The sequence below is a fragment of the Schistocerca cancellata genome, chromosome 2 (genome assembly GCF_023864275.1).
Source record: "Schistocerca cancellata isolate TAMUIC-IGC-003103 chromosome 2, iqSchCanc2.1, whole genome shotgun sequence".
NCBI lineage: Eukaryota > Metazoa > Arthropoda > Insecta > Orthoptera > Acrididae > Schistocerca > Schistocerca cancellata.
In genome coordinates this window covers 542028040-542100128 of record NC_064627.1, presented here as the reverse complement: position 1 = coordinate 542100128, position 72089 = coordinate 542028040, and the positions used below count along the sequence as shown (strand labels likewise).

Genomic DNA, 72089 nt, shown 5'->3' with positions numbered 1-72089 from the left:
GCAGCGCCATACTTGACTGGACAACAGTGGTCTTTCGTGTATACGCTGCAAGACATCTTCAATAGCCAGCAGTTGTATCAGTGAACAACCGCTCTGTACTCCAACTGAAAATGTAGCCACACTACTTTTATGTATGGGAATCGACATTGAAAACGCTACATTTCGTCGTCAAAATGCGTGACAGTCGCGAAGAAATTAACAGTGCGATCGTTGTGCCACAAATCCGTGACTTGTCGTAGTCATTCCACATACTCCGTAACTTCGGCACGGTACGATGCGCCGTGGCCACGCAGCTTAGTGTAAGAGTTCAAACAGTACAATCGATTTTCTCGTTACGCTTGCTCGTAATCGGTTTGTTAAACATAACACTACTAGTACAGCTGTCAGCTTCGCAAGGTGACGTGCTGTTACGTACTTCCGGTTTTATTCTAATTTTACGTTAATTCCGAAACAGACATCCTGGACATCTACGCTGGTCAAAATATTCAAGTGTCACCAAAGTTACCAAAGAAAGCATAGCGTAAAATACTAATCAGCATTGTAAGAAAACGCCATACCGCTTGTCTAACACGTTGTTTGTACAGTGCAATTTGTAGCGCTGAAACATTACGGAGCGAAGGGACCTCGCAATGTGTCATCTGTATTACTTGTTGGGAACTTTTGTGTGTCGATCCACCTACATATATACTCCACAAATACAGTGGGAAACGGAGAGTGCTTCGTACCAGTTTCATAGATATTCTGTCCTATTCTATTCACATATTGAGGGAGGGAAAGACAACTGTCTATATACCTGAGCACGCGCTCTTATCTCTCTTATCTTATTCTTATAATCCCTGCGGAAGATACATGCCGATGCCAGTAGATCTGTCGTGCAGTACCAGATCACTACATTTATCCAGCGATTCGCGAGAAAAATGTAGTCAGGAGGTTTGAAATATTTCTTTCGAAGAAAATCTATCAGATTAGTTCTTCGAGGCAGTTTTCGCTGTTTTTCATTACCACCGATAAAGCATAATTTTCAACTTCAGTTTTAATTTTGTTGAATATTCTTCTGTTTCTCCACAACTCTTTGCCTTTTATGCATATAGAAACTTACATGTAACGCGTAGATGTAGTACTAAGAGAGATAAATACATAGATAGGTAGAGACAGAGAGAGAGAGAGAGAGAGAGAGAGAGAGAGAGAGAAATTCCTTCTGAAACTGATATTTGGTGATTTAGAAGGATTCTGGCATACAGTTTTTTTGTTCAGTATTATGCACCGTAATATATATGTTGGAATGAGTACCACGCATCACGAGAATTAAGAATTATTGTAGAGTTAATAAAAATTACTGTCTTTATAATACATTAACAATCATCATATGTACAACTAAAATACGCAATGAACAAATAACTTGTCGTATATATTTATTTACGGAAAACTATCCTGCATTTGTTCTGTCAGATCACTGAGAGTCATGTTAGTGCCGCATTTCCCTCGACAGCTTTCACATATTGTTGCGCAGCGCAAGTCAGCTTTCACACACACTGCCGGCCGGTGTGGCCGTGCGGTTCTGGGCGCTAGAGTCTGGAACCGAGCGACCGCTACGGTCGCAGGTTCGAATCCTGCCTCGGGCATGGATGTGTGTGATGTCCTTAGGTTAGTTAGGTTTAATTAGTTCTAAGTTCTAGGCGACTGATGACCTGAGAAGTTAAGTCGCATAGTGCTCAGAGCCATTTGAACCATTTTCAACCAGCTTTCACATATTTGCATTCTCTCCTGCAACTCTGTGTTTAGCTGTATGAAATCAGAAGTCATATCTTGCATGGAGCTGGTGGTTGTTTCATATGAATTGGAGAGAGTTATGAGTCGGATTCTCTCCAACCTCATTTTCTGGAGTTCACGCTGTTCGCCAACTGTAGCTGAACTTGTAGACATACTCGGGAGGAGTGGAGGCATACTGCGTCAAAAGTGGATGGCAAACAAGAGAGTATTACAAAAGTATTTTCGTAACCCACAAATATATTGAAACTTTAAAATCTGATGTCATTTAAAGGGTCATCACCAGGCCTTTTTCCTATTTTTGTGTGTGTGTGTAGAGAGAGAGAGAGAGAGAGAGAGAGAGAGAGAGAGAGAGAGAATATGAATTTTTCTCCTACTATTGCAGTGGCCCCGAGAGACGAAGCTGACTCGTTGAATATTCGTGGAGTATTATGAAGTGGCGGGGATCGGTCGGATAAATGGAAAGCCTGTAACTTGGCTTTACCAAACAGGGCTGAAGTGCTGTCGCAACCACTCATTGGTTGAAGAAATACGTTGAGTCCTTGCTGTCGTGGATGAGTGAGGAGCCACGTATACCTCTAGAGCTGCAACACCTCGTTCTGACACTGCCTTTACCTTCCTTCATCATGATAGTGTCTTTGCCTTCTAGAGCAAGAGCTAGAACTAGCACGAGAAGATCAACATCCTGACCGATAATAAGTACTTGCTGACACTTATAAATGTTTCCAACCCCTCTGTCACTTTCGATGTCTCTCTTGCCGAAATAGATTTGCCGCAAATTAAACAGGTGGAAGCGCTCTAGCATTGTTCTTCCCACAGTCCACAGAAAGAAAAACAGAGTAAGAAGAAACACTACGTAACACGACAAACTGAACTGTCCCGCATACCTTTAATAACTTCGCAACATGTAGTCAATTAAATTGGAATGTGTGAGTCAGTGACAGTGGTAGGGGAATGGTGAGTGTACGGGAAGGGGAACTTGCCGTTTTCATTGTTAGGCATCTAATACTGATTTCAAAAATTTTGAACATATGAAAAATTCCGTTAAGTTGAAAATATACGAAATGTTTCCATATACTTAATTACTCTTTTCAGTTACGTAACTGACTAAGCAACAAAAAGGTGCGACAATTATGCGTAACAGAATCCTGTTCCAACTCTTATATCAGTAAAACTATTCGTCCGATCGTTTTTGTGCAGAATTCTTCGAGGAATATGTTTTGTAATTACAGTGCTCTTCTAAAACTGAACAATTTTGAGCATAACTTCAAGACATGGAAGAAATTGACTTTTGGTGGAAAGGGAGGAGGAGCTTTTCTGTTTCTTACTACTGCACCCCGTACGAGTATTTTCACTACTGCACCCCGTAGGAGAATTTTTCCGAAGTTTCAGAAAACATTATAAATTATTTCTCCCTTTGCAGTTTTTTGACTAATTTCCGTGGGACAATTATGGTTTCCCAAGTCGATACTGGGAATGTTAGTCATAACCTGTTGCACGTTTGGAGTATTTCCGCGTTATCGAGTGATCTTTGAGTTATTCGACGACCGATGTGTGTGGAGTTGGTAGCCAATGAGAACATCCGATTATTGATATAATTTTGGATCTCGCTCACCCTAATGTTAACACCTGTGCTATAAACACTGCTCCTCCTGGGAAGTCTGATGTTATCCAACGTCGCCGTCAACTTTGTAGAGATGTTATCTGTGTATATGAGCTATGGTTTGTATCGCGTTCGTCCCAAGACACCGATGTACTTCTGACATTATACGGTGACAAACAGTGGACGAGACGACAATAAATTGAAGAATTTTTATTTTTCGACGAATCGTGATTCTGTGTCGGACCACTCGTTGGAACATTTTCGTTTGCAGGGAGCACAAGGAAACGATTCTGTATTTTTAAACGTGATCATATTGTGGTTTCGGATTGATTGCATGAGCAGAATCAGCACTGGATGATGTCGGGAGTCCCTGTCGGATGTAACGGCTCTCTGACGACGTAAAGCGGCAGTGCAGAAGTTCTCATCATGCTTATCTTTCGTCTGTGGTAATTCTTTATTTTTAAGCTCCACAATATGTATCGCCGCAGAGATCGTTGCGGAATCGTGAATTGCCCTGGCCAATTTCCTCGGAGCGTGAATCCGAACTGCTTGCACTCATTTTGCAGCCGAGAGCATAGATAAAGCATTTCATCACTAAGTGCGATCTTATTTGTTGTATGCAACTTTGATTCGTATGCTGAAAACTGTTTTCATTTGGAATGACATAAGGAGTTCGGTATATTGATGTCTGCGTTAGACGTTTTACCCAAAAAAGAGTCAGTGGGAAAAAAATATAAATGAAAATAAAGCAAGTCAAACCCGCTGTATGTAGGAATTTCCCATACTTAGATAACTTTTCCTTAATATTTGGCCCCCCGGAGGCTCACACCTATTCTGTGAGAACATGCTTGGCCATCACGGAGCCCAACCTTTGTAGCACTACTTTCCTCTCTGTGCTCCGAGCCCATTCCTCTACTGTTCTTGTACTCTGTCTTTCCATTAGACGGTCTTCTTGGTGCCGACCGCGATTTTGGACGTTCCATTTTTTTCTCTTCTGACACTTTACACAACTTGTGTTAAACTCCGTGGTTGAGTTTGACCAATCATTCCTCTTCCAGATTTGTAAAATGCAGATCGTGTAGGGAAGGTCGCCCAACGCAGTGTATATCCCATCTTTGTGCATTTCTGTCTTTGCATCCGTGTATCTGGCAACAGTAATAAGCCCAAAACCCAGCACGGTAGCCATTCCGTTGTGAGTGGGGGCGGCGGGGTGGGCCAAGTACCTGCGTGGTGGTAGACCGTTCACCATGCAGGGATCGCAGTATTCCTGCCTGAGCTGGAAACTCCGCACATGCGCCAAGGAGTATCTGCCCATGGTGGCCAAGTAGCTGTTGCTGTGGCTGGGTGGGGCCGTGCGGAGAGGCCGTATTCAGAGTCGGTAGCTCCATGGTAGATGACTCGCATGTGAAGCAGATTAATCTATCTTCGACTGGTGGCCACATGGCCCCGACAATTTATTTTATAGGAAAAGGTTGTTACAGTGCAGAGACATATGACCCCAAAATGTTCCCTTCTCTGTCTTCGCCATGGGAGAGACGTAAGGCTAAGAGACAAGGGGAGGAGTACTTCCCCCAGTACTTCGTTTGTTCGTGACCCATGGGGATTCCTTTTTGGCCACAAAACCATTACTCTTTGTTGAACACCTTGAGAACAGGTAGGGGAAGTGGCAGCAATCTCGAAAATGAATAGTGATTCGATTCTGATTCAAACTGCATCTCCTACCCAGTCACGAGTGCCGCTCGTCTGTGCTGAGCTGGGTTACATTTTTGTAACTATAACCCCTCGTGGAAGTCTCAGTATGTTACAGGAAATCATCTTGCCCTGCGACCTTCTTTTATGGACTAATAACGAGTTACGTGCTATACCGTGACGTCGTTGTGTTGTATTTGAAGGCGCCACGTATGCCGTTTGTGTCTGTCTACGTGTATGTCGTCGTTGTCGTCTCTTCTTTCCATCGTCGATATCAGAGCATGAGAAATGTTTATGTTTGTGTTTATCTATTTGTTGTTGACAACACACAACTACACGGACACGGTACCATCTGATTCCAGGATAGCTAGCTTAATACAATATGAAGATAGTGGGTTTCGATGCAGCGTTATTTAAGTGTGATTTTATTCTTTACTTAATCTTTGAGACTCTAAGAACCAGCTACTCGTAATCAGGCCCAAAACTCGACTTGTAACGAGAGCACTCACGATCAGTCTGTCACAATATTAATAATACATAAGGCTCTAGACCACTGTAAGAAAATATTTCTGTTCATGAAATTACAAAATATACGAGTAAACTTCTTTATATCGTTCCTTTTATTCGATCAAATGCTTTATTTCCCACCCACAAATCATTCACACCTCGATGCAGAGTGTAAACGTGTGCATGAAAAATAGTACACTGTTTCTGCTGATAACAACGTATGAGCTTTTGGGTTGCTAGGCTACTTCGATCAACAGGATTTATATTTGATTTTGAAATTGATCTTTCTATCAAAACTTACAAACTTACGTCCTCCACAATGGCCCATTAACAGTGGGATAACCATCAAATATTCTCCCCTTTCGCAATAATTAAAAATTCGCGAATTTAAAGCAAACTATCGGCGGTGCGAAAGCAGTCTTGATACCGCTTCACACTCGCGACGCTTACTGGCCTGTCACGAAATTGACCTGCATACATTTACAATCAATTACAAGGTCATAATTCGTTCCACGCGATTGTGTGCAATTGAACTTCGTCAAATCAATTATTTCTCGAATTGTAATCACTGATCCCGACACTGACCGTTCATAAACGCACAATTAACACACTTTTTTTTGTAAGAGTAAAAGAATGACGTCACGTCATCTACATAGTTATTAAAATATTATTCCAAATGACCTCAAACATTTATCGTCATTATATTTTAACGGTAATCATAAAAATATGAATTATTATCGGAAAATAAAACATAACAGATCGAAAATCACACGTAACTAAATGACAGCTTTGCATAGCTTCGGGAAATAATCACGCAAAACTGTATAAAGAAATGCCCGAAATCTCAATTTCTACATACCAACTGACATACAAATAAAATAATCAAGACCTCATAGATCAATCCCGACTTGTAATGTTATAGTGCCATTGTGGAGCAACGGGGTGTGCATTTTGTCCGTTGTGTCCAGTGGGGACCAAAGGATTGTTGGGTTTCTACTGCAGCCTTCATCTTGGCCTCTGAAGATTTATTGGTGCCTGAAAAGGTCAAGGTGATCGTGTACCGATGTTATGTGGAGCCCGCATCTCGTGGTCGTGCGGTAGCGTTCTCGCTTCCCACGCCCGGGTTCCCGGGTTCGATTCCCGGCGGGGTCAGGGATTTTCTCTGCCTCGTGATGGCTGGGTGTTGTGTGCTGTCCTTAGGTTAGTTAGGTTTAAGTAGTTCTAAGTTCTAGGGGACTTATGACCACAGCAGTTGAGTCCCATAGTGCTCAGAGCCATTTGAACCATTTTTTGTTATGTGGAGCCATATGTATCCTCTGCCATATGGTGCTTCAGATGCATGGGATTTGGGCACATTTCTTTGTGTTGTAAAGCTAGCTCCATCTGTAGGAATTATGGATGTCAGTTCCACGCAAATGTTCCTTGTGCCCCTCCCCTTGTCTGTGTCAGCTTTGGAGAGCACTGTTGTTCCTGTTCTCCAGACTGCACCATCTTCCAACGGAAAAAGAAAAGCCAGCCAACTGACTTATCAAGAGGCCAAGAAGAGATATTATCATTTGCATCCTACACTTACGGCGACGATGTATGCTATGGCTATGATAGTGTCATACTGCCTACCAACAATCCCCTTACCCTTTCTGCTTTCTAAGTCAGAGCCTTGAGGCTGCACAACTACACTCGCTCCTCTGGCGGTCGGAGGTCCTCCTATTGCATGCACCACACCCTACCTGTTGGGGATGTCGATCCCCAACCGCCATCTGGAGAAGCATCTCTGTCCTCCAACGTCTCTCACCAGGAAGAGGTCTCTCAGGATGCTTCCAGGTTTTTGCTGTTCCACAGCTGGATGCCAGCCTGTGGGTGAAGGATGCTGGTTGTAGGACTTCACATTCCTCCTCTGTCCCTGAAACTAAGGCAAACAACCCCTTGCAGACATCGAATTCATCTAAGGGGAGGGAGGACAAGGAGTAGTACTCCAAGAAGAAAGAGATGTTACGGCCTCCATGCTACAGGACCTGGCATGTTCACCTCTGTATCTGAGGCAGATTTCCTGGTGCCGTCTGGGGCACCAGGCAATACCCCACCTCCGCCCCCCTCTGCACAACCTGATTCAGAAAATAGTGTTTAATGATGCCATAGTCTTGCACCCAGTGGCAGCAGGTGATCCTGCAGCACGACCTGCTTCCTTGGTCCCTTAACACTTGCACAGGATACCAGTATTGTGATTCTCCTGTGGAACTGTAGCGTTTTTTCCAGGGTTTTGATGTCTCTTATGCATTTCCTCTGCTTTCTGCATTGTTCTCCAGAAATCTTGCTTCCTAGAAATGTGTATCTCAACTCTCTGTGGTTGTTGGGTCCATTTTAAGAATAATGCTGACTGAGAAAGAGTGCCGAACAATGTGTGCATGTATGCTCTAAAATGTTTATACAGTGAATACGACCACATGATACACCTTTGGAGGCTGTGATTGTTCATGTGAGATATCTCCATATCTTATCGTTGGTAATGTGCGTTGTTTGCACTGTGTTTTGTGCTCCCCCTACTCTTCCTAATTCTGAGTGACTTCAGTGCTCATAACCCATTGTGGTATGATCACTGGCCACGGAAAAGTTATTGTAAATTTTTTTTGCACAGTTTGATCTTTTCCTATTCAATACAGGTGTCCCCTCCCCCCCTCCCCCAAACACAAACTTTAGTATGGCATATAGCTCTTATTCGGACATTGGTCTTTCCATTTGCAGCCCTGGTCTTCTCCCCACCGTATGCTGGAGAGTCCATGATGACATGTGTGATAGTGATCACTTCACAATCATCCTGTCCCTACCTAAGCATCACTCACCTGGACATCCACCTAGATTGGCTCTCAACAGTGCTTACTGGAATACCTTCACCTCTGCCATCGTCTTTAGCATATCACTACATGCAGGTATCGATGTGGCTGTCCAAAGCACAATTGCAGCCTTTCTATCAGCAGCCATCTTAGTGACCCCCTATTCCTCAGGATCTCACTATCAGAAGACAGTGCCAAAGTGGTTCTCCGAAAACGCAGTGGCCATTAGGGATCGCAGATGAGCTCTCAAATGCCATAAGCGACATCCATTGATGGAGCACCTCATTATGTTTAAATGGCTCTGTGCTCTGGTCCACCACCTAAAAAAACAATACAAACAAGGATACTGGGAATGGTGTGGTATTACCATTGGACTGCACACCCTTCCTTCTCAGGCATGGGCAAAGATTTGATACCTCTATGGATACCAGTCCCCCACAAGTGTACTTGCTACCTACCTGAATGGTGTTGTCTCTACTGACCCAGACACTTTCACTGAACATTTTAGTCTGCATTATGCCTGAGCCTGGGCATCTGAGAATTATCAGTCTACATTTTGTATCCGCAAACAACAGGTGGAGCAAATTCACTTATCTTTCATTAAATGTCACCCGGAACTGTACAATGCTGCCTTCAGTGAGTGGGAACTCCTCAGTGTTCTAGCCCTTTGTCCTGACAAGGCTCCAGGGTCAGACAGCATCCATAGCCAAATGCTCAAACACCTGGTGGCAGATCGCCAAAATCATGTCATATGCATTTTCAACTCTGCCTGGAACGAGGGTGAGTTGCCGGCCGGAGTGGCCGAGCGGTTCTAGGCGCTTCAGTCTGGAACCGCGCGACCGCTACGGTCGCAGGTTCGAATCCTGCCTCGGGCATGGATGTTTGTTATGTCCTTAGGTTAGTTAGGTTTAAGTCGTTCTAAGTTCTAGGGGACTGATGACTTCAGCTGTTAAGTCCCATAGTGCTCAGAGCCATTTGAACCATTTTTGAGGGTGAGTTCCCATCTCAGTGACGAGAAAATGTGATCGTCCTGGTACTGAAACTGTGTGAACACCCCCTTGAAACGGATAGCTATTGCCCAGTAGTCTAACTAACGTTCTCTGCAAGTTGCTCAAACATGTGGTGAGCCAGCAGTTGTGTGGGTACCTTGAGTAACAGGGCCATTTTAACCAAGTAGTGTGGCACATTGGTTAGCACATTCAGGAGAATGACAGGTCAAACATCCAGATTTAGGTTTCAGTTATTTCTCTAAATCGCTTAAGGCAAGTACTGGAATAGTTCCTTTGAAAGGGCACGACCAATTTCCTTCACACAATCCGAGCTTATACTCCGTCTTTACTGACCTCGAGGTCGACGGGACGCTATATAGTCTTCCTTGCTTTCAGTCGGGCGCTTCTGGCTCTTTCCTACAGCGGTTTTCGCCAAGGCTGTTCTATCCCTGATAATTTGGTCTGCCTGGAATCTGCTATCCGGATGGCTTTTGCCCGCGAACAACACATTATTGATTACTTCTGTGGCTTTAAATGGTGTTATGACACCACATGTCGTCAGCTCATACTCGTTGCCCTAGATGAAGGGGGTTTCTGGGGCCCATTCCTGATTTTTGTTGGAACTGCTTATCACACCGTACTTCAAGGGTTCAAGTTGGTCCTTCCTGCAGTACCTTCATATGCAAGAAAATGTGGTTCCATAGGGTTTTGTATTGAGTGTGCCCCTTTTTCGAGTGGCTATCAATGGACTAGCTGCAGCTGTGGCGTTTACAGTGTCACTCTCCTTCTGTGTTGACGATTTTTGCTTTTAACACTGCTGCTCAACTGTGGGTGTCGCTGAATGTTGACTGCAACGTGCCATATGAAAGGTACAGTCCTGGGCTCTCACCCATGACTTTGGTTTTTGGATGCCGAGAGACATGTCATGCACTCCTGTCGATGTTGTACTACCTACATACAACCAGAAGTCTTCCTTGAGGATCAGTTGCCGAATGTGGTGGAATCTTAGCTTTTTTTTTGGGACTGATCTTTGATGTCCAGTTGATGTGACTTCATCTTCACCAGCTTCAGCCAAAAGTGCTGGTCACACCTTAATACTCTTCGCTGCCTCAATAACACTACCGAGGGTACATATCGCTCTGTGCTTCTGCGGCTTTAGAAAGCTCTGATCCTGTCCCATTTTGAATATGTGAGGAGGTGTATGGCTCGGCATTGCCTTCAGCATTGCTGATGCTAAACGTGACACGCTATTGAGGGGCCCAACTTGCGATGGGTGCCTTTTGGTCTATCCCTATGACCAGACAACGTGTGGAGTCGAATAGTGATAACTTACAGTTAGTACAGTATGCAGATTATACCAAATTATTCACTTGTTTGCGTCGCTGGTGTTTTCGTTACTGGAAAAAGAGAGAGAGCCATTCTATTTTTTAGGTCTTCCGTAACAATTTGTAGTATTGCCGAGTCTCTGTTTTAGTCAGTTATGCTGCTGCGGCACTGTGGAATTGATACATGGTACTGTAAAGAGGAAGTTTTTCGGGAAGAATTGAGTTGCATCTATTGCATGCAGCAAATTAGCGACGTATGAAACATTGAAATTGTTTCGGGGCTGAAATTTTTCCGTTTTTACTTTCTGGTATCTTATGTTTAGTATTTGTTCATCTTTAGGGGTACAGAAATACAAGGGTGTGCTGAAAAGTAATGACTCCGAATTTTCTATGTGAAACTTTCAAAACTTTTTAAATAAAACAAACATTAATAACATCCCACATCTTTATTCTTCTTGTCTACGTGTTTATTTCTCAACGTAGTCATCCTGGCGGCAAACAACTCTCTTCCAAGTGGAGAACAGTTTTTTGATACCCTCACTGTAGAATGTCTGACTTCCTTGATGAGGCCACAACCCAGTTTCTTCGTGCACCGCTTCATCACTATCAAACTGAAGTCCTCTAAGGTGCTCTTGAAGTTTTGGAAACAGATGAAAATCGGAAGGGGCCAAGTTGGGACTGTATGGAGGATGACCGACGAGAATGAATCCTAGGCGTCGGATTGTTACAACTGTCGCAGCGCTCGTGTGAGGGTCTGACATTGTGATGCTGAAGAGAGAGTGCTCCGTGTGTGGGCGATCACTTCGAATTCGAAACTCTGTTACAGCACGCTGTTTCTCACGCACCGACAAAGTTCCGTTACACACCGCCATTTTACACGCTAGAATTCGGAGCTCTCTAGCGGCAGGAGACTGTTAATATGTTGACATGGAGAATAAAGATATAGTTTTTTAATGTATATTTTATTTTTAAAAATTTAAGAGTTTCACATAGAAAATTCGGAAGCATTAGTTTTAAGCACATCCAAGTAATAAACATATACTCATTCTCCACGTCGTACATACTACCAGTATGTCTACTTTAAAATAAGAATGGTGGCTTGTATATTAGTATAGTTCGGAGATAATGACACAGAACTTCATGTAGAAATTTTAATTACAAGTGAACAACTCTCGAAATATGTGTGTATAGTCAACGGATTGACTAGCTCCACACTCCCACTCTACGAAATTTACCTATCGCGTTTCTCATAAATACAGGGTGGTCCATTGATCGTGACCGGGCCAAATATCTCACGAAATAAGCGTCAAACTAAAAAACTACAAAGAACGAAACTACTCTAACTTGAAGGGGGAAACCAGATGGCGCTATGATTGGCGCGCTAGATGATGCTGCCATAGGTCAAAAGGATATGGCGCTGTAACAGTCACAAACGTGTAAGTACGTGGTATCACGTAACATTCCGCCAGTGCGGACGGTGATGCATTACTCGTGTTAAAATGGACCGTTTACCAATTGCGGAAAAGGTCGATATCGTGTTGGTGTATTGCTATTGTGATCAAAAGGCCCAACGTGCGTGTGCTATGTATGCTGCTCGGTATCCTGGACGATATCATCCAAGTGTCCGGACCGTTCGCCGGATAGGTAAGTTACTTAAGGAAACGGAGGTGTTCAGCCACATGTGAAACGTCAACCACTACCTGCAACAAATGATAATGCCCAAGTAAGTGTTGTAGCTGCTATCGCGGCTAACCCGCACATCAGTAGCAGACAAACTGCGCGAGAATCGGGAATCTCAAAAATGTCGGTGTTGAGAATGCTACATCAACATCGATTGCACCCGTACCATATTTCTATGCACCTGGTATTGCATGGCGACGACTTTGAACGTCGTGTACAGGTCTGCCACTGGGCACAAGAGAAATTACGGGACGATGACAGATTTTTTGCAAGCGTTCTATTTAGCGCCGAAGCGTCATTCACCAACAGCGGTAACGTAAACCGGTATAATATGCACTATTGGGCAACGGAAAATCCACGATGGCTGCGACAAGTGGAACATCAGCAATGTTGTTGTTGTTGTTGTGGTCTTCAGTCCTGAGACTGGTTTGATGCAGCTCTCCATGCTACTCTATCCTGTGCAAGCTTCTTCATCTCCCAGTATCTACTGCAACCTACATCCTTCTGAATCTGCTTAGTGTATTCATCTCTTGGTCTCCCTCTACGATTTTTACCCTCCACACTGCCCTCCAATGCTAAATTTGTAATCCCTTGATGCCTCAAAACATGTCCTACCAACCGATCCCTTCTTCTAGTCAAGTTGTGCCACAAACTTCTCTTCTCCCCAATCCTATTCAATACCTCCTCATTAGTTACGTGATCTACCCACCTTATCTTCAGCATTCTTCTGTAGCACCACATTTCGAAAGCTACTATTCTCTTCTTGTCCAAACTATTTATCGTCCATGTTTCACTTCCATACATGGCTACACTCCATACAAATACTTTCAGAAACGACTTCCTGACACTTAAATCTATATTCGATGTTAACAAATTCCTCTTCTTGAGAAACGCTTTCCTTGCCATTGCCAGTCTACATTTTATATCCTCTCTACTTCGACCATCATCGGTTATTTTACTCCCTAAATAGCAAAACTCCTTTACTACTTTAAGTGTCTCATTTCCTAATCTAATTCCCTCAGCATCACCAGACTTAATTTGACTACATTCCATTATCCTCGTTTTGCTTTTGTTGATGTTCATCTTATATCCTCCTTTCAAGACACTGTCCATTCCGTTCAACTGCTCTTCCAAGTCCTTTGCTGTCTCTGACAGAATTACAATGTCATCGGCGAACCTCAAAGTTTTTACTTCTTCTCCATGAATTTTAATACCTACTCCGAATTTTTCTTTTGTTTCCTTTACTGCTTGCTCAATATACAGATTGAATAACATCGGGGAGAGGTTACAACCCTGTATTACTCCTTTCCCAACCACTGCTTCCCTTTCATGCCCCTCGACTCTTATAACTGCCATCTGGTTTCTGTACAAACTGTAAATAGCCTTTCGCTCCCTGTATTTTACCCCTGCCACCTTTAGAATTTGAAAGAGAGTATTCCAGTTAACATTGTCAAAAGCTTTCTCTAAGTCTACAAATGCTAGAAACGTAGGTTTGCCTTTTCTTAATCTTTCTTCTAAGATAAGTCGTAAGGTCAGTATTGCCTCACGTGTTCCAACATTTCTACGGAATCCAAACTGATCTTCCCCGAGGTCGGCTTCTACCAGTTTTTCCATTCGTCTGTAAAGAATTCGCGTTAGTATTTTGCAGCTGTGACTTATTAAACTGATAGTTCGGTAATTTTCACATCTGTCAACACCTGCTTTCTTTGGGATTGGAATTATTATATTCTTCTTGAAGTCTGAGGGTATTTCGCCTGTCTCATACATCGTGCTCACCAGATGGTAGAGTTTTGTCATGACTGGCTCTCCCGAGGCCATCAGTAGTTCAAATGGAATGTTGTCTACTCCCGGGGCCTTGTTTCGACTCAGGTGTTTCAGTGCTCTGTCAAACTCTTCACGCAGTATCTTATCTCCCATTTCGTCTTCATCTACATCCTCTTCCATTTCCATAATATTGTCCTCAAGTACATCGCCCTTGTATAAACCCTCTATATACTCCTTCCACCTTTCTGCCTTCCCTTCTTTGCTTAGAACTGGGTTGCCATCTGAGCTCTTGATATTCATACAAGTGGTTCTCTTCTCTCCAAAGGTCTCTTTAATTTTCCTGTAGGCAGTATCTATCTTACCCCTAGTGAGACAAGCCTCTACATCCTTACATTTGTCCTCTAGCCATCCCTGCTTAGCCATTTTGCACTTCCTGTCGATCTCATTTTTGAGACGTTTGTATTCCTTTTTGCCTGCTTCATTTACTGCATTTTTATATTTTCTCCTTTCATCAATTAAATTCAATATTTCTTCTGTTACTCAAGGATTTCTATTAACCCTCGTCTTTTTACCTACTTGATCCTCTGCTGCCTTCACTACTTCATCCCTCAGAGCTACCCATTCTTCTTCTACTGTATTTCTTTCCCCCATTCCTGTCAATTGTTCCCTTATGCTCTCCCTGAAACTCTCTACAACCTCTGGTTCTTTCAGTTTATCCAGGTCCCATCTCCTTAAATTCCCACCTTTTTGCAGTTTCTTCAGTTTCAATCTGCAGTTCATAACCAATAGATTGTGGTCAGAGTCCACATCTGCCCCAGGAAATGTCTTACAATTTAAAACCTGGTTCCTAAATCTCTGTCTTACCATTATATAATCTATCTGATACCTTTTAGCATCTCCAGGATTCTTCCAGGTATACAACCTTCTTTTATGATTCTTGAACCAAGTGTTGGCTATGATTAAGTTATGCTCTGTGCAAAATTCCACAAGGCGGCTTCCTCTTTCATTCCTTCCCCCCAATCCATATTCACCTACTATGTTTCCTTCTCTCCCTTTTCCTACTGACGAATTCCAGTCACCCATGACTATTAAATTTTCGTCTCCCTTCACTACCTGAATAATTTCTTTTATCTCGTCATACATTTCATCTATTTCTTCATCATCTGCAGAGGTAGTTGGCATATAAACTTGTACTACTGTAGTAGGCATGGGCTTTGTGTCTATCTTGGCCACAATAATGCGTTCGCTATGCTGTTTGTAGTAGCTAACCCGCACTCCTATTTTTTTATTCATTATTAAACCTACTCCTGCATTACCCCTATTTGATTTTGTATTTATAACCCTGTAATCACCTGACCAAAAGTCTTGTTCCTCCTGCCACCGAACTTCACTAATTCCCACAATATCTAACTTTAACCTATCCATTTCCCTTTTTAAATTTTCTAACCTACCTGCCCGATTAAGGGATCTGACATTCCACGCTCCTATCCGTAGAACGCCAGTTTTCTTTCTCCTGATAACGACGTCCTCCTGAGTAGTCCCCGCCCGGAGATCCGAATGGGGGACTATTTTACCTCCCGAATATTTTACCCAAGAGGACGCCATCATCATTTAATCATACAGTAGAGCTGCATGTCCTCGGGAAAAATTACGGCTGTAGTTTCCCCTTGCTTTCAGCCGTTCGCAGTCCCAGCACAGCAAGGCCGTTTTGGTTAATGTTACAAGGCCAGATCAGTCAATCATCCAGACTGTTGCCCCTGCAACTACTGAAAAGGCTGCTGCCCCTCTTCAGGAACCACATGTTTGTCTGGCCTCTCAACAGATACCCCTCCATTGTGGTTGCACCTACGGTACGGCCATCTGTATCGCTGAGGCACGCAAGCCTCCCCACCTACGGCAAGGTCCATGGTTCATGGGGGGGATCAGCAATGTATGGTGCGGCATTATGGGAGGAAGGATAATTGACCCCTATTTTATCGATGGCAATCTAAATGGTGCAATGTATGCTGATTTCCTTCGTAATGTTCTACCGATGTTACTACAAGATGTTTCACTGCATGACAGAATGGCAATGTACTTCCAGCATGATGATTGTCCGGCACATAGCTCGCGTGCGGTTGATGCGGTGTTGAATAGCATATTTCATGACAGGTAGATTGATCGTCGAAGCACCATACCATGACCCGCACGTTCACCGGATCTGACGTCGAAGAATATTTGCTGTCGTGATCCACCGACAACGTCTGACAACATGCGTCAGCGCATTGTCAATGCATGTGCGAACATTACGGAAGGCAAACTACTTGCTGTTGAGTGGAATGTCGTTGCACGTATTGCCAAATGCATTGAGGTTGACGGAGATCATTTTGAGCATTTATTGCATCAATGTGGTATTTACAGGCAGTCACTCTGTAACAGCAAGCGTTCTCAGAAATGATAAGTTCAGAAAGGAACATGTATCACAGTGGAACAACCGAAATAAAATGTTCAAACGTAGCTACGTTCTGTATTTTAATTTAAAAAAAACCTACCTGTTACCAACCGTTCGTCTAAAATTATGAGCCATATGTTTGTGACTATTACAGCGCCATCTATCTCAAAGCGAAAAAAGTGGTCCAACTAAAACATTCATATTTCTTTATGTACTACACGAACATGTAATAAAAAATGGGGGTTCCTATTTTTAAAAACATGCAGTTGATATTAGTTTGACCTATGGCAGCGCCATCTGGCGGGACAACCATAGCGCCATCTGGTTTCCCCCTTCAAGCTAGACAAGTTTCGTTCTTTGTAGTTTTTTCGTTTGACGCTTATTTCGTGAGATATTTGGCCCGGTCACGATCAATGGACCGCCCTGTATATGGCCATACAGTCAAAAAAATTGTCCCTGCAATACTACCTTTTTATTACTTTGTATCTTGACGCTTTTCAATGCATAAAGCGTTTCTTACTAGTGTGATAATGATAATTAGACTTCTGTGGTACGTGCCTGTCAAAAATAACTGGACCTCCGTTTGACATATTTCGATTTGCATCCATAGCAGCAACAGTCATTCGTCGTTGTTGTTGCTTATAAGTAAATTTGTAGGAACAGAGCAGGTAAGTTTAGTATTAAATGTCAGTCTTACATTTAGCGCAAAGTGTAAACAAACTGCGTTATGCTCAAGTCACCTGACAGTGATATTGGTGACTTGCGCAGTACGCCATGCTTATTCCATAAGCATTCCTGCTCTGTGTTGGGTGCAGTAACTGGAACTAAAGATGAATTTAAGCTAGTGTAACGTAATGCTTATGGCTGAATGAAGTGTTAACTTACCTGCAAAAAGGTGTTGCATGTAAAGTGACACGTTGTTTAATTCTTTACTGTTCTCCATATCTGCCTTTCAGGGAACAATGACGTATCTTAGTTTTTCGTAATAGTTTACGTTGTGTTTGTTACTCGTTAGCATGATATGCTGTTGTCATCTGGTATCAGCTTCTACGTACTCTGTGCAAACTTACATACGTTTCTTTCTTCATCAGACGTACCACATTCTTTTAATGTTGTTCTGGCCACAAGTTACATACACCAAACGCCAATGGAATTGAAATAAAAAGAGTAAATCTTTCCGTAACGCCAATCAAGTGGGATAGCCCGGTAAACTGTATTAGTCAGAGGTACTGATGAGCTCAACGAACTCGAAACTGACGTTACAAGAAGGGCATTACGGAACGTTGGGTTAAATGTTATTTTTATCCGAAGTTATTGCTTGGACCTAGTCAAAGACTATACAATTAGTCATCACATTCATGTACGTATTTGATAAACTTGGAGGGAAAAGATGCATTTGGCGGCCTATAGTACTCGCTTTATCCACATCTCCAACCATGAATGGAAAGGGAACGAGGCAGATGAGAGGTAACAGGTGTCCTCTACCCAAACGGTATTGTAGTCTCCTGAGTAAGAATGTATATGTAACCAGAATGCTGGTTTTCTTGATGCCATGACATGAAAAGATAAGCCTATTTTAAGACCAGGAGGAGCTACCACGTTATTGACTCTGAAAGCCTATATTTATTAGTAACGGTGCACCTACGAGTGAATATAATGTTGCTGTGATCTGTAAGAATGCGTCATACATGTGACTTTTTGTGAGAGGGGAACAGATGGTAATGAAAATGTGTGCGTGTTCAGAAAACCTCCAACAGTGACGTTTTACGGAATAAAAAAAGCGGTAACTGTATGCTATAGATAAACATCGAAAATTTCAGTATTGAATTATTGAATCTTAACATTATTCAGAAGGACTGTTGTTGGGTTTTAAGGTCGGTCATCTCCCGATTTTCACTGTACCTGTGCCTAGTGCGTTCTCGGCCGTGTATTCTTAGTATCAGTACATTTTAGCAAAATTAGCTGTTAGATTCGCTCGTTTTTTAGTATTTCTGTCAGGTAGTGGGCGGTGGTTTGGGTTCTCCGCTCTGATAAAATACAGTACAACTACAATGTTACGTTCACAGACAGACGTCCGTAAGACTCTACAAGAAAGTACGTTATACTGTTTGCTATGCTCGTCGTGAGTTCTGGTCGTAAATGTCTATAAAGTGTAAATTTTTCAATATAAATGGATAGATCTTCTGTTAATGACCAGTAAAATAAAGCTACAAACGAGGATCAGTGAATTACTGTTATTTAATTTGTAATTTTTAATTGAAATTACAGAACCAACAATAACGTTCAGATAACAATGCAAATTTCTTAGTCAAATATTCTCCGGTCGTTAACACATTTGAAACAGATCACTTGTCACTTATAATGAAAGGTGTGTAAAAAGGCCTGCGAGAAGAGAAAAAAAAACAGTTTTTTTACGTTATTATGTCGGCAGTGTTGAGTAGCACGGTAGACCGTCGAATTCTACACGTAAAGACTCCCGGAATTTAGTATGAGAATTTTTTTTACTCTTCTTCTAAATGGTAACCATATTTGATCGGCTATTGTTACGCTTGTTTGTAAAACGAGTGGCGTTATTTTATGTTATGCTTGAAAGACCAACGAAAAGTACAAATAAATTTTTCTTGCCAGAACAGTGATTCGCAGCCTGTTTTTTGAAACAGCACCCTCACGTAAATGAAATTGTTCAGAGAAGACGGAAGGCGGTCTAACATCAACGCACACTTGAAATTTGTCGTTGGACTGAAATGCGCTTTAGTTAGCATTGGTTGCGCCTAGAAACTTATTCGTGAAACTGCTTTCCTGCGAGTGTGTTCGTCTACAACGAGAAGGATGCGCCTACGCCATCATGCTAGGAGCTGTCTCTGCGTTAATTTTTTATCAACGGTTCTGTCTGTGATAGCTAAGCAAATCTTGTAAGTTTTAAGTTATCTTCTGCTTTCACTTATTTTCTTGTTATCTTTAACTGTCGGCACCAAATGTAAATAGTGCTTTGATTTTAATTTCTGCTTTTAGGAAGTCACCAAGCGTTTCACGATGCTACAAGTTCAGCACGTGTGATTCCAATTTTTTTGTCGAGAAAGACCTGTTCGTGGAGAGGACCATTCGAGGAACTGTTTCTGGAATAGTCTGTAAAAAGACGCAGGGTAATAAAGCACATTTTCGCTTGGTAATAATTGACAGTTGTATACTTTCAGCTTAACACTAGATGTTCCAGTTGAGTTGGCAGTTTGCCACGATAACCTCACGGGGACCGAGACCGGAACGGCGCGCATCTGGCCGTTCACATGAGAGCGACCAGCTGCTGCTCAGTAGTAGTAGTCGTCCTCGTCGTCATCCAGGTCGAAGAAGGGGATGATGAAGTCGATCAGGAAGAAGGCGGAGTTGATGATGGCGAGCGACCCGCAGGCGAGTCCGCAGGCGCGGCCGTTGTAGTACAGCGGCGGCCAGCTGTGGATCCTGCGCACCTTGTCGATCAGGTTGCTGCCCGCGGCCATCTGCAGCGTGGCGCCAGTCAGCGAGTAGACCATGTCCTGCAGGCAGCAGAGCGCAAGTCAGCACGTGGCGGTATCCAGCCAGCAGTCAGAAACGCTATAATGACACCAACGATTATTAGTCCGTCATAAACAGCAAGTCCCATAGTTTTGAATACACAACTGGTCAAAAGTGTGCGGACAACCATTAGTGGACATTGATATGGGGTGTCTCTATCCTTCGCCTACACAGAGTGATTCAGCTGCTCCTACCAATGGGTTTTATGCAGCCCGCAACGCCTTCAAAAAGCGCGCGGGAAGCTCATGTTCTCTTACTCGCTATGTGCAAGCTGTTAGTCTTACACAAACAATGAACACAGTCTTTTTGTATGGAATTTAATGTAGTTAAATTTTGTGCTGTGAAGCTACAGTTTTGAAATTATTGAAAAAAATGTTTCAAATGGCTCTAAGCACTATGGGACTTGACATCTGAGGTCATCAGCCCCCTAGGCTTAGAACTACTTAAACCTAACGAACCTAAGGACATCACACACATCCATGCCCGAGGCAGGATTCGAACCTGCGACCGCAGAAGCAGCGCGGTTCCGCACCTAGAACCGCTCGGCCACAGCGGCCGGCGAGTTATTGAAGAAAAACGCTTTTGGAGGTCACTTTTGTAAGTTTTCTTGAATAACTCGAAAACTGTAGCCTCGGGTGGAAACGTGTCACTGTTCAAAATTTAACTACATTAAATTACAAAACTATCCTCTTCATTTTTTATGTAGGACTAATAATCTGCACTTCACGAGCTAGAGAATATGAATATCTCGCGTGTGGTTTCTGGAGGGGCAGCTAAATCACCCTGTGTAAAGGCTTGAACTACGCTGGGAATTCTTTCAGTGATGAGTCTGAACGTATGTAGGGGAACAGCTGCCCAGTCTCCTTAACGACCGAAACCATGGAAGGTAGTGATGTTGGACACTGAGGTTTGAAGCGAAGTCGACGTTCTGACGCATCCAAAAGCTGTTCCATTGGGTTCAGGTCAGGACGCTGGGCAGGACAGTCCATTTCAGGTATGTTATTACTAACTATAAACCATTGCCACATATATGATGATGTATGACAGGGCACATTACCAAGCTGATACAATCATTGGCTCCCAATTCTTTTGCTACTGTATTCAGTACACAATGCAGTAAAATGTGTTCGTGTCCTTCAGAATTTGGCGCAATAATGGGATCAGTCCCTAAACACGAAAAACACTGCCAAACCGTAACACTACCTCCTTTGCACTTCACTGTTGGCATCACACATGATAGCAGGCACGTTCTTCAGGTATTCGTTTCCCCAGACTCCTCCGTCAGATTGCCACAGGATATAGCGTGATTCATCACCCCAAAGTACTCGTTTCCAGGTATTCACCACCAAGAGACGTCTCTCTTTACACCACCTCACGCTTCGTTTAGCATTGACTACAGGAATGTCTGGCTTATGAGGAGCTGCTCGACCACGGTTCTTCTTTAACTTCCTACGCAACCATCTTTCTAGCTGGACTGTTGGCAACGCTTTGGAACGCATGACTGATTCCTTCCTCTTGTTTTATGCGATTTTGTACAACCGCCCTCTTGAATGCTCGACGGTCCCTGTCCGTCAGCACATTTGATCTGCCTGGTCTTGTTTAACTGTGGCTGTTCCTTCGCCTTTCCGCTTCACGTTCACAACACCCACTGTTGACTTGGACAGCTCTGTAAGAGTTAAAGGTGCATGATAGATTTGTTACTGTCGCGACCGATCCGTGTTCGAAAGTCGCTTAGGTCTTCTGACCGAACCATTATGCTGTTACTGCCTGTGTGCTGACAACACATTACTTCCCGCCTCCTTTTAAGCGGTGGCACCCCTAGTTGACATCTACTGATCAATTCCGCATTACCTAGGGATGTCCGAATAATATTGATCAGGTAGCGTAAGCCTCTTCACAGGTCGGAGGAAGGTAAGGCTGTACGACTTACAATACCAGTATGATTGGTAAAGCACTATGCTGTTGCACGCTGACGCTGAGTGCAGCTTTACTGACTTAGTTAGTAATTATTGTTGTTATTACGAGGGTGGCCCTAGAAGCAACAATCTATTCTCCATTTGCTCTATGCCCATTGATATCAGGCTTCTATGGAAGGCCAAATGGCCTTCTCGGTACAAAGTCTCAAGAGTGCCAATCGAAACTGGTCGTTATAGTAAATACTGTGATTATTTACGGTTAAATGTGTGTAACGAAGTCTCAGAAGTTGTGAGCTGATTTGGTACTCCAATTTTTAATTCTTGGAAGCCAACCACCTACAGTGTATGGTGACGCAGTTATGAACGGAAGAATTGTGAGAAAGTTTCAACAAGGGATGCATTCATCACAGATAACTGAAAAATCGAATGGAGAAAGGATTAGTGCAAGACAGACGCATAAACCTAGATGAGATACAAACTTTTCTTACCAAAATATTTCTATTTGTTTTCTTGGTGAAACTGTTTCCGAATATTGTGACTACCGAATATCAAAACTGGTGCTCGATGGTACCCCAGCAACTGAGTGATCAACACTTAAAAGAGAAATTGGCGACAGCACTCATATTTCGTACGCGCCTTGATGCAGATGACAAAATGAAATAGTCGTGTGCCATTATTGCCCGAGGTTTCGACGGCTTGGTGCAAGTCACTCCATTTGACACCCTTCAGCGACATGCGCATCGACGAGGTTGAATATAATATCTCCGAGTGAACACGAACTCCGACCCGATCGGGAACTCAACTAATGGTAACACTTTCCTTGATGAAAATGTTGCTGGTATTGAGGCATAGGTGTCTCAACTCAGTCCCGGGCTAAATGCTAATCATTCTCACCACCCAGAAAACCACTGAAATGCAAAGAATTGCGGTTAACATGAACACTCGTGGCGACGTTATTTTTGCTTTTATTATTTTTTTATAGTAAGGGTTTTCTCGGTGTGGATTTCATGCCAAAGGCCATTACTCCCAGCGCAGATAGACACTGTGACTCCCTTAGAAAACCACAACAATCATAGGCGTGGCGTGCGTTCCCGCAATATTGTGCTTCTTCTCGATAATGTCCATCTCACATCACTGCTCCCAGAGAGCGTAGCTCGATGAACCGGAATAGAAAATTGTTGATCGCCAACCCTAGGGCCTGAACCTTTCTTCCATGATTTTCTCCTTCTTACGAAGATCATAAAGTGCCCGGGTGAGAGACATTTTGTAAATGATACCTAGGTGAAGAATGTAATGAAACATCTGGATTAATGGATATCCGACAACTGACTGTGACACTAGAATTATAAAGCTCGTGCACGTACGTGAGAAATGTTAAAGTAACGGAGGTGGTTACGTAGAGAAATAAAGTAAGCGTCAATTTCTCGAATGTAAGTGGAGGCAAACAGTTGTTACTTCCTGTTGCATTACCCTTATTTGGTACAGAAGTGGGAGTCGATGGAAATAGCAGTAATAATTTTAATCACTGCGAAGTACAGAGGGAACTTCCAAGAATGATTTTCTGAGCCTTTTGAGATCAGGACAGAAATATTGCTAGGAATAGATTCTCAACACTCATCTGCAGTTACGTGGTGTATGATATCCAGGTGTGGCGTACGGTATTTAATGATGACACTGGTAGGTCTGTTGAAGATTGGGTCGTAGAAGAACGAAATTTAAATAGAGTGCCTAAGGGATGGTATATCCTTGATGACGGGGAATCTTTAATTGCTTCAGGGGAACTTAATGTGTTGATGGGAGTGAAAGAACAAAAAAGCGTGTAAACAGTCATTGAAAACACAAAAGTAACTTCAGCAGTCAATGACAAAACAACCTATACAAGAATCAAACACGGAGTATAAACGGTGTGGCTGAAATTGAATATCCTGACGAGTGGAAATAAAATTCTTTCATATTTTCGCTCCAAACCAAAAAAAAAACAGTTTTCCCGTATGTTAATGTCAAGAAAGATAAGTGATAAGACCCTTGACACTTTCCAAGATGTCTGTGTTCTTTAAATGGAGCAGACATGGTTCCGAATAAATGATTGCATCTTCCAAGGTTATTACTTCGCACTGTCACGTTTCTAAACATCTAACCTTGGTTTTGATCACTAGGATGAAATAACACAACCTGTTAAGATTTGTAAGGCGAAGAATCTAGACTCCAGCTACCTCCCTCCAGTGTGGTTCAAGGAATTTGGACGGAAATGATATAAACTTCTGTTGACCACTATTTAAAAGTTTTGTACGTGGTTCTTACGGGGATAAAGCTGTTGTGAAAGACCAAGACTGCCGTACAATAAACATTTCAGGGGATGTCATAGTTTTATCCTAGTCCTTTTCTGCAGGCCATGTAAATGTGTATAATCGTTAATACACCCATTTTAGACGATTTTTTTGTTTGGCTGTTATTTAGACACCAGAAGTAAAATTCTCTTTTCTTATTAGACCTTACGACTACGAATACTTTTCCGGACTCTACTTCAAATGCGTCAGAATAATCTACTGTTTGTAACTCTATTCTGATGACCGATGGGACCGTATTTACTTGTCCCTGTCTTAGAAAATTAGTTTGTCTGGAAGAGGCTGTGGTTGTATCCACGAAAGGTGATTGCAAATGTCGTAGGGAGCGTACTGTAGGTATTATCAGTGCAAACGGTTTTGATACAGGAAATGGTGAACTCGCCGTATAAACTAAGCAGCGCGGTCCATAGTAATAGTGTAAGAATTTTTTAACCCAAAATTTAAACACTGATAGATTTTGAAAATCTAAGTTACAACAAGCTAGACGGCAACCACAAGGCTGATTTGAGCATTGATACATTCCACGTATTTTTCTTGAATTTTTGGGGATGTCCATTGCTTAGTTCTTCATCTCACTACCAGTAATTACTTCTTCAGGCGGAAGCTGAAGAAAAACCTTTCTCTCGTCGTTGGGCAACATCTGCGACGTAAAATAGCATATTCTACAATATCTTGAGAACAATGAGAACGGCATTTCTCGAAAAAGTGATGGGTGGCTTCCCAAAGCGACTGCAGTACACTGAGTTCATTCGCAAGATTTTTTTTTTTTAACGGAAAAACAGACGCCATGAATTGTAAAGGAATATGTCGGTTTTATTCAAAGAAGTAATGTGCTCTAAATTTTATTTTGTTTAGAATAATTAATGGAATCAACGAGAACTCTTCACAATGTTTTTAAGACTTTAAATAAAATACGAGTTAGCGGATGAGGTGACGTGCTGGTGCGTTCGCGGGCACTCACGATTTTGCGCGGTATGCGCTCGTTGGTGGAGAGTCCGATGAGGGTGACGGTGACGATGATGATGTAGCCGCCGTACGTGATGTGCTGCAGCACGCCCGTCGACATGTTCCCCGGCAGCGTGTGCACCGCCAGCGCCTGGCACACCATGCTCAGCACCTGCGCACAAACACGAGAGTTACAGAATACAAACCTGTCACTGAAGTCCAGCACCAGGCTCGGACTTTTTTTTTAGCTTTACCTCCAACGGTGTGTCTTCTTTATGCAGGGTATTAAGTAACAGGCCATACAAGGCCAATAAGTATGGGCCCGAATACATATACTCTGTGAGGGCCTAACGTGACATGCGTCCATGGCATTGCATTCCTCTGCCCTTCGGCTTAAGAAATCACTCACTCTTCGAAGTAGAACTGTTGGCCATGACGTACGGCCCAGACAAAAGGATGACTCGCCCCCTTCTCTGCTTCTAATCGCCGTGCACTACTTCCAGGATCTTCCACTAATTGCAGCTCACGCACATTCATCTCAGACGTGCGAAGTTATGTCAGTAGTTATGTTTATCTTAAGTAAACGTATTTGCACTGTAATGTTTCTTCGAGTTCGCGGTTGTGCGATGCATGGTCTGAAAAACCAGCGTGATATTGTTAGTGCGAACATTTAAAAATGGAAAAAACGGTGCAGGAACGCACTTAATGTTGAGGGCATCCTTTGGTAACAAGGTTAACGCCTGTCACTAACTTGCAGCTGGATTAGCAGTTAAGAAACTAAAGGATCCATCTGTATCCAACAGATGACGGTCTTCCGGAACTGGCGTTACTGACATCACACGGGGAAACTTCGTAGAAGTACGGAATCTAACAAAGGGATGTTGTAGATAGACCGTCCAAGATCTCTGTATTACTCTGGCTGAAGTTATTGCACATGATAGCGAGTGCTGTTGCTGTGCGCCTCACATTGGATGGCGGCCCAGTTCTGAACCATTCTGTGCATCCGGCACTACTAACTTCGGACAGCCAGTGGCATGCAGTCTTCCTCGGAACACCTTGACGTCAGTAACGCTGGACAGCGATGAATGCTTTCCAACAGACTGCGATGTGGCCGTACAAGAAAGGTGGAGAATTCATTGTTGCAGAAACACTTTGTAAAACCTGGCGACATGGGAAATGTTCGCTACCTCTCTGCAACAATAAAGTAAGCAAATCTCAGCCACTCCACACTTCCCCCGCCTCCTTCCTCTTTGCTCCCCCCCTCCCTCCCTCCCTCTCTCTCTCTCTCTCTCTCTCTCTCTCTCTCTCTGCGCAGAGGAACCATACGCGCACTACAGAAAGTGTATACGTAATTACGATCGCGGAGGAGTGTGGGAAACCATGGAAAGAAATTAAAGTATCTTTGGACACTGATGCAAACGTCAGCAACTTCTCCAAGTGGATAGAACATTCTTTATGACTTTGGTTTAGGCGACCAATCTTGGGGATATAGTTAATATCTTCAAACTAAGCATCGATAGTGCGAATGGCTAGACTTTTCTTTATCCCAGGCTAAATAAAAATGAAGGATCATTCTTCGCGGATTCTTTGTTATTGATTAGACAACTTATAAGTAGAGTTCTAAGGCGATCGTGGAAAAACAGGCAGCTAAATAGAAGAGGCGCACGAAGAACTGGATTCCGTGCCATAAAACGATGCAGGACATAAGTCACGACCAATTTAATTGGAGGTAGCATAGCTGGTTTTGTGTGAGAAGAGAGTAACACACACACACACACACACACACACACACACAGACAGAGAGAGAGAGAGAGAGAGAGAGAGAGAGAGAGAGAGAGAGAGAGATATCACCTTTCACCACGGCAAATGCTGTTGTTTCACATCCGCATGAATGTTATACAATTCACTCATAAGTGTTTGACAGAGGATTCATAGGAACACTTTTAGACTACCGTTCTACTCTCGAAGAGCACGTTGGGAAAATGAACATCTAAAACACTCCGTGCGAGATCTAATTTCTCCTATTTTATCATGATGAACATTTATTCCTATGTTGATGGAAGCACCGATATTTGATCGGGCTAGCAAAATCAATTGAGACATAACACGTAAACACGACACGAGAAAGACGGTTTCTGAAATTCGGTCTCGTATTCCGGAAGTCGTGTGTCGCTTCGTAACTGTGTCAGAATGGCTTGAGGAAGATAACGCAGACACAAGGGTGCATGCGTATATTACGTACTATTTGAGGGATTATATATTGGCAAGGGCCTCAACCATTCTCGATGTTCGAAAAAAAAAAGTCACATCACGTGACGTGGTTTCGCCACCAACGTCAGAGCGAAAAGGGGAGTGTTACACGAGCAGTTCAGCTGCTCATAAGCGTGTATCGCACGAGATTTCCTTCCAACCAAACATTTTGCGCATACTTTTCTCAGAAAATTAGCCTCATGCGTCACGTTTCTCCTTCCAAGGGTGAAAATCAAGTTTACAATGGGGAATACTTGAATGAAGAAAGGTTTTTGCGCTTTGAGTGGTGAATTACATCGAGGTAATACCAGCGAAAAAATGCGAATATGTTCCTGTTTGAAAGACTGACTGAAAAGTGGGTCACCAGCTGTCTCATTCTACCTTCCTCAGAACCTTTAAAAATTTTCCCAAAACTAGCTCACACCAGCTAGTCCATCGTTGTAAGTCGCTCGTACCCGTCCACTTCCAGTTGCTCTTTCACACTCACTCATGTCGCCCAACTCACTGTCATTGTCTCTGAGTGGCTCTCTATCATTGTCTACCGTGTCACAGCCACAGTTCACTTCGTTCTGTCCCAGTACTACAGTCTCATCTCACTGTCACTGTCTCCCTCTTGCTCTCTCTTACAGCTAATGTCTCATTCATTCCTTCCTCTCTTCTCACTGTAATCATATCACTCTTCCTCGTTGACATTGTCATACACTCTGCAAAAAGAACCAAGCGGTTTGCCCAAATTTGCCTAAGCAGGAGGAAGTGTGTAATTTAATAATTTGACCCAGCACTGTAGGATAGTGACACTAAAAGGATACTTCTGTTGGGTATACAAATGGTCCCTAGCTAAGGGGCTATCCAGAACACATTGACCCTGCCTTTTTGTCACCTGTAGAAACCGAGGTATTGACACTTGAAAACCCGGTTTTTATGCGCGGCGTTTTGTAACGTATTAAGTGCGCATGCTGTCGCATGCAAACTGATTAATTACTCTTGGGGGAAGTTTTAGTCATTACCTCGATACTGTACACAACGGCGCCTAACAAGGGAGTTGGGGAGGGGATGTCGCGGCTGTGCCACCGTTGCCAGGCGTTGTCCGTGGCCCGCCGCCGCCGCCGCCGCCCTTGTTTGTGCGCCGGTAATGAGCCGTCGCTAAACAGAGGCAAGGCCTGTGCCACGCGCTGATTAGACCCTGCCTCCGACACAATCGCACCGGCGCGACTCCCTGAATGCCGTATACTTCCAGTTTTACTCAGTTTTTCCGTAAGCTGTGCGGTCACTTTGTGGTTCTAACTTCCTGTCTGACACTCTAGTGTATCTGCAAAGAATTTTATTTCGAAGTAGTCACAATTCTTCAGACACTTAACGTGTTTTAAAGTCAGGACTTGCTTCACCGAACTAAGTTTTGAGAATGCATTAGCGAAAATTTGCAAGAGAGATTCGATACGGTCTTCTGCTGTAGTTTAGTGTACTTGCAAATACGTGAAAGACCAGTCCACTGGTGAGATACGTGTGACACGAGACCAACGCTGTAGATATCGAAAATAACTGTCTTGTCGTTTCAGCTTTAACGTGCTCATGTATTTGCGGAAGACTGCGTTAGGCAAATACGTTTGTGAGGAAATGTTGGACTGCCGCAGTATAGATTCACTTGCGGACAACAAATATTCTGGCTTGTTGAAAAGTATGCGAAAGAGTGCGTTATTACACGTTTTCCTGTGCAACTTCTGTTGTTTATAATCACTGGAATTTTGAACTTACAGGAGATCCTTTATCTAAGAGCACCGGTCTCTGTGGGAAGAGCGAGGAGGTAGCAGTGTGGCGCAGCTACGGTTGGGGCGCTGAACCCTCTAATGTTCCTTCCATCCTTTCTGGGGTAAAGAATTTAATTGCCATCATTTTGACATTTTGATATACAATTCCCGCAGAGGCTGCGTTTTATATCCAATCTAACCGAGAAGATGCTTGTCACACGGAAGAGTTTTTAAGAGCTACTCTCGCACGTACTATACACACTGTGGTAGAAACGGTTTCGCTACGAAGTAAAAAGCTTCGAATGAGAATTTCCACGCCGTTGGTAAACCATGTTATGTAAATATATCTCGTGATTACACGTAAGTGTAACTTGTTCTGTTGGCGAAGACTTACGGAGCTCTAAAAATAGCACAGTGTACAATTTTTCATTCGGTTATTAAATTAAGAAAGGTTACATGTTTATCACGGAATCGACGAAGGTTTAAAATTATTTTGGGGGACATTCGCTATAAGAAATTTCCGTTTAACTTGCGCTAAAGATGTTACTAATAGACATTCAGGATGAATATCGACGCACTACTGCTTTTCTGCCTCTTGTGAAGAGCAAGTCCATTTGACAGGAAGCCACTTCATATGTTTGTCACGAAAAGGAATTCTGAAGGGAGCTGCAGTCTACAGCGTAAATACTGTGAAAATCATTATTTAAATACTCCAAACACGAAATCAGGTCTTACTTGTCGATCCACAAAGAGTTAGTTTGAAAATGTTCAAATGTGTGTGGAATCTTATGGGACTTAACTGCTAAGGTCATCAGTCCCTAAGCTTACACACTACTTAACCTAAATTATCCTAAGTACAAACACACCCACCCATGCCGGAGGGAGGACTCGAACCTCCGCCGGGACCAGCTGCGCAGTCCATGACTGCAGAGTTAGTTTCTGCCGTAGACCTGAATAACATTTCTGGTAAGCTTCTAAAGCGGTATTGAGCATGTGAGCTTGCGCTTACGTCCAGCAAAATGTTGAGATAATTGCTTGCAGTGATTTGCGAGTCTTACTTCGGCGTCTAATTTTGACACATTTGACGAGTTTAACTGCAGGTAGTCTGCATAGTCTGAGTAGCCACGAAATTTACGTTTCGCTGAGTTTTTAAGTGTTGGCATCACAAGAACCGGCTCCCGTGCGTGCTGTGAGCGCACAGTACTCGACGTGAGCGGCCGCTTGTAGGCAGAGCAGCGCAGCGCCGTGTCGCGGGTGAGCACTCACCAGCTGCAGCACCTTGAGGCCGATGCGCACGGACGTGGTGAACGACATGGCCGGGAGGCGTGCAGCGACTGCGCGGCGCCCGTCGCCGCCAGATGCGGGACTGCTCCTCCGTCCAGCAGCTGCCGGCAGGTGGCAGGGGCCACACGTGGCGGTCAGCCACTACTGTGCAAACACCGCCACACTGCCCGCACCACTGGCCACACTCGAGGAACGCTCGCCTTCTGATCCGTAGTATCCGGACACAACATTATTGGACATTAAAGGCGCGTACACACTAGGCCAACGAACCACAGACACTGGATTCTGCTCACATCCTCACCAAACGGCTCGAAGCCAAGGGATTCGGCCATATGGAAACGCAGTCGGCTCTGATAACTTGCAGACGTTGCCCCCGTTTTGTTATTGTTATAAAGTAGCGTTTTAATTACAATTTCACGAGCTCATATTATGCGGGAAGAAGATAATTTAGCAGCCGTCGCGTGTGCAGTGTTTATTTTACTATAAGAAGCTGATCATCAGAAAGGGACAAGAAGAAACGATGTTGGTGGTGGACCTCTTTTCTAAAACGTAGAGGTGTGGAAGAACAAAATTAGTGTCGTCTTGAAGCTGAACTGGAATAAGAGCTATTTCATTATTTTTTCCCGAATGAAAGCTTCGGATTTCGAACTATTATCGAATTCCATAGGTCCTAAAATTTCCAAAGATGACACCTCTTTAGGAGAGTTGTACCTGCAGCAGGAAGATTGCTACTCATTGCTAGTTTTGTTTCTTTCTCTTTGTCGTTAATGGCGGAAAAAATAAATAAAGACTCCATTTTCTTTTTCACATCCTACACATTTCTTTCAAATAGCTCATTTATTTCTCTCAAAGCCTCTAATCTTTTCAATTTGAATTTATAATTGCAGTTCTTTGAGGCCCATAAACATATCCATTCACAATAAAATTCCGTCACTTTTTCTCTCTCCATATTCCAGCCCATACTTCAATATTTTTAACCGCAGTAAATGCACAACCCTAACGAGGGCGAGCAGTTATTGCAGGGGAAACACTACTTCCAAATTAAGTTCTTCAGAACAGCTACAAGTCGAACCCAATACGTTTTATTGGCCGATCTCGCTCCTTAATTTAACAGTTAACTGCTGTACATTAAAATGTAAATTCCAGAGTTTCTGGTGGTCCTCCTGTTAAATTAAGGAGCGAAACTGGTCAATGAAACATACTAACTGCGCCTTGTTGCGGTTGTAAAAAACTTAAATACGAACCCGTTCTAGAGACACAGCAAATCGCTACTGAGCGAGCGAACATTCGACCCGGTGTCCACACTAGGAGAGGGGTCCCTAGGTCAACCAACCGCCACCACCTCGATGTTACCAAAAATGACTCTAAGCTCTATGGGACTATCTGAGGTCATCAGTCTCCTAGACAATTTAAACCTAACTAACTTAAGGACATCACATACATCCATGCCCGAGGCAGGATTCGAACCTGCGACCGTAGCAGCCGCGTGGTTCCGGACTGAAGCGCCTAGGACCGCTCGGCCACGGCGGCCGGCCCGATGTTACCGCCAGCAGACCAAACCACAAGCCAGACGAATCGCTTTGTTTGCTCCGATTTCGACCCGTACACACCAAGCAAGTACCGGCCAACGAAGCGCTTGCCTGTCGTTCGTTGGTGTTCGTTGGCGTAGTGTGTACGCGTTATGTCCCCTTGGCTTTTATGAAGGCGTGAACTCTCCTCGAAAGACTTTCAATCAGGTGTGTGAATGTCTGTGCGTGGATGGCAGCCCATTCTTCTTCAAAAGCCGAAACCGGATGAGTTAGTGATGTTGGACACTGGTATCTGGAGCGGAGTCGACCTTCTAACTCGCCCCAAAGTGCTCCACTGCGTTCAGGTCGGGACTCGGCAGGCCCCCTCCATTTCAGGAATATCATTCTCCACAAAACATTGACCCACAGATGCTGCTTTATCATGCTGATTCAAACAAATATCGTCTGCGAACTGTTCCTCTGACACAGTACAGAATGTTGTAAAATGTGCTGATCCCTTTCACATGTGCCGTTTTCTTAAGTGTAATGACGGGAATACATCCTAACCACGAAACACATCCTCATATCGCAACACCACTTCCTCTGTACCTCACTATTAGCGGTATGCGAGTACATGATGGCAAGCAAGGTTCTCCAGGCATTTGCCAAACCGAACCGTTCCATCGGATTGGTACAGGATATAGGATGAGTCATCACTCCAACAGTCATCTACTGTCCAGTGCCGTTGCTGTTTACACCACCCGCGGAATCGCTCAGCACTGACTACACAGATGTCTGGCTTATGAGAAGCTGCTCGACTATTTTTACCAATTCTTTTCAGTCTCTTATGCATAGTCATTATGCTAGCTGGACAGAGCGTAGCACGTTGGATTCCTTCCGCTGATTTCATGCGATTTTTTTACAGCCACCCTCCGGTATGTTCGACATCCCTGTCCGTCAGTACATGAGGTCTACCTGACCTTGGTTTACCTGTGGTTGTTTTTCGCCGTTTCACTTCACATCATTTCACAGTCATGTCGCCCACTGTTGACTTGGGGAGCTTTGGAAGGATTCAAATGTCTCTGATGGGCTTGTTACTCTGGGGACATCCAGTGACAGGTCCAAGTTCGAAAGCTCTCCTGACCGACCCATTGAGCTGTTACTGCTTCACTACTGACAACGCAATACTTCTTGTTTTCTGTTATACTGGCGGATCCGCCTCTCGTGACATCTGGTGCTCAATTTCACTTAACATAACGGTGTCCGGATACTTTTGATCAGAGGGACACTGGTGTCTGGAGCGAAGTCGACAATCTGACTGATTCCCAAGATCTTCCACTGCATTCAGGTCGATCGGAATTCCTTGTTCTTCTTCATTTCATGCATTAGACTTTCAAATGTGCTTCGTCGTCAAAAAATCCTACCATCTTTTCTTAGATCTTCGAAGGCTTCTTCTCCCATATTGTTTGTAATCTGAAGCTTATTTTTGGAAGTTTTTCATCATTCATTCTTTATGCGTGTTCATAACAGTTGTTAGGGGAGTTGTTTATTTTCTCCTGCAATGTCTCAGCGTCTAGTTTTTGTCGTCCTATTTCTTTCGTAATACGTAAGCACTTCAGAAAGTAAGCAACACATGTCCTAAAACGCTAAGACCATTGCACGAGAGCCGGCCGCCGTGGTCGAGCGGTTCTAGGCGCTTCAGTCCGGAGCCACGCGGCTGCTAGGTCGCAGGTTTGGGCATGGATGTGTGTGATGTCCTTAGGTTAGTTAGGTTTAAGTAGTTCTAAGTTCTAGGCGACATGATGACCTCAGATGTTAAGTCCCACAGTGCTTAGAGCCATTTGAACCATTTCACGAGAAAAGCGGCGCATTGTCAGGAAAGATTACATCTTCCGGGTTTTCTACAGACACATTACTTCTGCGGCACGGATAATACAGGATCACAGTGCGGGAGTGAATAGCCGTGGGGACTGGAAACGTATTCGAAAGTTATACTACGCTCGAGAGTACGATTCTGGTATTCAAAATGTCTAAATTACACACAGATTCACAGTGAAATTTTGATGGTATACGAGGCAAATACAATATCGCGTCCAGACGTGGCGAAATAGTGCCATCAATTAGCCGGCCGTAGTGGCCGCGCGGTTCTGGCGCTGCAGTCTGGAACCGCGGGACCGCCACGGTCGCAGGTTCGAATCCTGCCTCGGGCATGGGTGTGTGTGATGTCCTTAGGTTAGTTAGGTTTAAGTAGTTCTAAGTTCTAGGGGACTTAAGACCTAAGATGTTGAGTCCCATAGTGCTCAGAGCTATTTGAACCATGTGAAGTCATCAGTCCCCTAGACTTAGAACTACTTAAACCTAACTAACTAAGGACATCACACACATCGATGCCCGAGGCAGGATTCGAACCTGAGACCGTAGCAGCAGCGCGGTTCCGGACTGTCACAAAAACAGTTACATGGTGCAGTGAGGAGCATGATAGTCAATTCTCGATGCTGCCCACCACATTCACCGGATCTGAATCCGATGGAACAGATCTAGGACACATTGGGCATCAGGTCCTCGCCCACAATGCACCGGCCCCCAATTTCGTGACCTGCACGTAGACATTTTTTTTTGCCAAATGCTTCCAGAAACGTACGAATGACCTGTCGAACTCATGCTACGCAGAATCGCTGCTATTTAACGTTCGAAAGGGGGACCAACAGGCTGGTAAACACGTGGCCATTTATGTTTTGGCTCCTCAATGGACCTTTGTTTTTAAGATCTTTATTATTATCATGTCCAATGTAATAATCTAAATAGCTGAATGGTGATACTTGCTCTAATATTATGTCATCCAAAACAGTTTTTACTTGGGTCTGGATCTCTGCCTTGGAGCCGGCCAGTGTGGCCGTGCGGTTCAAGGCGCTTCAGTCTGGAACCGCGTGACCGCTACGGTCGCAGGTTCGAATCCTGCCTCGGGCATGGATGTGTGTGATGTCCTTAGGTTAGTTAGGTTTAATTAGTTCTATGTTCTATGTAACTTCTGAGAAGTCGCATAGTGCTCAGAGCCATTTGAACCATTTTCTGCCTTGGAACGCCATTATCTTTCTTTTACCTTAAAAAATTTATAAATTCATTCTTTACCAAGGTTACTTAAATGATTGATTGAACGCTGTAGACCGTATTCTGATTCTTGAAGGAGTAACGCACAGTCTACAGGTGGTAAAATATTTTAAACATTCTGTGTTGATACTTCGGTATAATTTATTATACTAATTGAGGTACGTAGGCAACTAAGTTAATTCTCGAGTGGTGCCATTGCGTTGTAACATTAATTAGCGTTCTTTGAATCAGTTCACCTTCAGCAGAGGGTAAGGAAAGAAGCCGCCTACGAGGTCATATGAGACGGAACACAAGTTCGACTTTGGGAAGGAAATCAGTCGCGACCTTTTCAAAGGAATCGTCCCGACAATTGCCTTTCGCTATGTATGGAAACCATGCAAATCCCAGTTGTAGATGACCAGACGGGGAATTAAACTTCGTTCTTCTCGAAAGTGAGATCAATGACATGACCACTATGCTACCTGGATCTATTCGTAGAAAAACACTCCGAATAATGCAGCATGTGTTTCTTAGTTTGCTCTTCGCTGTCGTCACACTTGATGCATGGTAGGATAGACCACTAAATCTCACTAAATTGTCTTTGAAGATATCCTGTCCTGCCCACAGTCTGTTCAAAATTTGTATAGGGCTTAGTGAGGCAACGAGGCGGGATCTGTCATTTGATGTTGGGGAAGGTTTTTTCTCACGACTCACCTCTTTCCGTTTCAAATGACCTGGTTATTTGCCTTGATGTTTACATGAAGTGTTTACTGTATAGGAGTCTCTGGCATGCGTGTTTTGCAACAGAACATTGAAGTGGATCATTTTTCATGTACAGATTGTCCGTTGTTGAGTCCTCCACTGCGGTCCAGCTACTTTCCTCCCAAAGGTGGTTTGTGCAGAGGCGCAGTATTGCAATTCATGCAGTGCTTCTTAAAAGTAAGCTGCCTGGCAAACATTACTCCCATATATGTTGCGATGTCACAGGTCTGTACGTGGCTGTTAGTTGGCTTCTGCTGTTCCCATGTACCTCGTGGGAGAACCTCTTGATACAGTGTACGGAAGTAATTGGAGGAAACATCAGTGGCAGTGAACCTATGAATCAGGCCTGGAGTTGAGATGAGACAGCGAAATGGCGATCAAGAGGCGACGCAGTTCGAGTCCCATTCTGGCAGAAATCTTTATTTTTTATGGTACATTCATAACATTTCAGGTTCCATACCTCTGAACGATTTTTATTGATATAATTTCACGTCATTCTATCTACACTGAGTCTAACCCTACTGATTCCATTTCATTTAGCGAATTTAATTCAAAGACTTTCGACGGGTTTCATGTCGGATCTTTGAGCGGATAATTCTGTGACTTAAATTTAGGAGAAGTGTAACATGTATCCCCCACATTAGTTGACAAAGTAGTCTGACAGTGGCTCGTTATATGAGTTTTAAATTTCGGCGGCGCATATCCTTAACTTCTCATGTCTGGTACAGAGATATTGAACTAATTAGATATCACACAATTCTTTCTGTCATTTCCTGTTGAGAGGAAATATCTCTGCCGTACTGACTCGTTGTGTCTGCATTCTCTGATGTCACATAGGATGTGCGGCATTCTGAGTCTTATTTATTATCTGCAATGAATTATCCCGAAAGATTGAGACTAATTTTTTCCATAGATGTTCATTATCCTGCTTGTAAAGGGTGGACAAACTGAGACTGGCTCGGAAAACATTTCATGTACGGTACCCTAGGATAGACAGCGCTCATCTTCCCTTCACAGGGCAGATGATGTAAGCTGCGTTGTCTATCTTAAAGTGCATTAAATATTTTCGTGGTCAGTTTTATTTTGTCCGCTCTATGTGTAGAATATGATCTTTTTCAAAGTAGGCCATACCTCAACTCTGTGCTTTTCGCTGAAAATGCTTTTACGGGTCCGTATTTGATTGAGTGCCCATTGTGAATCAGCCAGTTTCCTCATTAAGTTGATTCCTGCAAAGATTAAATTTTACAATTCATACAGTGCTTCTTAAAACTTGGCTGCAGAACTCCTTCCTAATCGACCAATGGTCAAAGTTTTCAAATCCCATGCCACTACGCGCTACCTTTGGTTAAGGAGACAGAAAAAAAGTTTAAAGGGCATGAGAAAAGGTCTGTTAAAACATATATCGTCCTAAAGATTCCATAGCCAGAGCAAAATTTGCAGAGTTTTCTGCTTTTTGTCTGCTGTTCTCTGTCGACAATTTTATTTTACTTTTACTTATTTACTTATTTTGATTCATCAGTCTTCTGTCAGGTTATATACAGCCCATCATGAATTCCTCTCCCGTGTCAACCTCCTCACCTCAGAGTAGCACCTGCAACCTTCATCTTCAATTATTTTCTGGGTGTATACCAGTTCCCGTCTTCCTGTACAGTTTTTAGCCTCTACTGCACCCTCTAGTATCATGGAAGTTATTCCTTGATGCCTAACACATATTCTATTTGTACCCTCCACAGCACCCTCTAGTACAATGGAAGTTATTCACTGATGTCTTAACATATATTCTTTCATTCTGTCCCTTCTTCTTGTCAGTATTTTCCATATGTCCCTTCCTTCATCGATTCTTAAGAGAACCTCCTCATTCCTTACCTTATCATGTTATTACAGTTTCTCGTGCTGTCAGTTTATGTGTGATAGCGAGAGACTGTGCGTCAACAATATATCATATTTTCTCTTGTAAATATGCTGTGAATCTGCCTTGCAAATTATACTTGCGTCACTCTGATTTCAAACAGGCAGTAATGCGAATTGAAGTTTTCGTTGTTCTTATTGAACAGTTGATATAGTTCATTAATGCTTTATACAGAGATGAATACGCCCAAGAATGTTGCTCCTTTGTTCACGTAGTTTCACTTAACCATTATGTGGTCTATTTTGCATTTATCTTTAGTGATGTAGACAGTGATTTCCAAGTGTCTTGGAAGTACCCGAATTGATATGAGAAGAAGCGGAAGACATTATTGTAGATGACTGATTGAGGATTAGAAATATTTTGTCTTGTAGCATCAGGCATTTCCGTCATGGCTTAGAGAAGAACTATTTTCTTGTTTCTTCCTGGATAGCCTAAGTTGTCAAAGCCGACTGTCACTAACTTTGCTACTGTATTGTTGTTCTGATAGTCTACTGTGAGCTATTTTCTATTACGCATCGAAGCCTTTGTATTTTGAAAATTGTAGCCTATTTGTTGCTTATTCGATTTTAATTGCTGAAATTTTGAAAGAAGTGAAACTCTTTTTTTTAGTTACACATTGATGATCAAAACATTCTCGGTTTCTAAGAGCAACACATAATGTGCGAGATTATACAGCATACTGAAAAAGTCTACACTGAATAAATGGAACAGGTGTCTGTGCTGTATAAGGTTCACCGTCCTGCAATTCTTTACGCAGCTATTCAGCGTGTGTCTGAATTATACCGACAAACCCGCAGAGGAGATTTAGCGATGTTTGTTAAATAATTTGTTGTCAGCTGTCCCTGGTCTGCAGATGCACGTTGCCGAATTTTACCATTTCCCGATCGCTGATAATCCGTAAGCGTTCTAAGTTTTAATATTATAGGGTTCGGTCAAACTCCGCAGGCGATATTGAGGACCATCTTGAAGTACAGGGTATTATTAAGTCCATGAAACATTTTAAAAAATCGGTGTAAGTAAATGGGTAAAAATAACGTAACAAATGATACAGTATGTAAAAGATAAACTCTCACTTTTTTTATTTCGGCGAATTTGGGAAATTGCGAACTGGGGCGGCATCGACAGTAGTTGCTGAAAATGGGGGGTGAACCAGGCAGAGACAGTATTTTGTGGGTTGGAATTTGCACATTCCCGATCGGTCGTGAGTGTGCAAAGAGCTTCCCGAGACACGTTTCACACCACTAGTTAACAACAGTATAGTGAACTGGTAAAAGAGATTCAAGGGGAATGCGATGCAAAATGTAGGGGCCTACCAGGTGTGTCGGAACGAACAGTGGACCACGTGAGGACAAGGTGTTGCCACGTGCCGGCCGAAGTGGCCGTGCGGTTAAAGGCGCTGCAGTCTGGAACCGCAAGACCGCTACGGTCGCAGGTTCGAATCCTGCCTCGGGCATGGATGTTTGTGATGTCCTTAGGTTAGCTAGGTTTAACTAGTTCTAAGTTCTAGGGGACTAATGACCTCAGCAGTTGAGTCCCATAGTGCTCAGAGCCATTTGAACCAACCATTTGTTGCCACGTCCCACAACGTCTACCTGTCGACCTAGTGCGGAATTGAACATGCCTCTGCCAGAAGTGTGGGGAAACCTTCGTACCCATTTAAAGGGAAGCCGTACAAGTTGCAACAAAAATTGCGCCTTCTGCAGTTCTGCGTTGATGCACAGAACCATCCAATGACGACTTATAAGCAAAGTAAACTTCAGTGATGAAGCCATTTTTCATCTATCGGTAAGGTCAGCCGACAAAAGACAATCATATCGAGGACAGAGACTGCATGTGCAAACATCGAATACGTCCGTTATTCTGAGACAGTTAACGTGTTGTGTTCCATGTCCAACAAGACCGTCTATGAAACCATCATCTTCGCTGAAAGAAGTGTCAATGATATCACCTGTCTCTACATGCTGCAGTTGTGCATCATGTCACAATTTGAAACTGATAGCAGGGATTTCATATTTCAACAAGTGTACGAGATTACCTGAATGAAACGTCACCACGTCGCTGGACAGCCCGTGCTGCAAACGCTGGCTTGGCCCAGCCATTCGAGTGGCCGCCACGGGTGCCGTACTGTATCATTCTTCTTGGCCATTTATTTGCACCTATTTCTGGAAATATTTCATGAACTCTGTATTCCCCACACATTTTGGAGTACGGTAGTTGGTCATGATGGACGTTCTCCGTGACCAGCTCTGTCTTAAGGTATGTCGCCGTTAGGCGACGCTCTCTTGAACTTTTCTGCTAGGAATGTCGCAACGGCGCAGCTAGGGCACCAAGCTGCTGGAATGGTAAAGCATCTAATGCGTTACTGTTCAGCTAGTCCTTATATTTTGAACAACTTCTTTACAATAATACTTACGTGCAGTTTCGAAAAAGATATTCAATAATACTGTACAGTGAATGTGTGGTATTTTGTGGCTACTATTCGTGTAATACATTTTCCAAGTTTTAGTTGTCTCTTCCTGTACACGCGTATAACTGTTTCCACGACGGAGTGAATGGTAGATTATTTGTAATGTCAAAACCTGTCTACCAGAACCACTGTCTACAATTTGAACATCAGGCTATTTCGTCATGAGCTGTTGGAGACGATTAGTTGCTTATATGAAAGCATTTGGCGTACTCAACTAAGAAAACTCCCACACTTCATTGGCGAGGCTCGCATTGCTCTATAAACGTCGTGGACTAACTTGCTCAACGAAAAAAAGTCGTTCCCACCATATGTTTGCGTTTAACCTGATGATCCTATAAAGTGACCAGTTCAAGTAATGGAATGGCCCTCCTGTGTATGTTGTAAAAGATAGTCGAAATAAAATTCCTTAACATGACGGTGATCGAAATGACACGTTGCTTTTTGCAAGCGGAATGTGGAAGGTCCATTACTAGTGACAATGTGTTCTCCCGACGCAAAATGGATGGTCGCTAATGAATATTGGTTATATGAAATCTTAGTGATAACATTAATCTACTTTGTGTGTTTACCAATAACGGTCTGCACTGTGAGTTTTACGACACTGCACTGATCAGTCAGTAGCATGCACATATGTAGTTTGTGAATATGCATAGATTTATGATGTAACTGCTGTTGTGGGCGATTTGGGGTACGTGCCGGCAATATGGTCTTTCTCGTTTACAGCCAACATTTTTGCGACATAGTTTCGTCCCTGGCGTTGGCGTAGCGGGCTGTTACGAGGCCAAGATTTTGAAATGTTCATAAAGCTGTCGTTCGGTACGCTCGACGGTCGTAAGAACAGAGAAAGTGATGACCCCAAGGCATGTGTGCCGTGTGAGCGTCGACATACGTGGCACATCATCCTCAGACCGCTGGTCGGTACTATTGGTCGTGAAGTCGTACCGTCAGTTGTTTTCGAAGGCACAGTAGACGTCCAGCGTTGGTGTTCAGCGAAGAGGTAGGAAATATATAACGTGTGGCTTCCTAGCGAGTCTAATTACACCGTACATTTGCCACTGTTAACTGGTCAGAAATGTCTTTTGCTTAATAGAGTCATTTGGGACATGTGTGGTAATCATACTCTCAACTATCAAAGAATTTATGTAGGTCCATCATTTTCTTGGGGAAGGCGTGCACTAGAAGTGCTTATGGAAGCAAAATTACACTGACGTACTTGGCTAGCGTCCACACAACAAATAGTCGTACAGCAGATGTGGAGTGTTCTTATTACACGCGTGATACATACAGCAGATGAAACTGCACTGTTCGTGTGGACGTTACCCAAATGCGAGTATGTCAGTAGAAATTTGCTTTGACAAGCTAGTTCGAAACTACACATCAGTTAATTTATACGCGCAACCGTGACAGAAATTTAAATATAAAATTATGAAGGAATTGTCTAGATTCTTCTCTTTATGCGTTAGGATCCGTCTTGTCCATACACCGCAGTTTTTCTTATTGACTGGAACGTATGCACGTAGTTTTATCTGCCTAGCAACATGTATGCATAAAATTTTGTGTGTAAATGTACTCCAGGTAGGATAATATTGTAGGATATAAAATATAAAGTAGCATTTTTAAGGAAAACATTGTGTAGACAACTGATGAAGAAGTCAATCGCCACTGTAGTCTATGGACTACTATTACTTGTTAGCATGAAAACTGAAAGGAAAAAAAAAACTCTGCCCGTGAAGTGATAAAACATACTGCGCTTGTAAGCAATAAAAAATGAATTCTGCTTCTAAACAGTCAAAATGTTATTTTGAGAAGGCAGGTAAACACTAATTACGCAACCATACTCCTAGTTCGAATAGCGGAAAAAAAAATCAGGCCGTTAGACGCGCTAATTCAGGCAGCGCACAGATACAACTAGTATCTGTTCTTCTCACGGCGTAGATGGTAGCGAACGAGACTCAGCCTTTGGCTATGGTTCGATCCTTACTACAGTCACTTGTCCAATTTTTGCATCGCTCTCTTGTTCGGTTTTGGGAAACCAAACGAAGAACATGTTTGGCGGCACCGTCTTTTGTCGGGGTGCATGAAGTTTCGCGCGCAACGACCTGATTGGCTAACTTATCGTATAGAATTTTTTTGGTAACAGTTACTTTTCAGCACAACCTACCGTGTAACACCCTTACAAGCTTTTCAGACTGTTTCTGACCGCCCTGTAGGTAGTTCTTCTGTAGATTTTAACTAGTGATTGGCAAGAATCGAAATACGTGACATAAACGGCCGTATCTTTTGACTGCATTGACGTAGAAGCTTAAATTTTGTACACTGCCAGTGGACCGAAGACCTTAGTTCTTGCCATATATTTCAAGTTGCACCTCTACCCATACCTGAGAAAAAGGGATCTTAACAGACGAACAACAAAGTGATACCTTAAGGAGCTCGTTTTTACCCACTGAGGTACGAACCCTAAAAATATTCATAGTTTAAATGTTATTTTATCTACGTGAACTCCGCCGCCGTTAATGATTGTTGGTGAGTAACACGATCTGATGGCTGCGCTATTCGCCAACATAGCTTAGTCAGTTCTGTTCTTTACATATGTTCAGAAATACTCCCTTGTGCAAGAGATGCAATATAAATTACTTTTAAATGCCCTGTTACAGTTGTGGGATATCTTCAAAACAGAAATGATGATTAACCTTTGTATAATTAACAGATCTCTCGGTGATGCGGGGTATTCATGAGTTAAACTCTCTCTAAAGGCTAGGCCTTGTCGCTGTAAACAGTTCTCTATGTTAAAGGCTGTCGCTTTCGTGATTTTCCATAATACCAAATGTAGGGCGTTTCAGAGCCTGTTCGGCGAAAGGTCAGTCACAAACGAAGGTCTATATTTGTTGAACGAACACATTATTTTAATTACTTCGTCTGTGCAACAGCTGAAAATGCGTATTTGGTTCAAATGGCTCTGTACACTGTGGGACTTAACATCTGAGGTCATCAGTCCCCTAGAACTTAGAACTACGTAAACCTAACTAACATAAGGACATCACACACATACACACCCGAGCAGGATTCGAACCTGCGACCGTAGCAGTCGCGCAGTTCCAGACTGAAGCGCCTAGAACCGCTCGGCCACAACGGGCAGCGGAAACAGTTTCACCAAGAAAAGAACTAGAAATAGTTTGGTAAGAAAAGTTTGTATCTCTTCTAAGTTTATGCGTTTCAATTATCTGTGATGAATGCATCCCTTGTTGAAACTTCCTCATAATTCTTCCGTTCGTAACTGCAACACCATACACTGTAGGTGGTTGGCTTCCAAGAATTCAAAAATGGAGTACCAAATCAGCTCATAGCATCTGGGACTTCGTTACACACATTTAACCGTAAATAATCAGTATTTACTATAACGACCTGTTTCGATTGGCACTCTTAAGACTTTATACCGAGAAAACGATTTGGCCTTCGACAGAAGCCTGATATCAATCTGCATAGCGCAAGTGGACAATAGATTGTTGCTTCCAGGGCCATCGTCTGTGCAACAGCTGAAAATGCATATTTGGTTCAAATGACTCTGAGCACCATGGGACTTAACTTGTAAGGTCATCAGTCCCCTAGAACTTAGAACTACTTAAACCTAACTAATCTAAGGACATCACACACATCCATGCCCGAGGCAGGATTCGAACCTGCGACCGTAGCAGTCGCACGGTTCCGGGCTGACTGAAGCGCCTAGAACCGCTCGGCCACCGCGGCCGGCGAAAATGCCTATTTATTTTAGCATTCGCCTAACTGAACTAGCTTACGTAACGGTACTGTTTTACAGACACCATGGATGCAGAAATGACGACATTCTTTTTAAACATGTTATTTATGAGTTATATACATATTCAAGACCTTAAATTTCTGAGAGTGGATAGTAACAAATTCACACAACATATGTTCCATTAAAGGCATGTCTGGCTACACTTTTAACAGGCTTTGAAACTTTATGGCCTGAGCGTCATTACGTGCTTGATAGCTTCGCAGCAGTGATCCTTCATCTGTCAGGCATGGTAAAATGCCGTGAAAGCTATAATTAAATCGGCCATCGACTGTGTTCTGATAACAGTCGGAATAATGTTCGCATCCTCTTGGCATGCCTTCAAAGAAAGGAAATCGTTAGACGTCGGACAGGTGAAAGTGTCGAACACGCAACAAGCGTCGCTGGACCTATGCATTGTCAGTGAGCTGAAACGATTTGTGGCTCTTACATGACCTAGAATGTCATATGTAAGCGACTGATGTGATATAACGAAGACTTAGAAACAGGATAATTGCATTTGATGGCCACGATGCACTGCGTACCGTGACCAATTTTTCTCGCATGTGCCTGTAACTCAAGAACGTCAGGTGGCAAAGTACCAGGTGGCTCAAATGGTTCAAATGGCTCTGAGCACTATGCGACTTAACTTCTGACGTCATCAGTCGCCTAGAACTTAGAACTAATTAAACGTAACTAACCTAATGAGATCACACACATCCATGCCCGAGGCAGGATTCGAACCTGCGACCGTAGCGGTCGCTCGGGTACCGGGTGGTTATAACTAAAGTGCGGCTACTGTCGGAGGCTCATTGTAGGCTCTAATTATTGCATTGGTAGATACACTGATGAGCCAAAACATTATGATCACCTGGGCAATAGCTTGTTTATCCTTACTTGGAACGAAACACATCACTGATTCTGCGTGTGAGGGATCCGACAGTTTTTGGTATACTTATGGATGTATGTGGCATTAGATGTCTACGCACAGGTCATGCAATCCGCGTAAATAACGGGCCGCTGATTTGCGTACGCGGTGATGGCGTCCGGTGGCGGCTCAGATGGCTTCCATAGGATTTACATCAGGCGAATTTAGTCGCCGAGACACCAACGTGGGTTCACTATAATGCTTCTCATACCACTGTAACACGGTACGGGCACCGAGACAATTATACTGCTGAAAGACGACACCGCTGTCGGGAAAGACATCAAGCATGGAGGGATGCAGGTGGTTCGTAGGCTCACCGTGTCTTCGTTTACTACATGCAAGCGCAGGAGAATGTCTCCCTGTCTCCCATAGCATAATACTGCGCCCGCCAGTCCGCGTCCGTGGCGCGCTGCCCGTTTCGAGCCGCCGTTCAGCCCGATGACGGCGTTTGTGGATAGGACCAGCGACCAAGCGTAGAAAAAATGTGTTTCACCCGAAGAGCCGACACGTTTCCATTGATTGACGATCGAATCCCGATGATCCCGTGCCCACTGCAATTGTAACTGACGATGTCGTTCAAAATGGTTCAAATGGCTCTGAGCACTATGGGACTTAACATCTATGGTCATCAGTCCCCTAGAACTTAGAACTACTTAAACCTAACTAACCTAAGGACATCACACAACACCCAGTCATCACGAGGCAGAGAAAATCCCTGACCCCGCCGGGAATCGAACCCGGGAACCCGGGCGTGGGAAGCGAGAACACTACCGCACGACCACGAGCTGCGGACAACGATGTCGTTGGGTCAACATGTGAACACGGTAGGGGTGGTCTGCTGCGGAGCTCTATGTTCTACAATGTACGGTGAACGGCGTGCTGCGAAACATTTGTGCGTGCACCAGCATTGTGCTCTTTCAGCCGAGATGCCACGGATCACGACCTATCCTACTTTACAGGGCAGACAAGCTTCCGAACCCCACGTTCTGTGAAGAGTTGGTCAGTTGTCAACTACCTCTTTTCGTAAACGCTCAAGACAACTGCACGTCAACATTCGACCAACTGCGCCATTTTTGAGATACTCGTTTACAAACTCTGTGTGATAATAATCTGCCCTTTGTCGAAGTCGCTTATCTCAGTGGATTTCCTCATTTGCGGCCATATCTTCGCTAGATTCATCCGCCATATCCGCTCCGCTCACATACTTTTGTTACCGCGTCACGCGCCTGCAACGCCATTAAGGCAGTGGACAGTGATCGTAATGTTTTGGCTTATCAGTGTAGATGATGCGCTAATGCGGAACCGATTTACGCTGGAAAAAAATAGTTCCAGTTGTGGCCACCAGGTGCAAATCTGGCACTGTACACTGTTTGTGTGAAATTGTGACATCGTGTGCCTTCATCTGAGAAGCCACAACGTGGGTGAACAGTGTGGCTATCGAGAAGAGAGACCGTGCGCTGTTAGTGAAACTGCTTTATGTGAACAGCAGCAATCACCGGAACTGCTGTGAACAAATGTTACTCAATATCGTTTTGCGGATACAGCATCTCGTCGACGCCTCATATTGAACAGATTGTTTGAGCGGGGTTTAATAATAAAATCAACTATGCCTCTCTCATTTATTTGACCTTTTCTCCCACGTCCTGTTCCTAATCGATTACATACGGCAACTTTTCTATACTTCTTCCTTGCATTGACAGCGCCAGATTTCTACCTGGTAGGCAAAATTGGATCTAATTTTTCCCACCACAAATCGGTTTCACATTAACGCATTAGAGTAAGTACCAAGTTTCGCTGCAATACGATAGTTACAGCCCTCTCCTGGACCTATGTGAGTCGGTGCACTTCAATTACAACCACTCGGTGTATGTTCCTTAATAAGACATACGTGTTGTTTGTGTATGACAAGTCTTCTCTCAAATTTGTTTGTGAACACATTATTTCGGCTATGCCCAGAAATCCAGCCTTCAAAATGTCCTGAATAAAATAGTTGAATTATTTGATCTCTGAATCATCTTTGTCCTTCATTGACGTTGTGACTTGCGACTTTTCTTTTCTCCTCACTTCCTTCCATGCAGATGATTTTGAAAAAATTGTTCCCATTCAGAAATTTCATAGTCGGTAAATATTTTGTTTGCAGTTTTTTTAATAGTGGATTGATGTCTGCACGGGAGTCAGAATACAAAAGCAGATATCTTGGGGTCGATTGTTGATCCTGGGATTTTTCTTGCTGTTCACGTGACGTCCTCGTCTGCGAGTGCTTTGCGTTCGTGAAGAGATCTAGCAGTACCGCGTTTCAGATACCACATTAAACTGTGCTACCCGTAAGAACCAGTAAGGTCCTATCGATCTCACGTCAGATGTAAACAAGTTGTAAAACGTAAATAGAAGTGATTAAGATTTGTGGACAACACCATACGTTGTGAATGTGTCGATAAATTATTTACATTCTTGTGTTTGGTTTGAAATCTATGTCTTATCTGCCTCAGACTGCCGCATTTAAGAATATTAAACATGTTTGCAGTTGTTTTGAACATATTTGTTAGACTCCAACATAGTGCAGTTCTGCGAGAAGCAGCTGCAGAATTTGGGAAAGTGTCTGTTTGGAAAAAGCTACAGCACGGGTAAATCAAAAACAACGTGGCTTGTTTCTTGCGTAGTGACAACGGATGAAGCACCTCACAGGAGACACAATTGGATTACACCTATTTTTTCCTTTAACCCTGGGACATTAAAGGGGGAAGATTGCTAAATTGCTACTAAATCATCGTAAATTTTACTACTACAAATTTTATTCAAATGAAGTCATAATTTATAGGTTATGCATTAGTTATTTACAGTTATTAGATCTCCATTGTTTGTTACGTACCAAATTAGGTACCACATGTCCTGTCTTATACCCTACTATAATCGTAAATTTTACGAGCGTTTAGTAATCTAGCTTAAATAACTCTTAGTTGACTAATACTTTCATGTATGCGTGTTGAAACTGCATTCACTAGTGAAGGAATCACAGACAACCGCTTCTCACAAGTAGCTCTATGGAAATACACACGTTACTCCGTCAGCGCTTCTCTTTGGATGTATGTCGTTGTCTGACTGATGATCAGTTAATTGGCTGTGGTTGGTTGGTTGATTTGGGAACGTGAACCAAACAGCGAGGTCATCGATCCCATTGGATTAGGGAAGGATGAGAAAGAAAGTCGACTGTGCCCTTTCAAAGAATCCATCCTGGCATTTGCCTAAACCGATTTAGGGAAATCATGGGAAACCTAAATCGCGATGGCCGGACGCGAGTTCATTGTGCTAACTACAGCGCCTCCGCGTTCGGTGACTGTTTCTACTTTCTTACCGAACCACCCGGTAGGAATCAGCTATTTAAGTATGTTATAGAACGAGATTACTCCAGAATTGGAAGAGCTTCATTTTGCGACAAGTACGGGCAACTTTTTTTAGTCTGCCACTATATTTCCGGGTGTGGTGCAGATTGCAAACGGGAAGCTAAAAGTAAAACCAAGATATCAGTTGGACGTTGTCACTGTGAATTTACTCGTTGCCTTATAACAGTGTCAAGATAAATGGGAAAGTATTGTATGAACAATGGCGTTACGTAGAGTTGTAAAACTATCATAGGCTGCTGTAAACCACCACAAGTAAGCCTAGAGTACGGTAGTTTTCCAAGTATCTTTGGTCAGTTAAGATTGTGGACTCGCATTCGGAAGGACGACGGTTCAACCCCACGTCTGGCCATCCTGATTTAGGTTTTCCGTGATTTCCCTACATCACTTCAGGCAAATGCCGGGATGGTTCCTTTGAAAGGGCACGGCGGACTTCCTTCCCCATCCTTCCCTAATCCGATGGGACTGATGACCTCGCTATTTGGTTCCTTCGCCTAAACCAACCAACCAACCAATCAGTTAAGATTGTCTCCACGTTACCTGTAAGTTAGATGTGTTGCATTGGTTTCTTTTCAGATGGTCCGTGCACGCAAAGGGAAAAAGCCAAGTGCGTCATGGTCCGAGGAAGACATCAGACAAGCAGTAACAAGTGCTGTAGGTAGCTCCACCTGGATAAAGTGCCAGCAATGTGCTACATGGTATCACGAAGGGATCATTACAGACCACAGACAAAAGAAGAAGTGGGTAACATAGGGTCTGCTACAAAAAACAAAATAGCGAGCTACAGCGATAGGCTGAGATTTCTAGACTATGTGGAAGATGGCATGACACTTTTTTAAAGTACGGAATTTTGTCCCAAAATGTCAGAGGAACCCAAGGAAGGCCTTCGCAGAAACAGCGACGATTATTGTCCAGAAACAACGAAGTGTGAACCACATTCTTCCGAATCTCATCAACTATCGGGACCACCTCTTTTAGCCACATCCGAACGTCCTCCGACCAGAAAGGAGGTGGAACGAGTTCCCTTCTCAAGTATTTAAATGAGATCAAGGAAGATAGACTCCGCTTTCCAAATTGTCTGGAAGAGTTGTCGAAACCACCACCACAAGAGGATGAAGCATAGATATGTTCTTCAGAACCATGACTACGACCGTGAAAAAAATTCGGCCAGATACCATTCCTCACACCGACACTGGAGTTTTCCGAATCATCACGGGGATGGGAGTGTTTAAAAAAATGGTTGTGAGCACTATGTGACTTAACATCTGAGGTCATCAGTCCCGTAGAACTTAGAACTACTTAAACCTAACTAACCTAAGGATATCACATACATCCATGCCCGAGGCAGGATTCGAACCAGCGACTGTAGCAGTCGCGCGGTTCCAGACTGCAGAGCCTAGAACCGCTCGGCCACCACGGCCGGCTGGGAGTGTTAAATGAAGAGCGTCAATACCGTTCTAGTTCACCGACTATGAACGATAATGAAAGGTATTAGTCCCCTCAGCACTCGCCAGCTTCGTTCTCCAGATTGACCACTCACACGCCTGCAACACCTCGTAGTGAACTTACTCAAACAAGTGACTATTGTCACTCAAGCACTCGGCTTTTCACTAAATGGCCTTATTGATGAGTATTAGTAATACATCATATATTACGGAGAGGGAAAACATTTTGTATAAGTTCTATGCTTTATTTGCGTATAAAACAGGCTGAAATTTATGTAAATTTTTTGTGGTTGTATGTAGCAGAAGTTTTTGTTGTGTGTTATAGATCTGTAAAACGATTATAGTTTCATTGAATTTCTTCCAAATAGTAAAAATTATTCATAACAACAATACGATAACTGCTTTCATACACTGTACGAGAGACGTTCAATAAGTAATGCAACACATATTGTTTCTCGACCAGTTTCGCTTGAAAAAATGCGGAATTTGCTGTGGGACATCGTGAAATATTCCCGGTGTAGCCTTCACAATTCAGTGAAATTCCAATAGGTAACGGCGCTGTAACTAGTCTTTAAATTGGTGTCTGAAACGAAGATGTGTTCCAAGCGGAGAGTTGTTACTGAATTTCTTTTCACGGAAAAGCGTAGCATCGCAGATGTTCATAGGCACTTGCAGCCTGTCTGTGGGGACTTGTCAGTGAACAATAGCGCGATGAGACGTTGGCGAGGCGTCTGTCATCATTGGAGTGTCCTCTCATCCCCAGATTCTTGCACCTTCCGACTTCTATGCACTCCGCTGGATGCGTACGTGGATGATGGGGAGGTTACTGATGCAGCAAGACGTTGCTTCTGACGTCGACTAGCAGAGTGGTTATGTTATGTTAACCGGGGACCGAGCAACGACGGAGAGGCTCCTTCCCCGCCGCAGCCGCAGTGGTCCACAACCCCACGACTACCGCAATCCACCACTCCGCCGCCCCACACCGAACCCAGGGTTATTGTGCGGTTCGGCCCCCGGTGGACCCCCCAGGGAACGTCTCACATCAAACGAATGTAACCCCTATGTTTGCGTGGTAGAGTAATGGTGGTGTACGCGAACGTGGAGAACCTGCTTGCGCAGCAATCGCCGACACAGTGTAGCTGAGGCGGAATAAGGGGAACGAGCCCACATTCGCCGAGGCAGATGGAAAACCGCCTAAACACCATCCACAGACTGGCCGGCTCACCGGACCTCACCACTAATCCGCCGGGCGGATTCGTGGCGGGGACCAGGCGTTCCTTCCCGCCCGGAAAGCCGTGCGTTAGACCGCACGGCCAACCGGGCGGGCCAGCAGAGTAGTACAGACTCTCCCAGTACAATGGCCTTAGGATGGAGATTATTTTGAAAAATAGGTTTTTCTAGACAAAAGAGTGTATCAGAATCGTCAATAAAACCAGAAGAAAAGTGCTGCAGTGCCTATTGAACGCCCATCGTACTACGCAAGACAGTACGTGTGGAGTGAATAATTAATGCGTTTGCAGTTTCATCTTTTGGGAGAACACAAAGGCGTTAGTTATTTAAGTTTTTGCGTCCCTAACGACGCAAAATGCCCCGTCCTGTTAGCGCTGTGCAAGATCCCTGCTCCCAGGAAAGCCCGGCTCAAGCGCGTTCTTCTTTTAAGTAGGGCAACCGACTACGGCGCGTTTGTTGCAACAGCTGTTATGAGAGGTGACTGAAAGTTCACATCGCAGCGATCGCCTCCCCAGTCTGTCACCGTTGTTGTGAGCGGCCACGAGACGGCGGTGTGTGGAGCGCCACAGGTGAGGTCAGAGGGCGCGCAGCGTCCTGGCGAGCGAGGCCGCGACGTCGGCGAGGTGCGTGGCGGCGAGCAGGCCGGCGACGGCGAGGTGTGCGGCGAGGAAGGCGCGCCGCGGGCCCGCGCCCTTCACCTCCTCGTCCAGCTGCTCGGGGTTGGACTGCTCGTCCTCGATGTACTCCGACCACTTGGGCCACGCCGTCACGCAGTAGCGCAGCACCGCGCCCTCCGCCGTCAGCATCATCACCGCCGCCATCGTGCCCAGCACGCGCATCTGCCCGGCACGCAAAGCAGACATTCACCACACTGCGCCAAGCTAACCGCTGTACCTCCCAATTACCAGCCTCAGCATCCAGAAATCTGGCTACAAAAATGGCTCTGAGCACTGTGGGACTTAACTTCTAAGGTCATCAGTCCCCTAGAACTTTGAACTACTTAAACCTAACTAACCTAAGGTCATCACACACATCCATGCCCGGGGCAGGATTCGAACCTGCGACCGTAGCGGTCGCGCGGTTCCAGACTGTAGCGCCTTTAACCGCTTGGCCACTCCGGCCGGCAATCTGGCTACACTGACGACAAGAACCTCCGAGCCAAAGCTGACATTACTGATCCAGAATGTCATCATTGTATTACAGTGAGCATCATACAACCAAGCAGGAAACAGTGTAAATCTGTATCAGTCATATTTACAGGAAAAGAGGCGGGAGGAAAGTCGCTTATCGATTCTACGGTTTGTAGTGGCCAATGAATGCGGGGTAAAGTTTGGGCTCCTGGCTTGATCTTCTGTTAGGTTGTCCCATTCCTTGAAGAGATGAATTATTACGCAAATTGCCGGCCGGAGTGGCTGGGCGGTTCTAGACGCTTCAGTCTGGAACCGCGCGACCGCTACGGTCACAGGTTCGAATCCTGCCTCGGGCATGGATGTGTGTGATGTCTTTAGGTTAGTTAGGTTTAAGTAGTTCTAAGTTCTAGGGGACTGATGACCTCAGATGAGAAGTCCCATAGTGCTCAGAGCCAGTTGAACCATTTATTACGCAAACTGAATATTTCGTTAATTGGTCACTCTGTCTGTCACAAAGGGCTCCATTCTTTTCCTTTTGCACGTGCTTGTGCTGGGTACCAGACCAGCGGAATAATACGGGTACTGATCAAATTTATCACAAACATATAAGATTCTGGGGGTTACAACCATCTAAGAGTAATGAAAAGCATTTATTACACCAACAAAAATTAATTTTAAGGGAATGGAAGAAAAATATGTTGTGCAGTTGCTGCCTCGAAGTTCCGAAATTTTCAAGGATGTGATTTTTATGTGTAAAAGCAATACCTGCAAATGAACAGACATTTATCTGCTTCCAATTTGTCTAGCTGACCATCATCAGCAACATGTCCGCCCGCGGTAGCTGAGTGGTCAGCGCGACAGAATGTCAATCCCAAGGGCCCGGGTTCGATTCCCGGGTGGGTTCGAGATTTTCTCCGCTCAGGGACTGGGTGTTGTGTTGTCCTAATCATCATTATCTCAAAAAATGTTCAAATGTGTGTCAAATCTTATGGGACTTAACTGCTAAGGTCATCAGTCCTAAGCTTACACACTACTTAATCTAAATTATCCTAAGGACAAACACACACACCCATGCCCGAGGGAGGACTCGAACCTCCGCCGGGACCAGCCGCACAGTCCATGAGTGCAGCGCCTGAGACCGCTCGGCTAATCCCGCGCGGCCATCATTATTTCATCCCCATCGATGTGCAAGTCGCCGAAGTGGCGTCAAATCGAAAGACTTGCACCCGGCGAACGGCCTATCCGACGGGAGGCCCTAGTCACACGACATTTACATTTATCAGCAACGTAAAAATGGCAACGTGGCATCATCCGCCACATCCGTAGCTGAGTGGCCAGCGTGGAGGACCTGTGTGCAGTTTCCAGTACTGCCAGTGATTTTTCCTTCGTGGGAGGGCTGGACCACCATCCACTCAGCCTCGTGATGCCAGTTGAGGAGCTACTTGATTGAGAAGTATCGCGTCGAAGAGCTGGGATCGACCGGGACCCCCGACCCCCGACCCCCTCCCTGCCATACTGCATCCCCATGTCGCCATAGGCAGAGGATGACACGGCGGACAGTCGGTGCCGATTGGCCCACGAGGTCCAGATGGTGAAGTTACAGTGCGGCATCACTACTGCTGTCGGTTGGCTGGTTGATTCGGGGGAGGGGACCAAACAACGAGGTCATCGGTCCCATTGGATTAGGGAAGGATGGGAAGGAAGTCGGCCATGCTCTTTAAAAGCAACCATTCCGGCATTTTTCTGAACCGACTTAGGAAAATCACGGAAAACATAAGGCGGAATGGCTGGACGCGGATTTGAACTGTCGTCCCCCCGAATGAGAGCCCAGTGTGACTGCTGGCGGTCTTATTGTGTAGCATCACTACTGCTGTGAAGTCAACAATAAAATTAAATTATAAGAAACTATTTTGAGTCACTGTCGTTGGAAGGATGAAATTCATGTGCATACTTGTAAAATGGTACTACAATGTGAGCTTTAATATTCGATGCTGCTCTATGGAGTACACTCAACATGTAGACGAAATGGACGGCTGCTCTCCACATATTTCAAAATGGGCATCCTCTTGACGACAGTGACAAATAATGGTTACTTATGAATTTTATTTTTATTGTTAGCACCGCTACAGTAGTTTTGTCACATAGGATGAAATTGCAATTTTTATGTCGTCCCCCCCCCCCCTCCATGAACCATGGACCTTGCTGTTGGTGGGGAGGCTTGCGTGCCTCAGCGATACAGATGGCCGTACCGTAGGTGCAACCACAACGGAGGGGTATCTGTTGAGAGGCCAGACAAACGTGTGGTTCCTGAAGAGGGGCGGCTTTTCAGTAGTTGCAGGGGCAACAGTCTGGATGATTGACTGATCTGGCCTTGTAACACTAACCAAAACGGCCTTGCTGTGCTGGTACTGCGAACGGCTGAAAGCAGGAGGAAACTACAGCCGTAATTTTTCCCGAGGGCATGCAGCTTTACTGTATAGTTAAATGAGTATCATGGAGAGCTGCATCAAACAAGTCTCAGAACTGAAGACCTCAACAACAACATGTTGTTGTTGTTCATGATCAGTTAGATTGAACCGGTAGCAAATAAAGGTTTGTGTATGGCTCTGAGCACTATGGGACTTATCTTCTGAGGTCGTTAGTCCCCTAGAACTTAGAACTACTTAAACCTAACTAACCTAAGGGCATAACACACATCCATGCACGAGGCAGGATTCGAACCTGCGACCGTAGCGGTCGCTCGGGAAAGGTTTGTCTATTAGCAGCTCAAGGCGATACATGTCTATACTAAAACTGTAAAACTGACGTGTTTGTCTGAACATGCTACTCTGTAAAACTACTAAACGCATTTCCCTGGGATTTTCACTGATAAATAGAGCGTAGCTTGGAGTAACGTTTAAGCTTTATTTTATCAATATCGAATCACAAAAAAAAATCATAATTTAATAATTTAAAGTTTTGTCTGCTGTTTAGTAGTTCGCATGTATAACCGTCATAGCGTAGTACGCTGAGTAATCAATAAACAGCGTTGTTAGTTTTGTAGTAAACCAAAGAACTAGTACATGCCGTTGTTAGTTTTTTTAACTCTGCGTCATGTATTTTCGGAAGTTTACGTCAGTGGCAGAATTAAATGCCGTTATCTTACCGTTACAAATAAAATCTTAGAGCATATTTACTTGGGTAGGATATACATGTTTTACTGATTACGCTTTGTTTATTAAAATCCTAATGACGTTCCTTTGCTTGTTTTAATACGCTTCGTTTATATTCTTTGCTAGGAAAATCGAATTTATTTAACATTTCTTTGTGAACTGGGTGTCTACTCATTACATTTTGATTTTGTTTTATTTACAAATAAAAATGCATTGAAAATGGTCAAGTCCTTCTGAATACATCAGAACGGCTGAAAGAGTGAAGAATATGCTATCTCAAGAATCCGATGAATATCATGAGGCAAGGCTTGCTGCAGCTCAGGAACATGAGGCGTCTATCGCTCTTTGGAAACTCCTTCCGAAAGCGAGGTGCGGCGTAGCTCTGATCGAGGGAGTCACGAATTATCTCGCTCCTCAAAACCCTTCACCAAAGAGGCTTAAGGTTACTTCTCTCCAAAGTAACGTCATAGAAGGGGAAAATTTGACGGGAAGTGGCGGAGGCGAGCGCGTTTTCATATGTAACTGTTCACCGTTTCGCTTTAAATTTTAGCAGTTTGCGGTGAGCTTATGTTATTCCGTGACCAAAAGTAAGTAAGAGACCAGACGCCACTTGCTGAGGTTGTGACCCATGTGGCAGTTGCCTTTTGCACGCTCAGCTCTGCTTGAGTCTCTCCCGTGTTGGTAAAGCATAGAACCTTTTCGTTCATGACTCCTGTCGTACTACTTCAAACGTTGTATACAAAGAAGTTTTATAAGTCACAAATCAATTTCGCGCATACGAAGTCTCGGGCACAGCGATAAATGTGTACTCAGGCAACGTCGAGTTTCTCAGCTAGTATATAAATAACTTACTTGAAATGTAGAACATCAGTGCAAGAGACATTTTGGCTTAGGTCAGGCAGTGGGTCATTCAATTTTGAGTAGCTCTTGTGAGTGTGCTGTCTGACAAGAGTATTGATGATTGCCTCTAATAAATTGTGAGCCCCCATTTGCTTTGCGTCCGACCGCATTTCTTGTCAGGTTTACAGGCGGAGTGGGTGCGTGCTAGGCAGCAGAGTAGCTTAGAACAGCTTATTGCGCTAGACTTGGATAAGCGTTACTGAATTTCAGTGTCTCTAAGTATTTTAGTTGCGGTAAGTTGCAGAGCTAAACAAATTTCTGAATTACAACAGTCTGCCGCACTGGCTGTCGTTAGTTGTAGTAACATGGAGTCTTATTTTGGATTCTCCAATGCTGCGCAGTTTCAGTTGTGTAGACAGTTTCACGTGGTGCATTATAACCCGCTAGCAGGCATTTTTGGGTTACAGTCAATGCCTCACGTATGGCTGGCCATACACTGTTAAAATGCTGCGAGTCAGATGAACTAAAAATTAACGACATGACACCAAATGCCTGCTGAGTTGTTACAGCCACCTGCACCCTTACCTAGGACTAGAATGTCTGATACCTGTCACACAGGTATAATGAACTTCCAAATCTACTAAATATCAAGTGAGGAGATCCATGATATAATTAGCGGTCGCATTGTAAGTTAGTATAGTAGATGCGACAGTAGCACAAAAGAATTTTGTTGCCTGATATCATCGTATTAATAACGAGGCACATTTTCCAATCGTGAACGAAGGCAGGGTGAACTCACGAGCAGCTCCTGCATCTTGATGCGCAGCAGGTAGCTGGTGACGACGATCCCGCTGACGATGATGAACGTGTTGTAGACGACGTGCGGGAAGATGAACGTGCGGAAGTTGTCCGTGATGAGCGCGTCGCCCGCCGCGTACAGGCCTTCTGCCACCAGCGTCAGCACCTGCAACACGCGCGTCAGCCACTGCTCATGTGTACGTGTGGCTCAGCGTCTCGTATACTACTATTGACGAGAACACGACGTCAGCTTGTCTAGTCCGTCGCCCGGGATAGGTTGTTTAAGACGTATTCCCACCTGGCCAGTGACATATGTCTATCTGTATGTATCCGTGACCATCAGCCATGGTGACTTTATTCTATGCTTACTTGTTAGAGCGTCCAGTAGCCCTGTTCCTATGCCCATAATAACCCTGTAACCTATGGCATGCAGTGAGTATAGATGCACCCGTGTCGGACGTTGGCTTCTGGACCCCATAGCGCAGTGGTGGTCCTGAATAGTATGGCTGCTCTCTGGTTGTTACTATCCAACGCTGAACTAGCCCGTGGCCTGTCTATCATTGTTACAATCAGTCCCTGTCATTCACGCTTCGTTGCTTGCGGTGCTTGACTCTCGCGTTTGCTCGACTGACGGTCAGTACAGGACCTGACGGATTCAACAACTATTTTATGTGTCGTGGTTCAGGAAGTGGTGTCTTTCCAGTGTAATACCTAGGAATTACAATTATGAAAACTTAAATTGGAACGAACGCACAGAAAATATTGTGGGGAAGGCTAACGAAAGAATGCGTTCTATTGAAAGACACTTCGAAAATTTAACAGATCTCCTAAGGAGACCGCCTACACTACGCTTGTCCTTCCTCTTTTAGAATACTGCTGTGCGGTGTGGGATCCTTACCAGATATGACTGACAGAGTGCATCGAAAAGTTCAAAGAAGGGGAGCACGTTTTGTATGATCGCGAAATAGGGGAGAGAGTGTCACTGAAATGATACAGGATTTGAGTTGGACATCATTAAAACGAAGGCCTTTTTCGTTGCGGAGGAATTTTTTGACGAAATTCTAATCACCAACTTTCTCCTCCGAATGCGAAAATATTTTGTTGACGCTGACCTACATGGAAAGAAATGATCACCATCATAAAATAACGGAAATCAGAGCTCTTACCGAAAGATGGTGTTCCGCGTGCTATACGAGATTGGACTAATAGAGAATTGCGAAGGTGGTTCGACGAACTCTCAGTGAGGCACCTAAATGTGGTTTGCAGAGTATCCATGTAGATGTAGCAGTTACATGCACCTGATTTGCCCATTAGTGTATATCAACAATTGATTTCCGTGTTTTGAATCAATCACAGAACCGTACGGTGCAGGGTGGATGTTCTTCTTGCAAGTGGGACAAGTAAATTTCGAATCTCTTTCTGTTTAGTTAATATTAGCCGCTAAGATACAAGTGAACAACTATTAGGAGGAACACTGTATCGGGGAAGGCATCTTTTTACATGAGTACAGCGTGATTACCCGACTTAGCATCCCCACATTAGATGCGACTTTTTAGATCTTGTACATTCAGGTATCTTGAAGTGGTTAGTTAACACTTTGTTGCACTAAAGATTATGGCCGTCAAACGGTGATACAGTGGTGTATTTTGTTGGAACGTAATAAATAGCAGTTTTCTCTGTATCAACCCACTAGGGCAAAGCCTATACAACGGGAAGGAAACAATAAGCTCATCTCATTGTCGTTTATATTCTCGTAAACCCATCTGTAGTTGCAGTGCTTCAACAGGACAAGGAAGACTACGATAACACTCTCCACTGACCTACCCTCTCTTTTTTTGTTGCAGGTAAGACCAGCTGCTGGAAGTCTGCTGCTTCGCGTAACACCGCCTTATACGAGTAAGTTAGTCTCGTTTGTAATTACGGAATGGAAGGGTAAGTATGAACGATCCTCCGAGAGAGTACCCATGCCAGTCATTAGTGGTATGGAACCGGGTGCACGCGACTACCGAAGGATGTAGTATGAAGCTCATCAGGTGCGACTGAAGACATTTCATTCCTACTATTCGTTGAGGTTTATTAACCATCAACAGAGAAACAGCTTGTCTCAATTAGGGCATGCTAAACCAGGCCAACCACAAGGAGATAATCTAACACTACCTACCGCTCCCTCCCGCTATTGGCGAAGCCAGGGAAAATGTTCTGCTATTGATTAGGTGAATCGGACTTTCATGTTACGACCGGAGTTAAATAGCCTCAGTTATTAATAGAAATGGCCGAATATTCACTAGCAGGTCGTATGAGGGAAGGCAGTTCTTCAAGCAGTGAAATGAAACGCTATCCTGATTAGTAAACAACTATATATTTTTTACAATATTCAGTAGAAAAGACATAAATTTTACAGCCATAGTTATCACAAAAAGCAAAGTAAAAAAAAACACACACAAAGAAATCAATATTAAAAGAGGACCTCGTATGCGAGGAGTCATTACGTTAGTATCCTCCTGATTTGTTGCTAGGTAGAGAGCAGCATCTAAGCAACGATTAAAAAAAAGAAAAGAAAAAGCACGTCTTCAGTTCCGACATAAGTAGCTAAGAACACTCATTGACGATTGGATACCGCGGGGCAGGGAAATTGCAGGGAGTTTGACTGCTGCTTTCAGCCGCTCCTCCAAGTAGTCCCAGATATTTTCTGTGGGTTTAAAATCGGGGTATTTAGCAGGCCAGTGCTGGAGGCAGCCCTGTGAGCACAGGCGATGTCTTGGAAGGCGGGACTGTTCACAGCAGACTCATCATGCAGATGTAGAAGAAAGGGCAACACGAGGCTACCGAAAATGCTGAGATAAACATTTTGGTTCTTTTTCGCCATAACCTGAATGAATGGCCCTAAATCACACTGTGAAAAACATTCCCGCAACATCACATAACTACCACCGGCCTGAACTACATACTCCACCCACAGTAGGTTAAGTGCCTCATTGGGCCGTTGGCGGACTCGGCGCGCTCCGTCTTGAGATAAAGGGCAAAATCGCGTCTCGCCCCCAAGTTAGCGACTGTTCAGTTCCTGTGTTGTTTGGCCCTGTGTAGACGTGCTGTTGTGACTAGTGGCCTTGTACGAGGTACCCGACTCCGAATGCAGTCCCCTTCGTTATTTTCGCTCGGAAACTGGTTAAGATGGACCTGCATTCATTGATAGCAACAAACTGAAATTAGCAAGTCGTAATATTCGTCTCCGGTCCCTGTCGATTAGGATGTTTTCCCTACCGCTGTTCTTACGCCGTATTCCGTGGCTGCAAATGATGCACCACTCCTTGTGCCCAAGTTGAACAGTCTCCGTGGGCGTGCCAACAAATCGGGCAACTTCATTCACGGTGTGCTCATGGGGACATCCAAACACGATAACTCTTTCTGCCATTCAGTCACGTATCCACAGCGACTCATCTCATTGCGCTGGCACGTAGACAGCACTTCACTGCTATGACGTCATGAGGGTCACATGATTAAGCGATACCAGTTATACGATATTTACAGCGTTCCAAAGCGACTAGTTTGCTCTTTTAAGAGGCTGACCAATATTTTGGTCTATGAGCTTGTTAAACAGATTTGTCTCGGACAATATGTAGACACATGATAGATCTACGTGTAAAGTTACGTAAATACAGTACTTTTTTTGAAGTACTGGTTAGTAATATAGACAGGCATCCAATTTATCTCGAACACCCCAAATAACTTTTACACCAAGAGCAAATGTTGGTTAGCTACTAGTGAGACAGCATAATTGACTTTCCTCGAACTTTGTTCCTCTTCTTTAAGTACCACTATATATTTTTGTTATTCGGTAAGCCACTTCGTTCTCTCAAGACTTGTTGAAACACGTATCACAGTGTACCATTTACATAAACATGGCGTTATTAAAAACTTAGCACAAAACTGAGTTTGAATCTCCTGTAATAGTAAAACGTGCACGTACCTGGGCTAACGTAACTCATCCACTTGCTGTAATTGACGGTAAACAAGTGGAAACACAAGGAAAATGCACGTGCGTCATTCAGTCAGCCTTCTTCAATTGAGATTTGTGTGGTGATGCAGTTTTTAATGAATACCTGCCTTTACCGTCGACAATCTGTCGTTTAAAAGTGCTACAGTACTATACTGCATATATCAGTATTGTAAATAAGAAAAGGTTATTGCAGTTACTCTTCTGCTAACGTACATTCTCCAGAGACGAGTAGCATTTCTACGTTCTCTTCGTTGGTCTACATCGTACTTACACAAATCTTCAAGTAAAGACGCTTGGCTAAATGAGCAGTGCGCGTTTTTCTCGTGTTTCCATTTGTTTACTAACTGCTCCAGCAAGTGAGCGAGTTATATTACTTCGGCTATCTGCTCTGTTTGCTACTACGGAGCCGGCTGTTGTGGCCTAGCGGTTCTAGGCGCTTCAGTCCGGAACCGCGCCGCTGTTACGGTCGCAAGTTCGAATCCTACCTCGGGCTTGGATGAGTGTGATGTCCTTAGTTTAGTTACGTTTCAGTAGTTCTAAGTCTAGGGGACTGCTGACCTCAGATGTTAAGTCCCGTAGTGCTTGGAGCCATTTGAACCATTTTTGCTACTACGGAGTCAACTCAGTTTTGTTACGTTTTAGTGCCGTCATGTTTACGTCAATGGCGCATGATATTTGATTGTGAAAAGGTGTTGAGGAGAGGAAGTACAATGCCGGATAAAAAATAAAAAAAAACAGGGTGCTATTTAAAGGAAAAGACGTGACCCTGTTCATATATTCGTAACGAACAAAATTTAATAAAGGCAGTCATGCTGCTTAATGTCCCCAGGGTAGCTAAATAACTCTGCTAAGTATTTTTTTCTTTTGCTTTTTTGTCAAGTAGGGACAAACTACAGGCAACGACTCCCTGAGAGGATGAGGAAGAAAAAAGGTCATATGAGCATATGCCGGGATATTCATGGTGTTTATGCTACATGTACTCATTAATTAAGCATACCTGCGGAGTACAATGCAGTACCTGAAGTTTCCTCATCTGTGCTATCAATCATTGTCAAAGATCTTTTATCAACACCTAAAAAGTGAGTGTAATTCCCTTGGAACGCATTTCCTGCCATACGTTTGAATGATGTGCACATATGTACAGCTGTTCGTAAATATTACATCATGCGTTTTATAAAATAAAAATTGAAAAATTGCGTATTTTTAACACTTTCGCCTGTAAGAATTACCGTACACGTCTCGTTCGAGCTGTTCACAATAAATGTTCGTCAACTTAATTGCATTTGTGCGATCTTGGGAGAAAATGTTGCGTTGCTTGTCTCAGTGTCTGCACGATTCCTAATAACTGCAGCAGCGTCCACGATGCAACCAAACAGTTCACCTCGCATATTCACCTTTCATTTGTGTGCCCAACCACAACCGTATAAACAGAAACCTAATTAGCGTGAGGTCTGGCGATCTTGGTAGCCAGTTGATTGTGCTACCACGGCCAACCCAGCGATTAGGGTAATTCCGTTTGAGGTGTTTCCTCACATGTCTGGTAAAATGTGGAGAGGCTCCGTTATGCTGGAAGTACATTGCAGTTGGCGTGGCCAAGGGATCGTCCTCAAGGCGTTCAACAAACGAATTTTGCAAAGTTTTGCAAGTAATTCTGTCTCGTAATTCGCTCTTTAAAAATGACTGGACCTGTCAACATGTTAGCGACCATGACGCACCAAACATTGGTCGAAAAGCGACGTTAGAAATTGATTTCCACTATAGCATGTAGATTTTCCTGCGACCATCGACGATTATTAATTTTGCTGTTCATCCACTCCGTGTAAACACCTTTTCATAGTATAGCAAATGGCGATTGTTAGTGACAAAATTCAGGTCGTGTGGCATTGTAGAATGTGAGAAGATTGTGGACACGCAGTATCTGAAACGAGTACAGATTTTCCCATCAGATGTTCGCCATACACATTTTCCTGGGCGACAGTCAGAAAGTCGCCTAGTACTGGTAGCAGGACTACGCTGAACCAGCTCAACAATGCGTCACTATTCCTGGGTTGGGGGGTTGTTTGGGGAAGACCAGACAGCGAGGTCATCGGTCTCATTGGATTAGGGAAGGACGGAGAAGGAAGTCGGCCGTGCCCTTTCAAAGGAACCATCCCGGCATTTGCCTGGAGCGATTTAGGGAAATCACGGAAAACCTAAATCAGGATGGCCGGACGCGGGATTGAACCGTCGTCCTCCCGAATGCGAGTCCAGTGTGCTAACCACTGCACCACCTCGCTCGGTCACTATTCCTGCACAGATTGTTGAAGTGCACGTTCAGAAGAAATATGAGAACTTGGAAGAATACCTGTTTCACGCATTGTGCTGATAAATACGGTAAACACTCTACGATAAGGGGTTCGACGTGTTTGACTTGTCGGAAAGGGCCGACGGTATTCTTCGACAGCAGCAGGAGACCTACACGACTGCACAAGCCGTAAACATACTATGATGGTTTAATAAGTCTCGTGAATTTCCATGAAATAATGGAACATTTTTGTTGCACCTCCATGGTAGGTAAGCTTCATTATTCTAAGGGTCGTATAAAGAATTTCCACAATGTACAGCGTGCAGTTTATGATTGACAGCCGTCTGAATTTGTCAGCGTGTCTCCTGCGACTGAAATTGGAGAAACCTGTGTTTCGTGCTCTTATTAAACATTTTCATTTGAAGGGTTGGACAGCCGCAGAAATCAAAACAGAATTCGAAGGAGTTCACTCGCACTCTGCACCGCCATTTGAGACCATTTGTTTTTATGTTAACGGTCGGACAAGCCGAGGAAGAAGTGCGCTCCGGGCATCCAATTGAGGTCAGCACAAAGGAAACCTCTGACAAAATCGATGATATGGCAATACAAGACGGCTGAATGAAAATTCATGAGATTGATGAGACTGTAGGCATCAAAACTGAGCGGAAACAAAATATCCTGCACGGAGAATTGGCTATGAAGAAGCTGTATGCGATGTGGGTGCCACTATTGCTTACAGTCGTTCAAAAGCGCATCTTGCACGACATTTCAACACCATGCTTGTCGTTGTTTGCCGCAATACGCAAGACGTGCGGCGATTTGTGACTATTGATGAAACATGTGTCCATCATTACACACCGGCGCAAAACGGCAGTCAAAACAATGGAAAAGGGCTGGTTCAAGTGCACCGCAGAAGGCAAAGACTATTTTGTCAGCTGGTACAGTGATGGTCACTTTTTTTTGGGTTCCCAGGGAGTAATCCTCATGGATTACTTGGAAAAAGGCAGAACCATAACACCACCGTATTATGTTTCATTGTTGAATCGTTTGAAACTTGCGTTGGCTGGAAAAAGACCAATGTTGGCACACCAAAAAAGTGATCTTTCTCCAGGATAATGTACCGTCTCACACATCAGCGATAACAATGTCGAAAGTGCATGAAGTGGACGTTGAATTCTTTCCTCGTCCACCCTATTCACCACACTTAGCTCCAAGTGACTTCTTCCTATTCCCTAACGTGAAACGTTAACTTGCTGGTAAGAAATTTTCATCAAATGAGGAAGCGACCAGTATTTTGCGGAGTTGGGCACAACGTGTTTTTGCGATGGAATGAAAAAGCCGGATGATCGCTGGAGCAAGTGCATATCCCTCAAAGGAGACTTTGTCGAGAAGCGCCCGCATCTCGTGGTCGTGCGGTAGCGTTCTCGCTTCCCACGCCCGGGTTCCCGGGTTCGATTTCCGGCGGGGTCAGGGATTTTCTCTGCCTCGTGATGGCTGGGTGTTGTGTGCTGTCCTTAGGTTAGTTAGGTTTAAGTAGTTCTAAGTTCTAGGGGACTGATGACCATAGATGTTAAGTCCCATAGTGCTCAGAGCCATTTGAACCATTTTTTTTGTCGAGAAGCGGGTTGAGTTGTTTACGAAACAAATATTTTTTTCTTGCATTTTTACCAGACTTATCAAACCACCTTCGTACACAATATCTGCATGTTCTTCATTACTGTAGATGTGTGATATTTTAGCCAGCATGTGTACAAACACAGTTAACCTATGCTTCTCTCTGATACCATCTCAATCCGTCGCAGTACTTCACTCACAGCGCACCACGGAGAACTCCGCGATCAGTGGACTGGTTCAATGGCAGAAAGACATCCCGAGCAAAAAGGCTGAAGGCAACGAGTTAGGTTGGGCTGGAATAAAACGTGAAAGAGGTTGGGTGGGCAAAAGACGTGCTTGCACGACACTAGTCCAAAAATAATACACTTGAATAATAGACTTGAAATGTGTTCTACCTCGGAAACCATTCGGAATAGCGCATAGGTGCACAAGAAGATTTTTACTTCAGATGATTGTTCCTGTCATATCCTTGAATATTGACAGCTCCTCCAGGGACAAGCTGTATTTGCGTGCGTGTTATTTCAAAAAATGTGTGTGAAATCTTGTGGGACCTAACTGCTAAGGTCATCAGTCCCTAAGCTTACACCCTAATTAACCTGAATTATCCTAAGGACAAACACACACATCCATGCCCGAGGGAGAACTCGAGCCTCCTCCGGGACCAGCCGCACAGTCCAGGACTGTAGCGCCTTAGCCCGCTCGGCTAATCCCGCGCGGCTCATATGCGTGTTAGTGAACTCTGCAGAGGTACGCTGAAGCAGCTGTTTCTGCCTCTTGATTTACGCCTGGGTTCGTGGGTCTGTTTCACGATGGGCTGTATGGGACGCGATGTGTGAGCGAGTGAGACCCACCAGCTCGAACAGCTTGGCGGCGAAGCTGAGCGAGAGCACGGGCGGCGCGGCGCCCTTGAGGTCTTCGTCGCCGGCGCCGGTGGCGGGCGGCAGGTCGACGTACACGTAGGCCGACGAGGACGAGCTGCCGCAGATGCTGGCGCGGCCGCCCTCCGCCGTCCGCCAGAAGCTCACCTTGGGGTCCATGCTGCAACACGTTCACACACACCGTCCTCAACACTCCAGCACTCCTCTACATCGAAATCCGTCAAAGCGGCAGGCTGCTCACTATTATAATGTAGAGTTGCACAGCGAAATCTTGTTACGGTTTTGACGATAAATATGGAGCTGCGAAATGCTGGTTTGTTCACTTCCACAAACGACTTGCAACGTTCTGGGCTAACATTGTCCAGGCAGCTGATACTACTGTGCCCACCCAGCCCCCTCCGCAATGTTAATTTTTTCCCATTTACAATAAGACTGTAGCGACACTTTGCTCCATCTTCAGCTTTTCAGGTATTACTGCACAGTGCATTAAATCTATGTCTGCAAGGTCCTGTAACAAGTAAATGCTCCTTCTTTTTTTATTATTATTTTAAAATTTATGGCATTTGGCCTGAAGACCATCCAGCCATTTCTACATCTACATCTACATACATACTCCGCAATCCACCATACGGTGCGTGGCGGAGGGTACCTCGTACCACAACTAGCATCTTATCTCCCTGTTCCACTCCCAAACAGAAGGAGGGAAAAAATGACTGCCTATACGCCTCTGTACGAGCCCTACTCTCTCTTATCTTATCTTTGTGGTCGTTCCGCGGAATGTAAGTTGGCGGCAGTAAAATCGTACTGCAGTCAGCCTCAAATGCTCGTTCTCTAAATTTCCTCAGTAGTGATTCACGAAAAGAACGCCTCCTTTCCTCTAGAGACTCCCACCCGAGTTCCTGAAGCATTTCCGTAACACTCGCGTGGTGATAAAACCTACCAGTAACAAATCTAGCAGCCCGCCTCTGAATTGCTTCTATGTCCTCCCTCAATCCGACCTGATAGGGATCCCAAACGCTCGAGCAGTACTCAAGAATAGGTCTTATTAGTGTTTTATAAGCGGTCTCCTTTACAGATGAACCACATCTTCCCAAAATTCTACCAATGAACCGAAGACGACTATGCACCTTCCCCACAACTGCCATTACATGCAAGTCCCACTTCATATCGCTCTGCCATGTTGCGCCCAAATATTTAATCGACGTGACTGTGTGAAGCGCTACACTACTAATGGAGTATTCAAACATTACGGGATTCTTTTTCCTATTCATCTGCATTAATTTACATTGATCTATATTTAGAGTTAGCTGCCATTCTTTACACCAATCACAAATCCTGTCCAAGTCATCTTGTATCCTCCTACAGTCACTCAACGACGACACCTTCCCGTACACCACAGCATCATCAGCAAATAGCCGCACATTGCTATCCACCCTATCCAAAAGATCATTTATGTAGATAGAAAACAACAGCGGACCTACCACACTTCCCTCAGTCACTCCAGATGATACCCTCACCTCCGATGAACACTCACCATCGAGGACCATCTTAGTCATTTGGAATTTTAGAGTAAGGTTACATTTATCAAAAATGTCGTAATTAAAATTAATATTTTATTTTGATGAAGGAGAGTTGTTAATTAGTTGCTAATGGTTGATGAGAAATGGTTAACTGTTGTATGAAATCACTCTGCAAGTTTGCATACAGGGAACGTTAGTTACCTTTGAGATTGGACACGATGAGTTGATGTTAGGCAAGAATGCATTTAAGGCGATAATGACGCCATTATCAGAACTTCACAGAGTTAGAACGAGGTCGTGTAATAGGGCTACGAGAAGCTGGATGTTCCTTCTGCGACATTACAGAAAGACTTGGCACAAATGTAGCAGCTGTACATATTGCTGGCAGCGGTGGTCACGGGAATGTACGGTCTCAAGAAAACCAGGTTCCGGACTGTCACGTGGCACTACTGGGAGGGAAGACCATCGTGTTCGGCACATGACTATGTGACGTCATACGGCATCTGCAGCAGCAATTTGAGCAACGCTTGGCACCACAGTCACACAACGAATCGTTTTAAATCGGTTACTTAAAGGAAGGCTCCGAGCCAGACGCCCTGTAGCGTGCAGTCCACTGACCCAAAACCATTTTCGGCTTCAGTGGTGTGAAGTGAGAGCTCATTGGAGGGCAGGGTGAAGATATGTTGTGTTTGCTGATGGAAACTCGGCCTGCCTGGGTGCCAGTGATGGCAGTGTGTTGATTAGGAGGAGGTTCGCTGAGTGCCTGCAATTAACCTCTGCATGATAGACACCCTGGACCTACATCTGGAGTTATGGTTTGGGTGCGATTTCGTATGAAAGCAGGAGCATTCTCGCAGCTATTCCTCACACCCTGACTGCAAATTTGTTCGTCACTCTGGTGATTCGAGCTGTTGTGCTGCCATTCGTGAACAACATTCCAGGGGGTATTTTCCAGCAAGACAGTGCTTGCCCACACTCCGTTGTTGTAACCCTACATTCTCTACAGTGCGTCGACATGTTGCCTTGGCCTGCTCGATCACCAGATCAGTTTCCAATCGAGCACTTGTGGGACATCATCGGATGATAACTGCAGCGTCATCCACAAACAGCGTTAATCGTCCCTGTATTGACCGACCAAGTACAGCAGGCATCGAACACCATCCCACAAACTGACATCGACACCTGTACCACAAAATGCATGCCTGTTTGCATGCTTTCATTCAACATTCTGGCGGTTACATCGGTTAATAATGTACCAGCATTTCACATTTGCAATGGCTTATCTCGCACTTACAGTAGCCTATGATCTTGCAGTGTTAATCACTTAAATATGTTACCTAAACAAATGTATTCCCGAAGTTTCAATACTCTACATTAATTATTTTTAGATGTTGCGGTTTTATTTTCCATCAGTGTATTTAATGTTAGCTTGTCCTACGTGGTTCAGTCACATGGTCCCTGTTTTATAAATGGTTATGAAATGTAAACATTGGAAAACATCGTGGACACATGGCGGACGATTGTGTATTAGTTTTCAGGGTAGCATTCTGAATTTTGTTTTATATTTCTTTATCTGTCGTGTATATTGTGAAGAAATTCGGTTTATTTTATGTGCATTGTGTAAAAAAATGTTACATTTTAAGCATTTATTTACAATATTACTATAATGAGTTTGTATCCTAATAATGAGTTACTAACAAAATACACATATATGAAAGGGTAAACTAGAAAGACAAGCAACATGAATTTAAAACGTAAAATTTAAAACATAAAACAATAATAAGTAAAACAAATAATTTTGCTTTCCGAGCGGGAAGGCGTGCCGTTCCGCGGCACGAATCCGCCTGGTGTAGTGTCGAGGTCCGGTGTGCCGGCCAGTCTGTGGATGGTTTTTAGGCGGTTTTCCATCTGTCTTGGCGAATGCGGCTTGGTTCCCCTTATTCCGCCTCAGTTACACTATGTCGGCGATTGCTGCGCAAACACTGTCTCCACGTACGCGTACAAGATAGTTACTCTACCACGCAAACGTCTTGTGTGGGGTCCACTGGGGGCCGAACAGCACAATAACCCTGGGTTCGGTGTGGGGTCGAGGTGGGGTGAGTGGGCTGCTGTGGCCTGTTGTGTGGGCTTGTGCGGGGACGAAGCCTCTCCGTCGTTTCTAGGTCCCCAATTCAATAAAATACAATACAAAACAAATAATTAGAGTAACAATAAATATTTAGATATTTTGATTGGGTGTGTTGAAAATACTACGAGAGTATATTGTGTACAGCTTATTTTCCAAAATTGTATTTCAGAAACCAGCTTTATTATACATCGATGGATAATTCTTTAATTTACGTTCTAACAAAAGCTTTCATTATTCAGAATTAGTTAATTGTGGTGAGGTATTTTGCAAAACTTCGGATTGTTATAAAAGTTGATTATAGAGTTTTCAAGAACGTTAAGTACGTTCCAGGTTTTATTTAATACACTTTTTTTATACTTCAATTTTTCGAAGATATTTCCTCTGAACCTAATATGCCAAATAACATTTTGGGCTGTGTAAGAGTGAAATTGGGAAAACCTAACAAATACGTATTGCGTAATTTTGATCGCTCTACATAGCCGCCAAGTTTCATCAAAGTCGCTTATTTACACCTGGGAATGTTCCCTTACCAGTTACGTTGCCCAAAGTTGCTTTCAACTTACCTGTATGTATAAAAGCTTCCTCTGGTGGCTGTCTGGCATTTAAAAATGAATTTTCGCTGCAGGGGGTTGTGTGCTTACTCAGAGCTTCCAGGGAGGTTAAAACTGTGTGCAGGACCGGGACTCGAAGCTGGGATCTTTTGTCTTTCACAGGCAAGTGCTCTGCTGTCTGAGGTGTCAAGCATGACTCATGACCACCGCTCACGACCTTACTTCTGGCCGTACCTCTTCTCCTACCTTCTATATTTCACAGTTGTTCTCCCGCATACCTCGCAGGACTGAAAGATTAGATTTGAAACATACCAGAATAAGCGAGTGGTCGTGTGAAAACCTGGAGACATAGTTTCAAAAAGCGATACTATATTTTTTGATAAATTAAAGCAACAGAACTAAACCGCGCAATGGTTTATTCAGAAGGGATTTCGATACGCACACGTTACTCTGTGAGTAAATGGGTCCAAGGTGATAATGTGCGAGGAGTATTGTCAAAGGAAAGTGTCGCCCAGTATTTAAATGTTGGGCTATGCAAGACATTCGCACATCGACGTGTAACGTATGGCAGCGCTCCATTGTTAACAGTATTGTACTCTACGCAGTTAGTATCTCCCTTCCATGTCTATCTGGCGTAATCGCGACGGTGGTGCCACTCTGGCCAGATCTTCAGTTTTCCTTGCCAGTAATACGTGCCCAGAGGAAAGTAATAATGTTGTATGTGTAACGACGTTAGGCACTGCGGTTAGGGAGTCCGCGTGTTGCGAGTGTGTGGGCGGACTGACCTGTATGAGGACCTGCTTGGGGCCTGCGCTGGCGTGCGGGCGGCCGCCTTCACGTCCATGGCTGGCTGGCTGGTCTCTGCTGTGCTGTGCTGAGCTACACACTGGCCGCACGCACTTGTCTGCCAGCCTGACACGCATACCCACGCCGCGGGCCCCGTGGCTTCCTCTTCCTGCGCTGTGCGACCACCGCATCCTCCGTCCGCGTTCTGATAAGCTGCCACTGTGTCATCTGGGACAGGGCCCACTGGTGTACGTGTCAGATATAGAGAGCCGCTTTCCATAGTAGGCACCGTACCCATCTACAGGGTGAGGCAAAAAAGCTGAACGGTTTTCAAATGAAAAATACATCGTTAGGGGTGCTTCAAAAAAAATTTTATTACAGAATAACACTAAAATAATATAGCCATTTAACAAAATTAATGCTTGAAAACAACATCTCCCAGGTGACGGCCGTTTTGAGCGATGCACTTCTCAAGGTGCTCTCGGAAGTTGGCTTCAACTCCCTGCAAGATGCTACTGTCTATTTCGACGATTTCCACACGAACAGCTTCCTTCAATTCTTCAAGTGTACGTGATTTATGCACATACACACGTGATTTAAGGTAACCCCACAAAACGTTGTCACACATGGACAGGTCAGGAGAACGAGGAGGCCAATGAATGTCTCCGAACCGGGAAATAACTGTACCACGAAAAAGAGTCTTAATTGCTTCCATAGTCAATTTTGCCGTGTGAGCTGTAGCTCCATCCTGCTGAAACCACACTCGCCGGATAGTAACCTGAGGTAGGAAGAATTCAGTGATCATCTCTCTGTATGAAACTTCCTGGCAGATTAAAACTGTGTGCCGGACCGAGACTCGAACGTGAGGAAGGGGCGTGAGTCGTGCTTGAGTAGCTCAGTTGGTAGAGCACTTGCCCGCGATAGGCAAAGGTCCCGAGTTCGAGTCTCGTTCCGGCACACAGTTTTAATCTGCCAGGAAGTTTCATATCAGCGCACACTCCGCAGCAGAGTGAAAATCTCATTCTGGATCTCTCTATATCGTTGATAGGTCGTTCTCGTCATGGAAAAGTATGGACCAATATCATCTGTACCTGTCACAGCACACCAAACAAGTCACCTTGAGACTATGTAATGGTTTCTCATGCAGTAGGTTTGGGTTTTCGCTGGCCCAATAACGACAGTTGTGCTGATTTACCATTCCATTCAAATGGAAATGAGCTTCATCACTCACATGCAAAATAATGTTGTCATTTTGCTGAGATATGGCCTC

At 44.1% G+C, this 72089-nt stretch overlaps 2 protein-coding genes across 2 annotated transcripts; both read right to left on the bottom strand.

Annotated features, from left to right (window-relative positions):
- Positions 1-18940: 18940 nt before the first annotated feature.
- On the bottom strand, positions 18941-30653 carry LOC126162106 (uncharacterized). Its single transcript, XM_049918381.1, has 3 exons — positions 30600-30653; positions 25355-25510; positions 18941-20113 (listed from the first exon to the last, which is right to left on the bottom strand). The coding sequence occupies exons 1-3, from the start codon at positions 30645-30647 to the stop codon at positions 19889-19891; spliced, it is 429 nt and encodes a 142-aa protein (XP_049774338.1). The 5' UTR covers positions 30648-30653; the 3' UTR covers positions 18941-19888.
- Positions 30654-48969: 18316 nt separating this feature from the next.
- On the bottom strand, positions 48970-70912 carry LOC126162105 (uncharacterized). Its single transcript, XM_049918379.1, has 4 exons — positions 70819-70912; positions 65808-65994; positions 57063-57227; positions 48970-51980 (listed from the first exon to the last, which is right to left on the bottom strand). The coding sequence occupies exons 1-4, from the start codon at positions 70875-70877 to the stop codon at positions 51717-51719; spliced, it is 675 nt and encodes a 224-aa protein (XP_049774336.1). The 5' UTR covers positions 70878-70912; the 3' UTR covers positions 48970-51716.
- Between the last annotated feature and the right edge of the window lie 1177 nt (positions 70913-72089).

Coding starts and splice junctions, on each gene's coding strand:
- LOC126162106 (XM_049918381.1), bottom strand. CDS start 30,647: ATGTCGTTCACCACGTCCGTGCGCATCGGCCTCAAGGTGCTGCAGCTG. Junction 25,511..30,599: donor GCCTCAAGGTGCTGCAGCTG/GTGAGTGCTCAC, acceptor GTTTGTGCGCAG/GTGCTGAGCATGGTGTGCCA. Junction 20,114..25,354: donor AGCGCATACCGCGCAAAATC/GTGAGTGCCCGC, acceptor TGCTGCCTGCAG/GACATGGTCTACTCGCTGAC.
- LOC126162105 (XM_049918379.1), bottom strand. CDS start 70,877: ATGGACGTGAAGGCGGCCGCCCGCACGCCAGCGCAGGCCCCAAGCAGG. Junction 65,995..70,818: donor CCAAGCAGGTCCTCATACAG/GTCAGTCCGCCC, acceptor AACGTGTTGCAG/CATGGACCCCAAGGTGAGCT. Junction 51,981..57,062: donor TCAAGATGCAGGAGCTGCTC/GTGAGTTCACCC, acceptor CGTGCCGGGCAG/ATGCGCGTGCTGGGCACGAT.